The following is a 72,089-nucleotide window of genomic DNA, read 5'->3' as shown; positions in this document are numbered from 1 at the left end:
TTTCATCTGCCATTTGGATGCCCAATCTTCCAGTTTTGCAAGGTCCTTCTGTAATGTATCATAATCAGCTTGTGATTTAACTACTCTGAATAATTTTGTATTATCTGAAAATTTGATAACCTTACTCGTCATATTCCTTTCCAGATCATTTATATATATATATTGAAAAGCACCTGTCCAAGTTCAGATCCCTGAGACACTCCACTGTGTTCTGTATACTTGTTTAAAGGAAACATTATAATTAAAACAAAAAAAATCATTTATAAATGTATTTTTCAGGTCAAGATTAATCAGCTTCTAGATTTGTTTCCTCTTTTTGGCAAAAATTGGAGGATTACAACTGCAGTGTTTCAGGGGTCAATTTTCAGACAACCCATTTTGGGACAAAGTCTGTGGGTACCTTCTATTACTTTGTACCTGTGGTCTATGTACAAAATTTCAAAGATAAATTGTGCATATATTTTCACTTTTTAACATACTGCTTGTAGAAGGTGCCAGAGGACGTTTGTAATATGTTTGTGTAGGTAGATTTTCTATGGAAAATAATATGTCTAGAATTAAAAATATAATCTGGATGTTATTTCCTGATCTTGCCCAAAAGACATCTGCCTGCTATAAATACGGCATGCTGTATGGAATGTGCAAACTTTTAGTTGTATTGAAGAAGGACAATTTTTAGACAGCCAATTAGCACACACAATTCACTTTTTACCAAATGCAAATGACTTTGAAACTTGAGCTCCCCAGCAGTGGCATAGCCAGAATTGATTTTTTTGGGTGAGCACAAGGTTAATATGGGTGGGCTGTAGGCATGCAGGTCTACTAGTTGTTTTCTTATTGATAAATAATGCCATATACTGCACCCTAGAATGGCTTTCTAAGTAATTTGCAATAGCCATTGTGTATCATGTACAAAACTTTAAAATAATTTACCTCAATTATTTCAAGCACTTATCAGCATTAAATATTCCTTATTAATCAGAATTTATTTTATATTTATTGCAGTTTATAAATGCACAAGTATAGAAAACAATCAGATCCAATCATGTATTAAAGTTCTTTCATTTTGCAGAAAACCAGAAATCATCAGCAGCGCAGAGCAAGGGCAATTCACATTACAACTAACATAAAACAAAAATTAAAATTCTGGTGTCACCTCACAAAAAATAACCCTCCACTGCTATTTTCTGAAGTAACACAAACTCTTGCAAAGAAAGAGGCATCTAGAACCTTGCTATACAGTCACAGCACTGACTCTCAGGATTCAAATAACAGCAACCTTATGAAAAAGCAGCAATGCAAATACTACACCAGGCCCTAGAACATTAATACATTACCTACTGGAATAACAGAACAAGCTGGACTACTACTACAGAGAAACTACACACTAGCAGAAATACTGCATTTCAGTCATACACACAGGCAAAAAAGAGACCAATCTTTACCTAATATAGAAATAAGAGACTACAAATTAGATACAGAAACATGCAGATAAAACCAAAATAGCCTGAGAAACTAAAGTTTCTAAACAGTGGAATACTTAAGAAAGAGCAAAATACAAAAATATAAGAAATGCACATTGTTGTTACTTGTTGTTACTTGTTGTGGACTTTTTGGCTTTTATAAGAGTATTTCAATTCTATTGTTAGATTTTTCTCTTCATATGACAATGGCCTTATCAGACTGGAAGGACATTTTCAGCTATTCTGCTGAACATGTCTCTCATATAGCGCAAGAAACTTCATTGTTCACAGACTTGGGCCCTTCCGCTTCAACTTCGGACATCTATGGAGATTTAATTATGTTACATAAAAGAAACACCAGAGCCGAGCTACATGGCATCACAATGATTGAATATGTAAAACAACAGATAATTCCTAGGGGACTGCGTATCAATAAAGCACCCCTTATGTTTACAGACCGCCCAGAATTTCTTACAAAATGGGCAGCAATTTTGAACAAATGTTCACTGGACCTGATGCTCCTGATTATAGAATACACGAAGACTGTTTCTGAGGAGATTCAAGCAGAAATTGTCGTGATCCAGGATGAATATAAAGCCTCAGTCGACGTTGAAACAGTTCAGAAATAAATGGATGAGCTTCAAGTAACCATTGATAAATTTAAATCCGACATCAAACGCAACAAAGTCACCAAGTTCAATCGACACAAGGGTGATTATGCCAATGCCAGCATCTACACATGGCTCAACAAAAAAGATGATAAAGATCAACCATCTAAAAAAGTCACTTTTGCCTCATCTGAAGATTCATCCAATGGGACTGAGGATCAACAGACCACACATGGTCCGCGACCTCAGGCTTTTTTAGAAAAACGCAGATATCCATCCCGTCCTCCAAGATCACGCGGAAGGAAAGCTTATCAACAACCACCCGCCGACGAGGACGCTCAGTGGCACAAACCCTTCACCCGATCCCAGAATACAGACAGTCGACGGTGATTAATCTATCAGGACATCGACTTACTACACATGAAGAACAAGTGTTAAATCGAGGTCTTTCTTTCGTTCCCACGAGCAGACACGATCCCTTCTCTTGCCGCATAGAACTATATAAATTTTTTCGAACATTGATGATCAAACACTTTTTTTCCAAAAATTCTGATACCACACAAGATTGTTCGATCATCAAAACCAAATCCCGTTGGATACCACCTGGGATCATAGATGAACAGATAAAGGCTTTCCAAACACTTGTCCTTCAGGAAGTATCTGAGATTGAATCCAGACATCATCATACATATTTCAATTTGTCAGCCGCAGAGAATCTAGCATTAAAGACACTAGCAGACAATACTAAAATTGTCATCAAACCAGCTGACAAGGGTGGCGCCATTGTCATCTTGGATCACGATGAATATCGTCAAGAAATACTGCGTCAATTAAATGATAGTAAATACTATCAGTTATTAGAGGATGACCCGACTGTCACCCTAACCACCAAGATTGATGCATTACTCAATGTTGCACACCAACAAGGCTTTCTCACCCTCAAAGAGTTCAATTTTCTGAAGGTAGCCTCCCCGCGGATCCCAGTTATTTATGGGGTCCCCAAGATCCATAAAACTTTAACACATCCCCCTTGTTGCCCTATAGTGTCAGCGAACGGTTCCATCTTGGAACCTTTGGCAAAATTCATGGATCTTTTCTTACGCACTTCAGTTACAAATGCAGCGTCATACATTCAAGATACCTCTCACATGCTTAATAAACTTTCCACACTTACAGATACATCCAGAGCACGTTTTTTGGTCAGCCTTGACATCGAGGCGTTATATACAAATATCCCCCTTGCAGATGCACTTCAACTAGTGAAGGAGGTGGTCGAATGCAGAATGAGACCACACCGGATTCCATCCGACTTCTTAGTGGCCCTTTCAGAGATTATATTATACAACAACTTCTTCTCGTATGAACAGAAATTCTACTTGCAAACCCATGGGGTTGCAATGGGCTCTCCTATAGCCCCTGATGTAGCAAACCTTTATGTAACAAGATTCGAAGAAAAGCATGTTTATCATTCACCACATTTTCTATCTGTTCTGCTATGGTCTCGCTACATCGATGACATTTTTTTCATTTGGACGCAGTCAGAAACACAATTACTTCAGTTTCACCAATGGATCAATCAGATTGATCCACACCTTAAATTCACCATATCATATCACCAGGATCAACTTTCATTTCTGGACATTCAAATCAACAAACATCAGTCAGGCATCACCACGACTCTCTTCAGAAAACCTACGGATCGCAACAACTACCTACGCTTTGAAAGTCACCACCCCAGGAAATTTAAGGAGGGACTGCCAGTTGGCCAATTTTTTCGGTTGCGAAGACTCTGTTCAGATAATAGTGACTTCCATTTGCAAGCGCGCCTCCTTTCGAATAGATTTTCAGAAAGAGGATATCCATCTTCTGTCATCCGCAAGGCATACAAGAGAGCTACATTTTCGGATAGAACTCAATTATTACAATATAAGCAACGGAATGAGACGCCGAGTCTAATTTGTGTTCTCCGACACACAGAGCTCACATCTCACATCAAGCAGGCCATCATTTCCAACTGGCATGTTCTGAGTCCGCACTCGGTTTTTCATGAACCCCCCATGTTCGCCTATTCACGAGGCACTAATATTAAGCAAAGAGTTGTCAGAGCTGCATTACAACCCCATCTCACGATTACATCTGGTGAATTTACAGTATGTGGTAGATGTTCTGTATGCTCCTTAGCCATCGTTGGTTCTCATTGGACAGATCCCCAAACAGGATATCGCATCACACATAAACACACAGTAAATTGCAATACTGATTTTGTGATTTATGCACTTTTGTGTCCCTGCAACAAAATATATGTTGGACGTACAAGGCGTAAGATCCGGATACGCCTAATAGAACATCGCAGCAGAATTAATAACAGAGATGTTAAAGCTCCGGTCGTTTCACATTGCATATCACAAATGCACACTTTTGAAGATCTCAAGTGGCTTATTTTGGAACACGTGCCTCCACATTGGAGAACGTCAGTATTCACATTCAGCAAGCCCACATATACGTACTTATTTTCCCCTGTGAGTTTTTTTCAAGATGGCCGTCTGTCAGACGTCATTACCCATATAAGGTGAGTCATCCAAAGCACAGTATCCCCCACAGGCATTCCCCCTCAAAATGGCCGTTTTCTGACGTCATTGCCCTTATACGGAGTTCAAAGTTTTTTTCCTGCTTTCAGCCCTTCGGCGTCATTTCCGTTCTCTGTCATTACCACACGGAGGATTTTCCTTTAAAACCGGCGTTTTTTCCCAGCGCTTTGCCTGTCATCCTGTAGCACAGCCGCCGCGAGGTCACACTATTTCAAGTGCCTGTAAGTACTTCTATGGAGGCTTATTTAGTGCATTTAAGCAAGAATCTTTTGTTTTAAAGTTGGTTTGTTTTCTAGCACATCGTTTGAGGCTTTTTTAGCACATACAAGTTTATTTTTCTTTGCAAGTTGCTCTAACCTCGAGCACAGTGTCAGCAGATAGCACAACAAACTGACAGATGCCTTCTGCATTTCCATTGAGTTCATTTATAAAAATATTGTTGAATGTTAGGCACAACATCAGTACCAGTTTTGGACACTTATTGCATTTATATCTTGTGTCCTTAGTGAAATTCTACGAGCGTGCGTATTGACTGCAACCAAAAGGCTCAGTAAGTTTTCCTCACCAGCCTGATATTGTTCCATTGTCTCTTTTAGCCCCGTAGGCATATTTAAGAACTGTTTTTTGTTTCCACACAGTACCATAAGCATATCCTGAAGGATCCCTGAGGAAGGAGTCTAACACTCCGAAACACCGCAGTGTTGGAGCAGCCCTTCAGGGTTATATGCATAAATCTTCTACATGTGGAATCAGATAAGTGCTCACACGGTAGTTGTTTGGCACCTAGTGGCAGCACTTTCCAAGATTCTCAGCAACCGATGATTATTCAAGCCCAGTAGCCATACGAGCTTGCATATATAAGCCACTCAGCTTACTGTGGCCATGTATGATGGTTGCTAGAGAACACATATAGAGTTCTCTCTTTAGCCAAATCTTTGTTGTTACTCATTCCTAAAGATGGCATATTTAAATTGCTCCAATATATAACTTGTAAAACAAAAAATAATGAATATTAACAACTTGTATAACAGCAGATGACAATATCATCAATGATTGCCTCAAGGTGTCTCTCTGCAGCCTCTCGCCACTCAATGGGCCGCAAGCTGCAATCGGTCAGTGAAGCAGTTAGTTATTCATAATCATTTATTGTCATCATGCTGTAAAGTTATAGCAAATTTTTATAAAGAAAATTATTTTAATAATATTTTTTAATTAGAAATCTCAAACACTGTGATAATGCACCACTAGGAAATCTAAAAATCTACTATGTTTCCCACATTACAAACTACCCCAAATGCTAAAATACCCAATATCTAATACCCAAAAGTCGAAGAAACATATACTTAGCTTAATTTGACACGGCCCAAAGGGCTCATACAGTGTAAACCATCGTCATCACATTTAAAGCTATCCTTTAAAACTGTCTCGACATGTTTCGATTGCACAAGCAATCTTCTTCAGGAGATCGAAATGAAGATCTAAATGTCAAGCAAATGTTCTTCAACCCCGAGCAGAGAAACTTCCTCTTCCAACACATTCAAAAAATGGCTCCTCAGCGTTTATATGGCGCCATTTTTTGAATGTGTTGGAAGAGGCAGTTTCTCTGCTCGGGGTTGAAGAACATTTGCTTGACATTTAGATTTTCATTTCGATCTCCTGAAGAAGATTGCTTGTGCAATCGAAACATGTCGAGACAGTTTTAAAGGATAGCTTTAAATGTGATGACGGTGGTTTACACTGTATGAGCCCTTTGGGCCGTGTCAAATTAAGCTAAGTATATGTTTCTTCGACTTTTGGGTATTAGATATTGGGTATTTTGGTATTTGGGGTAGTTTGTAATGTGGGAAACATAGTAGATTTTTAGATTTCCTAGTGGTGCATTATCACAGTGTTTGAGATTTCTAATTAAAAAATATTATTAAAATAATTTTCTTTATAAAAATTTGCTATAACTTTACAGCATGATGACAATAAATGATTATGAATAACTAACTGCTTCACTGACCGATTGCGGCTTGCGGCCCATTGAGTGGCGAGAGGCTGCAGAGAGAGACCTTGAGGCAATCATTGATGATATTGTCATCTGCTGTTATACAAGTTGTTAATATTCATTATTTTTTGTTTTACAAGTTATATATTGGATTTATATCCTTTTTCCTCTTCTTTTTCTTTATTGAATATAAATTGGAGAGGGTTTTTGCCTCTTTAGTGTTGAATATTTAAATTGCTAACATCAAAATATATATTTTTTTTACCTTTGTTGTCTGATCTTTGTATTTTTCTAATCAGTTGGTCCTGGTCTTTTTCCTATTTTTTTCCCTTGTCGCTCATTTCCTAATTCCTTTTCAGTGACTTTCTTCTACTACTGTCTTCTTCCCTTCCACACACACACACACACACACACATACACACTTTCTCTCACGGACTCCCTCACACACTCAAGCTCTCACTCTCATTAGCTCTCCCCCCCACACACACAAGCCTCTTGTGTGTGTGGGGGGGAGAACCAACCCATCAATATAAAACCTCATGCAAAAAACCTAGGTATAACAATAGATTCCAAACTTACAATGACTGATCACATAACTGAAATCGTAAAAAAATCCTTTTACAAAATAAACATGATAAAAAAACACAAACCACTCCTTCTTCCAAATGACTTCAGATTGATTACCCAGGCATTAATCCTATCTTCACTAGACTACTGTAACTCTCTTTATCTTGGTTTACCGCAATCTACGATACGACCTTTACAGTTGATACAAAACGCAGCCGCCCGAATGTTATATAACACACCCCGGACAGATCACATTACTCCCATTCTACAACATCTGCATTGGCTCCCAATTTCATATCATATATCCTATAAAATCCTGTCTACAATACACAGCCTACTTTACAACACCAATTCCATCTGGCTATGCTCATTATTAAGAATTTACAGACCTACCAGACAACTCCGCTCCCTTGACAAATGCATTTTCGAAGTACCTACAGTAAAATCCATAAGTCTAGCATTAACCCGTAAATGAGCATTTTCTGTCGCCAGTCCAATATTGTGGAACACACTCCCAGATCATATCCGTCTCACAACCAACCGTACAGAATTCAAGAAACTGTTAAAAACACATCTTTTCACCCAAGCATACAACTTATACTAAGTTCGTCAATTTAATTGTTTATTCTATGAATTTTAACATGTTTGTATAAGATTTTATGAAATGTTTGTCAATATGTATTACTATTTGTGTATGTACAAATATGTAAACTGCCTAGACAGATAGACCCCCTACTCATTGTGCGGTATATAAGAATTTTAAATAAATAAATAAATAAATAAATAAATAAATAAATAAGCTCACATTCTCTGCAGACACACATATAAGCTCTCACTTTCTCACCCCTCCCCAGGCTTACATTCTTATGAACACACAGACACACATCCAGTCACCCATTCTCACCCCCACCCACAAACCCAGACTCCCATTCTCACCCACAAACCCATGCTCCCATTCTCATCCACACATGCACACATTTAAGGTCCCATTCTCACCCACATATGCACACATTCTCTCCCACATATTCAAGCTTCCATTCTCACCTAGAAGCAAACCCAGGCTTCTAGTCTCACCCACACATACACACATTCAAGCTCCCATCTCACCCCCACACACATCCAGGCTCCCATTTTCACCCACACACACACCAGACTCCCATTCTCACCCACAAATACACACAATTAAGCACCTATTCTTACCCACATATTCAAGTTCCCATTCTCACCCATACACAAACCCAGGCTCCCATTCTTACCCACACACAAACCCAGGCTCCCATTCTCACCCACACACAAACCCAGGGTCCCATTCTCACCCACACATACACATATTCAAGCTGCCATTCTCACCCACACACAAACCCAGGCTTCTATTCTCACCCACACCTACACACATTCAAGCTCCCATTCTCACCCATGCATGCACACATTCAAGCTCCCATTCTCATTCCCACACACCCATTATCATACACACATACACAAAAGCCCGCACACCCCTTCCAGTTCCGCTTCCTCCCCCCAGCAAGAAGATCAGTTGGTCTCTTCTACTACCACCGGCCTCCTGCTATCTTCAGGCCATATGGCCCACTGATCTTCCTACTTGGGGGGGGAGGGGGAGGAAGCGGAAGCTGTGTGCGATGCTTATGCTCCCCCCCCCCAAACAGGAAGATTGGTGGGCCATACAGCTGCATGACCACTTCCCCGTGTGTGCCATGCAAATGCACGGAATGGTGCACCAGGCCTGGGTCCTCCTCTTCGCCATGGTGGGGATGGGATCCCGCGACGGCCTTGCAGTTCCGGTGCCAGTTGGGTGGGCCTGGGTCCAAATTGGGTGGGCAGCTGCCCATCCAGGCCCATCCGTGGCTACACCACTGCTCCCCAGGTTGTTTCAGGAATTATGTTGCGGCGGCTGGCTGCCGCCTTCTGTGGCCAGCTCTACTCAATCTCCACCAAGGTCCTTTACCTCGTCCTGCGGACATGGCCCGAGGAAGCTGCCATTGCTGCCCTCCTCTGCAGCAACCCAATGCTGATGCTGGCACACCTTACCCCACGGTGCTCCTTAGGCACACGTGCGGCTCGCCCCAACCTTTAAAGGGGCTGCAACGGGAAACTCACCCACGGCCCCATCTGATGACATCAGCAGGAAGACCTATATAAGGGCAGCTCTGCCCTCCCAGAATTGCCTAAGCAATGGCTCAGCTCCGCATGGGTGGTGTGTTGCTCTAGCTCCTTCTCTAGTTCCTGATTCAGCCCCTGCTCCAGTTCCTGATCTTGCTCCAGCTCCAGCCCCCATTCCAGCCCCCCGGACTGCTCTTCTGGCTTTGACACTGGTATGTCTCTTGGACTTCTCTGCTCACTGCTTGCCCCGACCTCGGCCTGCTTCCTTGATTTGTCTGTTCTCTGCTGCCCCGACCTCGACTTGTCTTCTGGATTCATCTGCTTGCTGCCTGCCCTGACTCTGGCCTGTCTGACTCTGCCTTTGCTGACGTCCACCTGGAACCTTTGTACGGAGACCCGAACCTCAGTCCAGCTGGCCCCGGCACCCAAGAGCTCAACCTGCAGGGAACGACGGCTGGTAGTGGTGAAGGTCCAGTCGGGTCTCCTCACCACCCCGGGCTGTCTGACAATGGTGGGGACCTACAGTGGGGTTTGCCCCCTATAGGTAGCATCAACTCCGCCTTGGCCCAGGGGTCCACAACACAACATATTAGTATAAGTCAATATTCCAACATAATATTCTTAATTGCCCTGGAGGCTGTAGTGAAATTTGTCATACATATCACATCATTTTTTTATTTTGGCTACAGGTTTCAGCAGTTCATTTTATTTATAACTGAGACCTACTGTTTTGCTGTATGCACCTCTTTCTTTTCCTTTCAACTGAGTAATCAATCTTCTTGTCAGATTCTCAAGTGTATCCTCTATCAGTTCATTTTCACTAATAATATTTTCCCCCTATTCATATGAGCCTTTGGTAGTTCATTCTTTATAGAGGGAGAGAAAAAGAAAGAAGAAGCTAGCAGGTAATTATTCCTATCAATATTTCTCCTAGACATGCTGGATTACAGTCTAAGCTAGTTCCATGTTTATTGACCAGAACATGTAAGAATGAGATCTGTGTGTTATCATATTGTGCAAAAAATCTAATTGGGGAGTCAATCATATTCAAATGACAAATATATTGATTTAACTCAGTCTCCTCGCCTCTACAGGTCAAAAAAAAAAATCACTTATATATCACCATTGATGTAAGGATCATGAAACTCCTGTATCTGAAAAATGTGTTGCTGTTCATAGAAATTCATGAAAATATTTGCATAAGTGAGATACAAAGCAGCCACATTGGAGCCCATGGTGATGTCTTAGAGCTGGAGAAAGGAATAATTCTCAAATTGTAATGTTTATGCAATATAACTTCCATTAAAGATGATATTTGAAAGAAGGTAATTTTTGACCTTCTTATTTCTTACCACACTTAGCCTGGCTTCATGTACTGTTTGTGTACAGGTTAGCTACCCGGCATCCTATTCTATTAAATCTAGAATTTTAATTGTATGAAGGAAATCTGTGGTGTCTAGTATAAATAAGGATCTTACCTTTACTGAAAGTGGACTGTGCTAGGGGCATAGCAGGAAAACAGACAGGAAAGAACACGCAGGAATTTTGTTTTGAAATACATGCATGTATGTAAGGGTGCTTACTTTGTACTTGATTCAGTGTCTTACTATGTACCTGTGGCTAAGTGCCCAGTCCACATTTTTAAAGTAAACTCTAATGGGAGTTTGCCTGTGGATCAGCAAGCTCCGCACAGGGTTCCATTTTGGCCTTTTAAGTTAGGAGACCTTTTTTGCATGTGTTATAGCCTCCAGAATCAAGGCCATCCTAGGCAGACTATTCAATTGTCTAAAGTACAGCAATTTGGAAGAAGGCAATAGGACTTTGATATATGTGAGCACTCAAGGCTGTGACCCGATGACCTTATTGACCAATGCCTGAATGTCAGGCAAGAAGAGAATAGCCTTTTCCTTCCTTCTCTAGTCCTTCTCTTCCCAGGCATCCTGCAAGAAACAGGAGATGAATGGTAACACTGGAGCTGACAAAGCCCAGAGCAGAACAAAGAAATGATAGGTCTTTCACTCTGTATATATCTAGTGGAAAACCCAGACCTTTTCCCAAACAGAAAACTGAGGAGCCTGTCACCATCGTCTATCTGCTTACTTCATATGAGCTTCCTTTGCCTTTTCTAGTTCTTGTTGAACTTGTACATGTAGTTGACTCAGGGTATTAAATCAATCTGTTGCTTCAGGAACAACAGATAGATGGGCCTCTCGTGAGTGAAAACAAATGTGAAAACCATGATTAGTAAAAAATGGTAAGCACTAGGTTGATGAGTGCTCTGAATAAGTATAGGCAATTGGAATCATTTCCATAACATGTATGTCATACAGAAGATCTCTATTATTCAGTACGGATGTTTATTTGTTTAAAACTGACATCCAATCCATGGCAAATATTTATTTATTTATTTATTTATTTATTTATTTAAAATCATTTCTATACCGTCGCTAAGTTATATACCATCGCAACGGTTTACATGTAGGCACATATTTAATGTAGGTAAAAGTGTACTATAGTACATTCTAACAGGTGCAGTCAAAGGTTCGGTTACAATATATCATTAGACAAAATAATTTTTACAGAAGTGGGTCCTGACCGAGTGTACTGAAGGTACTTTTACGGGTAATTTTATCATACATAGTGTTATCATTATGCTACTTGTGATGTGGGGTTCATAGACTAGGGATGTGAATCGTTTTAGGACGATTAAAATTATCGTCCGATAATTTTAATATCGTCTTAAACCGTTATGGAACACAATACAATACAGATTCTAACGATTTATCGTTATAAATCGTTAGAATCGTGAGCCGGCACACTAAAACCCCCTAAAACCCACCCCCGACCCTTTAAATTAAATCCCCCACCCTCCCGAACCCCCCCCAAATAACTTAAATAACCTGCGGGTCCAGCGGAGGTCCGGAACGGCAGCGGTCCAGAATGGGCTCCTGCTCCTGCATCTTGTCGTCTTCGGCCGGCGCCATTTTCCAAAATGGCGCCGAAAAATGGCGGCGGCCATAGACGAAAAAGATTGGACGGCAGGAGGTCCTTCTGGACCCCCGCTGGACTTTTGGCAAGTCTCGTGGGGGTCAGGAGGCCCCCCACAAGCTGGCCAAAAGTTCCTGGAGGTCCAGCGGGGGTCAGGGAGCGATTTCCCGCCGCAAATCGTTTTCGTACGGAAAATGGCGCCGGCAGGAGATCGACTGCAGGAGGTCGTTCAGCGAGGGTTCCGGCGCCTCGCTGAACGACCTCCTGCAGTCGATCTCCTGCCGGCGCCATTTTCCGTACGAAAACGATTCGCGGCGGGAAATCGCTCCCTGACCCCCGCTGGACCTCCAGGAACTTTTGGCCAGCTTGTGGGGGGCCTCCTGACCCCCACGAGACTTGCCAAAAGTCCAGCGGGGGTCCGGAAGGACCTCCTGCCGTCCAATCTTTTTCGTCTATGGCCGCCGCCATTTTTCGGCGCCATTTTGGAAAATGGCGCCGGCCGAAGACGACAAGATGCAGGAGCAGGAGCCCGTTCCGGACCGCTGCCGTTCCGGACCGCCGCTGGACCCGCAGGTTATTTAAGTTATTTGGGGGTGGGGGATTTAATTTAAAGGGTCGGGGGTGGGTTTTAGGGGGTTTTAATGTGCCGGTTTTTCGATTTTTCGATTTTTTAACGATTTTTCACGATTTTTCACGATATTTTACCTCCCCAAACGGCAACAATACGATTCCCTCCCCCTCCCAGCCGAAATCGATCGTTAAGACGATCGAGGACACGATTCACATCCCTATCATAGACTACTCTACTGTATCGTCCTAAGTACTGTGTGTCGGTGCTTAGGGATGTGAATCGTTTTTCAACGATTAAAATTATCGTCCGATAATGTTAATATGTCTTAAATCATTATAGAACACGATACAATAGAAATTCTAACGATTTATCGTTAAAAATCGTTAAATCGTGTTAGTGCGCACTAACGGGAGTTAGTGCGCACTAACTCCCCGTTAGTGCGCACTAACTCGATTTAGTGCGCACTAACTGAAAATGATACAAATAAACACTTTCCAGGTCACTGAAGGTCAGTTAGGAATGAATATGTGTTCCTATTGGCTGGCTGCCCTCTTATCTATTGATGTTACCAAGGTTACCACTGAGGTGATGGTTGGGGGGATGGGAAATGGAACTGGAAACTAACGAACACCAACAGAAAATGAAACAAAGTGTTCACACTTCCCAGGTCAATAAAGGTCACTTAGGAATGAATATGTATGTATGTATTCCTATTGGCTGGCTGTGCTCTTATCTATTGATGTTACCAAGGCTAACACTGAGGTAATGGTTGGGGGGATGAAAAATGGAAACAGTTGGAAGCTTGACAAAAAAAGTAATGTAATGATCAGCACTCACGTGACTAGAACATGTTTGTTTATTATTTTTGTTAGCAGGCACCTGAAATGCTAGTGCATGTTGAATTTGCCAATCACTGTGCATTTTAGAAAGGTGGTCCTGGCTGGAACTGTACACAGTTCAAATATATGTAATTGATTGTTGGTAAGTGTATTTTTTAAGTAGCCACACTGGCACAAGTATGTTTACTTTTCCTCCTACTTAACTCACTAGCTCAGCTTTGTAAGAAGGGCTTCTCTGCTTGTGTGTTGTTTTTGTTTGGTGTGAGGAGAGCAGAAACATCAGATCTTTATTCAATCTACTACAGTCATCTCTTACAGTGCCCTATCCCTATTAATACCAGGAGTGTTGTGATCTTCCTGCACACAGTGCCCTAACCCTGATACCAGTCTGAGACAGCTCCCTCCCTGCATTACTAGTGAGAGGCTGGCTTCACAGACAGGGGGGAGCTGCCTGACCCTCACTCCTGACTTCCCCCATGTCCCAGCTAGTGAATGGTGTGTGGGTGAGGGGGGGGGGGGGGTGGGAGGATGGTGAAGTCTGAGACAGCTCCCTCCCTGCATTACTAGTGAGAGGCTGGCTTCACAGACAGGGGGGAGCTGCCTGACCCTCACTCCTGACTTCCCCCATGTCCCAGCTAGTGAATGGTGTGTGGGTGAGGGGGGGGGGGGAGGATGGTGAAGTCTGAGACAGCTCCCTCCCTGCATTATTAGTGAGAGGCTGGCTTCACAGTCAGGGGGGAGCTGCCTGACCCTCACTCCTGAATTCCCCCATGTCCCAGCTAGTGAATGGTGTGTGGGTGAGGGGGGGGGGGGGGGGAGGATGGTGAAGTCTGAGACAGCTCCCTCCCTGCATTACAAGTGAGAGGCTGGCTTCACAGACAGGGGGGAGCTGCCTGACCCTCACTCCTGACTTCCCCCATGTCCCAGCTAGTGAATGGTGTGTGGGTGAGGGGGGGGGAGGATGGTGAAGTCTGAGACAGCTCCCTCCCTGCATTACTAGTGAGAGGCTGGCTTCACAGACAGGGGGGAGCTGCTGACCCTCACTCCTGACTTCCCCCATGTCCCAGCTAGTGAATGGTGTGTGGGTGAGGGGGGGGGGGAGGAGGATGGTGAAGTCTGAGACAGCTCCCTCCCTGCATTACTAGTGAGAGGCTGGCTTCACAGACAGGGGGGAGCTGCCTGACCCTCACTCCTGACTTCCCCCATGTCCCAGCTAGTGAATGGTGTGTGGGTGAGGGGGGGGGGGGAGGATGGTGAAGTCTGAGACAGCTCCCTCCCTGCATTACTAGTGAGAGGCTGGCTTCACAGACAGGGGGGAGCTGCCTGACCCTCACTCCTGACTTCCCCCATGTCCCAGCTAGTGAATGGTGTGTGGGTGAGGGGGGGGGGGGAGGAGGATGGTGAAGTCTGAGACAGCTCCCTCCCTGCATTACTAGTGAGAGGCTGGCTTCACAGACAGGGGGGAGCTGCCTGACCCTCACTCCTGACTTCCCCCATGTCCCAGCTAGTGAATGGTGTGTGGGTGAGGGGGGGGAGGATGGTGAAGTCTGAGACAGCTCCCTCCCTGCATTACTAGTGAGAGGCTGGCTTCACAGACAGGGGGGAGCTGCCTGACCCTCACTCCTGACTTCCCCCATGTCCCAGCTAGTGAATGGTGTGTGGGTGAGGGGGGGGGGGAGGAGGATGGTGAAGTCTGAGACAGCTCCCTCCCTGCATTACTAGTGAGAGGCTGGCTTCACAGACAGGGGGGGAGCTGCCTGACCCTCACTCCTGACTTCCCCCATGTCCCAGCTAGTGAATGGTGTGTGGGTGAGGGGGGGGGGGAGGATGGTGAAGTCTGAGACAGCTCCCTCCCTGCATTACTAGTGAGAGGCTGGCTTCACAGACAGGGGGGAGCTGCCTGACCCTCACTCCTGACTTCCCCCATGTCCCAGCTAGTGAATGGTGTGTGGGTGAGGGAGGGGGGGAGGAGGATGGTGAAGTCTGAGACAGCTCCCTCCCTGCATTACTAGTGAGAGGCTGGCTTCACAGACAGGGGGGAGCTGCCTGACCCTCACTCCTGACTTCCCCCATGCCCCAGCTAGTGAATGGTGTGTGGGTGAGGGGGGGGGGGAAGGATGGTGAAGTCTGAGACAGCTCCCTCCCTGCATTACTAGTGAGAGGCTGGCTTCACAGACAGGGGGGAGCTGCCTGACCCTCACTCAAGCAGAGAAGCCCTTCTTACAAAGATGAGCTAGTGAGTTAAGTAGGAGGAAAAGTAAACATACTTGTGCCAGTGTGGCTACTTAAAAAATACACTTACCAACAATCAATTACATATATTTGAACTGTGTACAGTTCCAGCCAGGACCACCTTTCTAAAATGCACAGTGATTGGCAAATTCAACATGCACGTGTCTGCTAACAAAAATAATAAACAAAGAAGTTCTAGTCACGTGAGTGCTGATCATCACATGTCAAGCTTCCAACTGTTTCCATTTCACATCCCCCCAACCATTACCTCAGTGGTAACCTTGGTAACATCAATAGATAAGAGCACAGCCAGCCAATAGGAATACATATTCATTCCTAAGTGACCTTTACTGACCTGGGAAGTGTGAACACTTTGTTTCATTTTCTGCTGGTGTTCATGAGTTTCCAGTTCCATTTCCCATCCCCCCAACCATCACCTCAGTGGTAACCTTGGTAACATCAATAGATAAGAGGGCTGCCAGCCAATAGGAACACATATTCATTCCTAACTGACCTTCAGTGACCTGGAAAGTGTCTATTTGTATCATTTTGAGTTAGTGCGCACTAACTCGAGTTAGTGCGCACTAACTCGAGTTAGTGCGCACTAATCGGAAAAAACGATTTTTAACAATTTTTCAACGAAATAATCGTGCCAAACACGATTTTCTTCTCCTGCACACGATTTCTATCATTAAGACGATATGGAAAACGATTCACATCTCTAGTGCTTATCTGCTTATTCCTGAATAATTGCTATTCTCCTGTCGCCTTGTTAAATGCTTCTTTAAAAAGCCATGTTTTTAAACTTTTCTTAAATGCCCTTTTCTTCTGATTTGTTGGCCCCCGAAAACAAATGAGAACGTCTCACGAATTAAACATATGTTGTTAGTTTCTTTTTTTTTTGTTTCCCATAGAAAAGCGTTGGTTGCATTGTAATCTGGCTGTCTGAGGCTCAGGCTGGTCATGTGGGAATCTCCATAGAAACAAGCCCTAATGCCTATGACTCATGAGTAAGGTCAGAGAATAACCAGGATCTGTTGTCAAGGAAACCAGGCTGATAAATGGGCTGATACAGTAAAAGTCGCGGGAGAGCGGGCCACTCTCCTGTGCGTGCAATTCTGTATTCAAATGAGGGCCCGCAGCAAAAAGAGGCACTAGGGACACTAGCGCATCCCTACCGCCTCTTTTTGGACAGGAGCGGCAGCTGTCAGTAGGTTTGACAGCCGATTCTCAATTTTGCCGGTGTCGGTTCTCAAACCCGCTGACAGCCACGGGTTCGGAAACTGGACGCCGGCAAAACTGAGTGTCCGGTTTTCAAGCCGCGAGCCGTGGGCCGATTTCAATTTTTTTTTTTTTTTTTTTACTTTTTTTAACTTTTGGGACCTCCAACTTAATATCGTCATGATATTAAGTCGGAGGGTACACAGAAAAGCATTTTTTACTGCTTTTCTGTGCACTTTCCCGGTGCCCAGAGAAATTAACACCTACCTTTGGGTAAGTGCTAATTTCTGAAAGTAAAATGTGCGGCTTGGCTGCACATTTTGCTTTCTGAATCGCGCGGGAATACCTAATAGGGCCATCAACATGCATTTGAATGTTGCGGGCGCTATTAGGTTCGGGGGCTAGCGCTAGCTTTACCCCTTATTCAGTAAGGGGTAATAGCGCGTCAAAAACACGCATCCAATCACGGGTTCACAGTGCGCTCCGCCAGAGCGCACTGTACTGTATCGGCCTGAAAGTAAGGGAACTTATTAGTGAAGCATTTGTCTAAATCAGTGAATCACTGCTCTGTCTAGAGTATGCAGACTGTTTCAACCAGTATTTGAATCTTTCTTCAGAAGGAGACACTTGCTTAGCTGTTGAATTGAGCTCTGTGTGTTACACTCAGTGCTCTGAAAAACAATGCGCTCTTGTTCAACATTAGAAACATTTCATTCTTTTCTAATCTTTTTGACTGCTGTAGTGCTATGTTCATTTGCACAGGTTTTTAATTGTTATTTAACATCTCACTGTCACTGAGCAAGAGGAAGGTTTGAGTTTTCCAGCCCCTTCTCCCCTTCTGGGGAAAGGCAAAAGTAGTGGCTGGCTGCAATGCTTTAATTTAATTTTAAACCTTTTGCTGTGAACCAGTCCAGCAATAATGCCAGTGCTAGTAGTAGCTAGCCATGCCACATGGTGCAAGATGGAGAGGCTTTTTTTTAACTCTCTGTGTCTGGGTCTGTGTGTTCTAGAGTCAGTGAATCCACAAAGAAAGCAATCTGTGCTAGTCACCACCACAAGTACAACCAGCCACTTTATGGATTAATTTTGTTACTGCATTTAGTTTACTAGTGTACAGCTGTACTACACACTTAAGCACATATTAGAGCATTATTCATTATTCTGTGCTATGTGTGTGTGTGTGTGTGTGCATGCAGTGCTGTAGTCTAAAGAGCAAAAAGTGTGTTTTATCTGTGTGTTGTTCAACTTTACACACAGAGAGTAATCATTTTTGTCAGTGTCACACACATCCAATTCATTGAAAATAATAAAGATTAAAACACCTTTTGTCCATCATTTAAATCCCAGTAAGCAGGCACCGCACCTGATAAATTTTACTGCAGTTGGTAGTGGATTTTTTTACAAGATTACAACAACCAAAATAAAGAGGGATGTTTTCAAATCCAAAACATAATCAGGAAAGGCAGGCATGTCGAGTTGCAAGAAACTGAAATTTTGTGAGGATACGGCAGCACCCGCTGTGTCTCAGTCAGACCCTGCTGTGTCAGAGGAGAGGAAAAGGGCAGGCACTGCAGCTGCAAAGTACAAAACCCCAAGCCCTTGGAAGTAGAAGTGCAAGTGGTAAAACCTAAAGCACCCGTAGCACTTAGTGCAGCACAGGCTACAAAAACAGTTTTATCGTCTTCCTCCTCTGAATCAGAGGTAGAATAATCTCCCTTGAAAGGGAATCCTGAAGCAGAGATGGGAAAGGGTGCACTGAAAACCCTGTGTTAAAAGGATTATTTAGTAGTAGGGTAGCCTCCCCTTCAGTGATGGAGGAGAGAGAGACAGTAACTGAGATATTGGTGAGGGTGAGCAGGCCACACTGACAGTGCAGGAACAGTGGATGAGTGAATCCTCTGCCCCAGTTTCTCAGGCTCCATCTGTCTCCACCATAACTTAGGTGCACCATCCACCCCCCAAGAATGCAGACAAAGGCAAGGCATCACAAAGGAAATCTGTGATCTGGAGGCATTTTTCAAATGAGAGAGGACCCATGTTTTGCTCGTTGTAACTACTGCGCGAAGGGCATCAGCCGAGGGAAGCAAGAGGCCCGTTAAAGTAATTCTGGAACGGAGCATCACACGTGGAAGCAGCGTGCCCTTCCATATGCAGCTGGGGATGGTAGCAGCAGGACCCCTTCTGCAAGCTAGAGGACGCTATTTGAAAAGGGAACTAGTGTTCCTCCAGCTATTTTCAAGCATTTGGCTCTTTCTACCAGTCAGGTGGCAGAACAGCAGCAGCAGCAGCAGAATTCCTCAGCTATACCTAGGAAGTGACAACGGAGTAAATGGTGTGGTGTTCGGTGGCACTGTCACAGGGTTGAGGCAGGCAGCATCCAAAGTGGTTACCAGGAGTATTGGCAAGATGAGAGCTTTAAATGATTTGCTCCTGCAGGTAATGGAGAACCTGGGCTTCAGGCGTTTGCTGCAGGTGTTAGCACCAAACTTTAAAGTTCCCTCCAGGACCACTTTCAGCAGAAAAGTCATCCATGATTTGTAGACTCATTGCCATGGTCGCATCCAGGCACTGCTGACAAAGGCACAGGGGAGCAGTGTGCATTTTATAAGTGACATCTGGACGTCCACAAATGCTTCACATTCCTTCCTCTCTCTGACAGTATTTTAGTGGGCCCTGGCTGAGGTAGGGGCAGGCAGCAGCTCCACAGGGGCAGGGGTAACAGGGCACAGGTGGCTTTGGCAGAACACTCACTTCGCAGAAGGTGCCCATACCTCTGCCAAGATTTTAGGAGCCATTAGAGAAATACTGAAGGGCTGGCAGCTGGATCAGAGAGCCAGAGGTCTCAATGCAGGGTACTTTTATCATTGACGATGGCTCTGATATGGTAAAGGCAGTTATCCGATGAGGGATATCAGGTTATATGATGCTTTGCGAAAACCCTGCACCTAGCAGTGAAGGAGGATCTGGGTCTGGGGTACAGGGAGCCACAGAATGTTTACCTGCATGATTTACTAGAGAAGTGTGGGAAAATAGCTAGGAACGTCCAGCGTAATGTGAAGGCAGGGGAGCTTCTCTGTGAAAAGCAGGAGGAGTTAGAGATGCCTCACAAGCATCTCATTCAAGATGTGGGCGCCTGCTGGAATTCTATCTACATGATGCCACAGAGGCTAGTGAAGCAGCAGATCTGTCTTGCAAAATGGAGAAAGGTGTGCAGGCTCCCCTAGGGTATCATGATTGGTCAGTTATGAGACAGCATGTAAAAATCCTGAAGTCCTTTAAAGATGCCACAAGCACTAGCTTAGGAGAAGCCATCCTCATAGTAAACATATTGTTAAACATGTTGGAGGGCTTTCAACAGGAAGAGTGATGAGTGCCAAGGTGTTCTGCTGTCTGGCATCCTTGGAAAAGCAGGTGATAGAATGACCAGGACCTCTGACCAGAATCCCCATATACATGCATGCTACTTTATGTGATCCACATAAAAGGTGATTCACATTGCAGGCCAATAATCTGACACATATGAAGAACATGCCAGAGGTTGAGGCAGAGGAAGAAACATCATTATTGGTCAGGTTATATGGGTTTAAAAAAGGTTTGGATAAGTTCTTGGAGGAGAAGTCCATTAACGGCTATTAATCAAGTTTTCTTAGGGAATAGCCACTGCTATTAATTGCATCAGTAGCATGGGATCTTCTTAGTGTTTGGGTAATTGCCAGGTTCTTGTGGCCTGGTTTGGCCTCTGTTGGAAACAGGATGCTGGGCTTGATGGACCCTTGGTCTGACCCAGCATGGCAATTTCTTATGTTCTTATATTCTTATGTTATTAGGTCGGACAGTAGTGCAAGTCAGAGCAACACCATGACACCTAGCACTCTCTCCTCCTCTGTAAAATGGAAACATTCCTTACTTCTTTCCCAGCAATGGATAGAACAGCTGGGAAAAAAAACACATGTCTGACAAAAGCAAAGGAGACAGCAGCTCAAATCTCTGGAACATGCTATATCACAGAGACCATCGAGGATATGGACACAGATGTGCTGGCATATTGGTCTCATAAGACCAGCGTCTGGCAAGACCTAGCAAAAGTTGCTCAGTGATATCTCTCTTGCCCGCCAATGAGTGTGCCCAATGAAAGATTTTTTTCGATGACAGGGGACATCATAAGCCCTGTTGCCAAGGTTGTCACTACACTTGATGGAAAATCTAGTGTGCCTGAAAATTAATATGCCTTTGCTTTGTTTTCCGGATGTTTCATGCAAGTGGCAAGATAAATGAAATGAATTTGAAAGTACTGTAACTGCTCTGCATGTCTGCCTTCCATGCCTCAATACCAGCAATGGGGCCTAGGCCTACATCCAGCATCATCCAGTGGATGACTGCATCTGCCTGCTGTGTCTTCAATACAGTCAGTTGGTCCACACTCCCAGAAACACACTACTGCTGCCCCCTAGGACCGAGAAACCATTCTGAGGGCCTCAACACACCAAGGCTAAGTTCTGCTGTGTCCTGAACACTTCCAGTTAGGCCACACTTCAACAAACAGAGTGCTGCTGCCGCTAGGGCCAAGAAGTCATACCGAGAGCTGCAATAGACCAATGCTGAGTCTTCTGTGATCCTAATACCGCCAGTATTAGGAGGCAAACACACTGTTTTTGCCTCCTAGACCCGAGAAGCCATTCCCAGGGCCACAACACACACAAATACTGAGTCCTACTGTGTCCCCACAATTGCCACTTGAGCCACACTTCCAGAAATACACTGCTACCTCCTAGGCCTGAGAAGCCATTCTAAGGGCCACAGCAGACAATTGCTGAATCCTGCTGAGTCTCTACACTTCCAGAAATATACTGCTGCTGCATCCTAGCCCAAGAAGCCATTCGGAGGGCCACAACACACAAATGCTGAGTCATGTTGTGTCCCCAACACTGCCAGTTGGGCTACACTTCAACAAACACAATGCTGCGGCTGCCTCCTAGATCCGAGAAGCCATTCTGAAGGCTGCAACACAGCAATGCTGAGTCTTGCTTTGTTCCTAACACTGCCAGTTTGGCTACACTTCAACAAATATACTGCTGCTGCCTCCTAGGCCTGAGAAGCGATTCCTAGGGCCACAACTCACCAATGACGAGTCTTGCTGTGTCCCCAACACTGCTAGTTAAGAACATAAGAACATAAGAAATTGCCATGCTGGGTCAGACCAAGGGTCCATCAAGCCCAGCATCCTGTTTCCAACAGAGGCCAAACCAGGCCAGAAGAACCTGGCAATTACCCAAACACCTAGAAGATCCCATGCTACTGATGCAATTAATAGCAGTGACTATTCCCTAAGTAAACTTGATTAATAGCAGTTAATGGACTTCTCTTCCAAGAACTTACCCAAACCTTTTTTGAACCCAGCTACACTAACTGCACTAACCACATCCTCTGGCAACAAATTCCAGAGATTTATTGTGCGTTGAGTGAAAAAGAATTTTCTCCGATTAGTCTTAAATGTGCTACTTGCTAACTTCATGGAATGCCCCCTAGTCCTTCTATTATTCGAAAGTGTAAATAACCGAGTCACATCTACTCGTTCAAGACCTCTCATGATCTTAAAGACCTCTATGATATCCCCCCTCAGCCGTCTCTTCTCCAAGCTGAACAGCCCTAACCTCTTCAGCCTTTCCTCATAGGGGAGCTGTTCCATCCCCTTTATCATTTTGGTTGCCCTTCTCTGTACCTTCTCCATTGCAACTATATCTTTTTTGAGATACGGCGACCAGAATTGTACACAGTATTCAAGGTGTGGTCTCACCATGGAGCGATATAGAGGCATTATGACATTTTCCGTTTTATTAACCATTCCCTTCCTAATAATTCCTAACATTTTATTTGCTTTTTTGACTGCTGCAGCACACTGAGCTGACGATTTCAATGTATTATCTACTATGACGCCTAGATCTCTTTCTTGGGTGGTAGCTCCTAATATGGAACCTAACATCGTGTAACTACAGCTAGGGTTATTTTTCCCTATATGCAACACCTTGCACTTGTCCACATTAAATTTCATCTGCCATTTGGATGCCCAATCTTCCAGTCTTGCAAGGTCCTCCTGTAATGTATCACAGTCTGCTTGTGATTTAACTACTCTGAATAATTTTGTATCATCTGCAAATTTGATAACGTCACTCATCGTATTCCTTTCCAGATCATTGATATATATATATTGAAAAGCACCGGTCCAAGTACAGATCCCTGAGGCACTCCACTGTTTACCCTTTTCCACTGAGAAAATTGACCATTTAGTCCTACTCTCTGTTTCCTGTCTTTTAACCAGTTTGTAATCCACGAAAGGACATCACCTCCTATCCCATGACTTTTTAGTTTTCGTAGAAGCCTCTCATGAGGGACTTTGTCAAACGCCTTCTGAAAATCCAAATACACTACATCTACTGGTTCACCTTTATCCACATGTTTATTAACCCCTTCAAAAAAATGAAGCAGGTTTGTTAGGCAAGACTTCCCTTGGGTAAATCCATGTTGACTGTGTCCCATTAAATCATGTCTTTCTATATGCTCTACAATTTTGATCTTGAGGATAGTTTCCACTATTTTTCCCGGCACTGAAGTTAGGCTCACTGGTCTATAGTTACCCGGATCACCCCTGGAGCCTTTTTTAAATATTGGGGTTACATTGGCCACCCTCCAGTCTTCAGGTACAATGGATGATTTTAATGATAGGTTACAAATTTTAACTAATAGGTCAGAAATTTCATTTTTTAGTTCCTTTAGTACCCTGGGATGCATACCATCCGGTCCAGGTGACTTGCTACTCTTTAGTTTGTCAATCTGGCCTACTACATCTTCCAGGTTGACAGTGATTTCGTTCAGTTCGTCTGACTCATCACCCCTGAAAACCAACTCCGGAACTGGTATCTCCCCAACATCCTCACTAGTAAACACGGAAGCAAAGAATTCATTTAGTCTTTCTGCAATGGCCTTATCTTCCCTAAGAGCCCCTTTAACCCCTCGGTCATCTAATGGTCCAACCGACTCCCTCACAGGTTTCTTGCTTTGGATATATTTAAAAAAGTTTTTATTATGAGTTTTTGCCTCTATGGCCAACTTCATTTCAAATTCTCTCTTCGCTTGTTTTATCAATGTTTTACACTTAACTTGACAATGCTTATGTTTTATCCTATTTTCTTCAGATGGATCTTTCTTCCAATTTTTGAAGGATGATTTTTTGGCTAAAATAGCCTCTTTCACCTCACCTTTTAACCATGACGGTAATCGTTTTGCCTTCCTTCCACCTTTCTTAATGCGTGGAATACATATGGACTGCGCCTCTAGGATTGTATTTTTAAACAATGTCCAAGCCTGTTGAACACTTTTAACCTTTGCAGCTGCACCTTTCAGTTTTTTTCTGACTATTTTCCTCATTTTATCAAAGTTTCCCTTTTGAAAGTTTAGTGTTAGAGCTGCAGATTTACTTATTGTCCCCCTACCAGTTATTAGTTTAAATTTGATCATGTTATGATCACTGTTGCCAAGTGGCCCCACCACCGTTATCTCTCTCACCAAATCCTGTGTTCCACTAAGAATTAAATCTAAAATAGCTCCCTCTCTTGTTGGTTCCTGAACCAATTGCTCCATGAAACAATCATTTATTACATCCAGGAACTTTATATCTCTAGCAAGTCCTGATGTTACATTTACCCAGTCAATATTGGGGTAATTGAAATCTCCCATTATTATTGCACTGCCAAATTGGTTTAGTTCCCTGATTTCTCTTAGCATTTCATCATCTGTCTGACCATTTTGTCCAGGTGGACGGTAGTATACTCCTATCACTATACTCTTACCCAACACACATGGGATTTCTACCCATATAGATTCTACTGAGCATTTAGTCTCTTGTATGATCTTTAGCCTGTTGGACTTTATACCCTCCCGGACATAAAGTGCCACACCCCCACCAAGTTGATCCTCCCTATCATTGCGATATAATTTGTACCCTGATATAGCACTGTCCCATTGGTTATCCTCCTTCCACCAAGTTTCTGTGATGCCAATTATGTCAATCTCATCATTTGGTGCTATACACTCTAACTCTCCCATCTTACTTCTTAGACTTCTAGCATTGGCATATAGACATTTCAAAGTGTGTTTTTTGTTTGTTTTAACAACCTGCTTTTCAGTTGTTTGGGATAATTTGGAAATCATTAGTTTTGGTGATTTTTTACATATAGGCATATGGACTATATTTGCTTTTAATGGAACCTCTCCTGTTTCATTAGTATCCTTCAAGGATACATTTCTCCGAACCATGCACTGCTGAGTGACTGTCGGCTTTCCCCTTTGTTCTAGTTTAAAAGCTGCTCTATCTCCTTTTTGAAAGTTAGTGCCAGCAGCTTGGTTCCACTCTAGTTGAGCTCACTTCAATAAACAGCAGAAGATTACTGGAAGGCTCATCTGCATATCCTACCCAGAAGCTCCTGGGAGAGGACTCCATAGGTCACTGCGTGCAAATTCAGGGTTCAGGCTCCAGAGTCCCAGCTTCCAGAGGTTCTGCACCACTTGCAGCAGATTTTATACAGAAGGAATTCAATTCAAAATGACAGTTAAAAAGGAGGGTAAGTAATAGCTTGATTAATTTGTAGTGTTTTCAGGGTCACTGTCAGATGAATATTAAGTAAATAAATAGACTAAAAGTACTTTAAATTAGCTTTACATCCCTCCTTCCTTAGAAATAACAAATCACCTAAATTAAGATGTAGAAAGTAGTCCAGCAGTGAGAGGGAGGCTTTCCAGTTTTTGCACTGAGTGCCACATGAATGATTATCTCCCAACCGACAAGAGGGGTATGTGTGTACCAGGTGCAAAGAGCTCCTAGCCCTCAGAGAGCGAGTCCAGTATCTGGAGGCTAGAGTGGCAGACCTAGAGGACCTAAGGAAGAGAGAGAGGTATATAGAGGGTACCTTCCGGGACATAGTAGATTAATCCCACTTCCAATCTGGCAGCCCCTGTGCTGCCTTGGAGTTGAAAGGTCACCTGGAAATAGAGCATCGCTTTGATGAGACAGGGAGCAATCCAGTAGCTAGGACCTGCCCTCAAGGTGATGCATTATCCTCTCGCACCGAGGATAGGTCTCCAGGAGAACGTGCCCAGGAGAAAAGGGTGAGGGCGGCCATTGCAGTTGGTGATTCATTTATTAGGCAGGTTGATAACTGGATGATTGGTGAATGTGAGGATTGCTTGCTAACTTGCCTGCCTGGTATGAAGGTGGCAGACCTCACGCAGACATAAAAAGGATTTTAGATAGTACTAGGGATGAGCTGGCTGTCTTGCATGTAGGTACCAATGACATTGGAAAGTGCAGGAGGGAGCTGCTGGAAGCCAAATTTAGGATTTTAGGTAGAAAATTGAAATCCAGAACCTTCAGGGCAGCATGCTCAGAATTGTTCCCCATTCCACTCTCAGGACGCCAGAGGCAGGCAGAACTCCAGAGTGTCAATGCATGGATGAGACAATGGTGCAGGGAAGAGGGTTTTAAGTTTGTTAGGAACTGGGAATCATTTTGGGGAAGGGAGGGGAGTTTTTCCACAAGGATGGGTTCCACCTTATCCAAAGTAGAACCAGGATGCTGGAACTAACCTTTAAAAAGGAGATAGCATAGCTTTTAAACTAGATGATGGGGGAAAGCTGACAGTCCCTCAGAAGCACATGGTTTAGACTGATGTATCTTTAAAGGATACAAAGAGAACAGGGAAATTAGGGCATCCCAGAAGAGAGGTTGAAATAAATGTCAAAGTGGACCAGGTGTCTTTAAGTAAAGAGCAGAAAGATTCAAAATCACCCTTGTCAACTGATGGGCAGTTGCTAATATGGACATAAAACATACATTGACATGTCTGTATAAACATTCTGGAAGTCTAAAAATAAGTGAAAGAGAGTTTATGGCATAGGATGAAGAGGTAGATGTAACTAGCATCTCAGAGACCTGGAGGAAGAAGGATAACCAATGGAACACTATGATAACAGAGTGCAAATTATATCAAAATTATAGGATGGATCATATTAGTGGAGGAGTGGCACTATATGTGAAGGAGGGCATTGAGTCAAACTAGAAAAGTTCTGCAGGAAAAATAATGCAATGTTGAATCTTTATGGATACATATTCCAAGTGAAAAGGAGAATAAATTAGCAGTGGGGGTGTACTACCGTCCACTTGGCCAGAAAGAACAGACAGACAATGAAATGCTAAAAGAAATTAAGGAAGCTAACAAAATCAGCAGCACAGTAATAATGGGTGATTTCAATTACCCCAGCTTTTATTCATTTTCATGCCCACATACAAACCCCCTCTTTCTTTTGCCAGGAGTCTCTCTCACTACGCTGCATGGCTGTTGGGGAGGAGCCAGTCACAGCTACTGGCACTGAAGCTTTTTCTGCTACCATTTCTATGTAGGCCCCATGATATTAAAAATGTGTGGGGCTAGCACTTCCTTCATGCTTATCTCGTGCATCGCAAGATCAGCATAGAGAAAGTGCTATTCTTGTAAGTTTTTAATACTGTGGGGCACCTGGAGATTTGGGGGTCTCGTCTGTACTTTGAGCTGTGATGGGATGAGCTACATCATGGCCCTTCTGGTCTTATTGTGCGGGTGTAGAAAAGTTGTATGCAGCCTCCAGTAAAGTTCTGCACGGTAGCGCATGCATGCAGCTTAGAGGGAACATTGCCGGCAGCCCACAGGTCATTTGTTGTTTTGGTGGTAGGATGAGGCAGCCGCTAGAGGAGTTTGGGGGGGGGGGGGGCAGTTTTTGCTGCTTCCAAATATTGCTGCCTGAAGTGGCCGCCTCACCCTGCCCTATTATAGAACCACCCCTGCTAGGCAAACTTCAGTGGTGGTGTTTGCCAAATATCACCACTGAGGCAGGTCTTCACTGACTTCCCAGGCCTGCTTCATTTCAACAAAGGTTTGAAGCAAAGCAGGCAAGGGAAGTCAGTGGAGATATTCCTCAGTGGTGGTGTTTGATATATCTCCACTGACTTCCCCTACCTGCTTCACCTCAAACACTGTTTGCCATATCCACAGAGGCCTAACATATCCAGGTATAGCCACTGTGTCCTCACACTTACAACTGCAGTATGACATGCTCCAACCATAACCACAGTGGACTGGCACGTCCAGCTGTGATATGCCATGCTCCATCATATCCACTGAAGCCTAATGTATCTTACATAAGCCTATCTTGCTCCAACCATAACCACTGTGGCTTGACAATTCCAGTTGCTGAATGCCATGCTCCAACCATAACCACTGTGGCTTGATACTTCCAGCTGCAGGACGCCATGCTCCAACCACCATATCAAAACCATCTTAGAGAAGCTCAGGATCCTTAATATTTTCCAATAAGCTTTGCAGTACCTAAGGATGCTACTTTTTCTACCTGCATAGGTATTTTACAAATGGTCCATGGACCTGACACTGACAACACTGCAGCTTTGAAGGTGCTACAGCTATACTTCTCACTGTATTGCTTTGCTCCTACCATTCCGGTTTTGAAAACTTATTAACCAACATCACTTTTGCCACCACTGCTCCTAGATATTCTTGCCACATTGTGGCGCCCACTTGCTCCACTCTTCTGTGCATGTGCAAAAACTGTCAAATGCCTTTGGGGGTGTTACGGCTACCCTTCTTGCTGCATTTCTCTGTTTCTACCATTCTAGTTCTTAAGATATAGCAGCACCGCTGCTGCTGCTTCCATTCCAAGCTGGTCTTGGTACTTTAGAGTGATTCCTTCACTGCTCCAGGTGTGTTCAAGGTTCTTGTCAAATCCTCTTCCCCTACAGTACTTGCCCATTTTTTTATTTGCCCTAGCCATACATTGCTTTGCAAACTTAACAGAAACATTCCTTAGGCATTTCATACCATTCTTTCTTTATGGTACTCACCTTCTTGTCATCTCTTGCTCTTGCCAGGGCTCTCCATTCTTCTGCACACTTGCTGCACCACTCCATGAATTGTAACTGATTTCATGGCCCAGTTCACAGTTATTTTATACCGCACATATGAGTACCTATGATGTACAAGCTTGGCTTACTCCATGTCACAAACTTATGCTACTGGACTGGTGGATCAGCCAATTGCAGCCATACTTTGACAGGTGAGGAATCCCCCTCTCTGGTTGTCCATAGAATGGAATGACTGGCATTTCCCATGCCACTCTACATTAATGTTATGCAGGACTGGTGCAAGGGTAGTAGGTGCCCTAGGTGACTTCTACCTTGCATCTCCCCCCCCCCCCCCAGTTCATGCTATACCCCCCCCCCCTCCTATTTGCACCGGCCCCGCTGGTCTTGGGCCTGATTCTTCCTACCTCATTCGCAGCACCGGCTGCGAATGAGGTATGCTTCTTAGGTATGCTTCTTAGGACCGTGAGCAGCGCCCGACAAATCTCTTTGTCGCCAGAGGCTTTGCTCGTGGCACCACCTGGCTGCTCTTCGGCGCAACCTAAGGGTCAGCACTATAGGCGACCACCTAAGTTTACCTAATGGATGCACCGGCCCTGATGCTATGCCCCTTCACAGCTTAGTGCTGGTCAGCCTGCTGCCAAGCACAGATTTTACACCTTGGGGTTTTTAACTTTTTCTGCCATTGTACTTTCCTGGCATTCTCCAGCTCTTACATTTTGAGATCTTGCCAATTTGGGGTGCTGCTATGCACCTCTCCTTTGCTTTTGAAATCTTGATTTAATTCTTTCTGATTTGTCTTGGTCCCTTTGTCTGTATCTTGGGATGTTTCCTGCCATGTTTCCTGCTTTGTTACACCTTAAGGGTGCCTTAGTGTGCTGATGCCACTTTTGGTGCACTTTGCCTCTCGTGATGCTATCAACTGATCATTTCACTATTGCTGGCATCCTCTTTTTCCACCTTGGGATGTTCTTCCACTTCTTGCTGCTTCTTTGCTCCTTTCATGGATCTTTTACCATTCTTTTATTTCTATAATATTTAAGGGAAATTGTCAGCAGCAACCTTAGGCACCTTCATTTGGCAGAAAATTCTCTGTAAGAGTCAATATTTAGGCCAAATTAAAGCACTGAGTCTCTTTTGAAAATTGTTCTCCCCTCCCCAAATATATTGCTGATAATAATTATGTTATTCTTATGATTATTACAAAATTGAAGAACCCAAACCCACTGAACATAATAATTACAATACTAAAAATTTACCAGTACTTTCATTCACAATAATTTTGTGCAGGGGAGAGTCATAATGATGAAGCACTTAACACTGTAAAAGTTGAAAAGTATAATCATATTATTTCATTTTTAAATTGAAAATGATTTATTCATCTTGCTAAAATTCACAATAGTTTTTTGTTGTTTGTTCTCTCACACCTAGTCACCCGACACAGTGACGTAGTTTGGTTTTCTGATGCTGGGGTATATAACTGTGCCAACCAGTCCACTGTTTCATAACTCTAATAGGATGCCAATGTGCATTTCTCTTTGCCTCCCTAAAAGTAATAAAGGAGACATACTATATTAAAGTGTTCGGAGACTTGATCTCGAGCCATTAGTATGTCATGAAAAAACTTTCAAAGCAATCATGAGCCAGGATTTTGTTACTTAAAAAAACATGGCTTTTGTCTTTTTTCAAATCAGTTCATTAGGCATAATCAGTATCATTTTCACTATGCAGAAAATCCCTTGAGATTGGCAATATAAATGCCTCTTCTTCAGTCATGATTACAATGAGACATTAACTTAGAATTCACTGGGCACCTCCAAAACTTAATGGAGGAGACATTATTTTTGCACAACTGTAAACCAAAGCCCATTAATGTAAAACAAAAATCCTTAATGTATACACATTTCTGGATTCTAATTGATCATATGAGAATATTCCATTCCAACTTCTGATTCATGCTATGAGACTCCTTTGATTTCAATTTAAATATCCAGGACTGGTCCTTAAAATTAATTTGCTGTTGAATGTCTTCCCGAGATGCCAAGAGAAATGTATCTCAGCATCCTAGTGGAGTTTGGGAGAGTGATTAACACAGTACATACCCCTGAGGCAGAAAATCAAAATGCAGCATCGTGACTGGTGACTAGGGTGTAAGAGAACAAACAACAAAGAACCTTCAATTAAGGGAAGTATTGTTTTGAATGTTAGCATGATTAATGAAGAATTTTCAATTTAAAAACTAAATAATGTGGGACTATGATTATACTTGTAAACTACTACAGTGTTAAGTGTTCATTAATGGCTGTTCCCTATACAAAATTATTGTGAATGAAAGTACTGGTAAATTTTTAGTATTGTAATTATTAACATAGGCACTCATTAATGAAAGGACTTAAAGCAAGACACTTTCATCTTGTTAAAAGATATTTCAAATACTTTGAGTACTTATTTAGAAAGGGACACATAAAATACAACCATTAATAAGGTAGAAGAGTAATGTTTTACTGAGGAAACATGGTACTTGAGGATTAATCATATATTGGAAAGAACAAGTATTGAACTGAGTGACTAAAATAACTTCACTTACAGCATCAGAGATGATGACCTTGAGAGGGAAAGGTTTACTACAAAATATTTTTCCAAGAGTAAATTTGAGTAAATTTTGCATACTGGACAGATAATAAATTACCATTTTATTAAATGTTATAGTTTCTTCATAAAAGTAATTAGCTAAAGTAAATTGTTTCTATTATTTTTTTTTCATTTATTCATACTTAGTTATTAACAGTTCTCTGATCTTTAAAATGAAAACTACCCAAAGTAGTATACATGTACAAAATATAAAATACATAGCATTGTACATTTACATACATAAAAATACAAGGATTCTATACCTGTATCAACTTGTCACACTTATTTTATTCTTGTACACTGCTTCTCCCTTCATTTGATGGGGAATTCAGCTGTCTGACGGGGATTTTAGAGGATTCTGACCAGAAACTCCACTCCCTCCGTGGATAATATGGTCCCCACCAGCTAGCTTCAGTCTTCAAAGGGGTTGCCTTTAGAAGGGCTTGCACAAAAGGATGTAGCAAATGGTGCACATCTTATTGTCTAATCTTGGTGCTTATATATATAGCCTACTTGGTTTTTGGTTAGTATTGAAGTCTGCTATAATTAATTTTATGATAAGTGTTGGTAAGAAGGGAATTGTATTTTTATGTGATTACTTGATTATGTGACTATTTGATTATATTTTCAAGTGATTATGTGCCGATTCAGAATAGATAGTAAGATGGTGGGGGATTCAGAAGGGGTAGAGGGATTGCAATGGCAATGGGTAGAAGGCAGAAAGGAAGGATACAAAATTGGGAGGATATACATCATTTTGTCCTTGCTATTTAGTTATTGTTCCTTTATGACATAATATTGAAGTGAAGTTTGATAGTAGAATAGGGAAGGCCTTAGGTTGAGAGGTACATAGATGGAATAATTAAAGGAATCAGGAATGGTTACAATTGATTGTTCTCAAATGGTGTGTGGGTGTGTCAGAAGGACCTTAAATTTCTCTTGACTAATGCAAGAACAGTGATAAAATAAGACTGAGATGCTACATGACCTTATTTTAAATCATCAAAGACATGTATTAAGAATCATAGGATCTCTGTTACATGAGGAAGATTCAGCTTTCCCTGATCAGCTGTGCCCAGCTGGTTATTCCTTTATTAGTGCAACTAGAAAAGGAAGGAGAGGGGATGGTGTGGTTTTGATGGTTAAAACTTGGTTGAAGTTATTAAAGATATCTCTTCCATCAGTTAAGGATGTTGAACTCCTATTGGTCATTTGTAATCGATTAAGTGGTACAGGTGTTATACTAATATTCTGTGCTTCAACTGAAACAAAGAATGTTTAGGAGGACTTATTGAATTTGATTACTGAAGTTGAAGTTAATACTCTATGTAACCCCCACCTTCTAAGCAGTCACCTTCCCATCCCTGAAGAGCATTGATTAGCTTGTCAGGGTGGAGAACACGCTTTCTTAGGTTGTGAGCTGGGGGCAGATTCATTTGCAAGGCCAACCTAGACCAAGAACACCTTGAAAAAACACACTGTCCACACCAATTCTTGTGCTCCAAAATAAAAGAAAATTTACTATAAAATACTAAATTAGCAAAATAGATGAGTTCAGTTTCTGGATCAGTTCAGTAGCAAAAATGTTTCAAAAGTACTTCCCAGTCACCACAACCATAGTTTTTCAGGTAGCAATGCAGACAATAAACAGAAACAGTTCCTAGTTTAAGAAATTCACAATTTTTTAAATTTATATTCTGCCTTTCAGCTACTTCAAAGTGGATTACATTCAGATACTGTAGGGTCTCTTCTATGTTCAACTGGAATTTCCCCAAAATATAGTTCCAAGTTCAAACTCACAAGTTTCACACTGCCAGAAACCCTTCTCCACTCCCAAGCCTAGACAAAACAACCCCGTCCCTTGGCAGATATAGTTCTTTCACTCATCCTGAAGCTCCACCAGACAACATTTCCCCTAGGTCCTGAGGCCTCCAAGCCAGTTTCCAGTTCTGTCTCCCAAAACTTCATTTCTTCCCTTTCAAATTTCCACTTTCAACTCAGACTTCTTCCATTCCTCAGGGCTTGTAAAAACAGCTCAAGATTCAACTTCCACAGAGAGCTGAACCTGTTAAAGACTCTCCATCTCTTTCTTAGGTCTTTTCCATCTCCATTTTCCAATAATGATTTCTGGAGAGCCTTTTATACTTCCTTTAATGTAATACCCCCTAACTTGGCATGGATCAACACATCAATCCACTTCATGGCCTCCACCCCATTAGCTTTTTGGTACACTTTCCAGTTCTGGAAAATTCCCCATTATAAAGAACAGCAGACCTTAAGATAATCTTTCTACCCTCTCAGTAATTCACACCTGTTGGAAACATCTCAATAGTAAAATATAGTTACTAGTAAAATGTAGTTACTACCCTTAACAGAAACGTGGGGGTAATCTGAATGGAGCAGCAGTTACTACCTTAGGAAGCTTGCTGGGCAGACTAGATGGACCATTTTGGTCTTTTTCTGCCATCATTACTATGTTATTATGTAGGTCCCATTGTTTAGAATAGGCCTCTACTCTTTTCTATGGCTGCAGCACCATCTAGTGACCTGTAGAGTTACATTTGCATCTTATTAATATGGGTTACTATAACTTACAGATAAATTGGGAAAAGTTGATTTATTAGAGTTCTTTTCTGGAAGCTTTGGAGCAAATAAGTTTTAAACAGTTGGAAGATGTTCCAACATACTTAGATAGTTGGATTCTGGATTTAATCTTTGTACAATAGTCCAGTTTCCCCAATGCCTGTGGAAGGATCTCCTGCCACCCCCAGGTGGTCATCATGTGATATCATTTATTCTCTTTCTTTTAACATGAACGCTGCAAATTGCATACTACAAACCTCCCCATCATCGTTTCTCCCCATGTCTCATCCCTCCTTTCCTCCATTGAAAACAGCCACCCTGACCTCCAACTATGCTACCCCTCCCACTTCCATAGCCCTAGGCGACCACATCGTCTGTTTAATGCTCCCAGTGGCCCTGCGTTTCCTTGTTCCCCCAATTTTCAATCTAGCAGATATGGCAGTGCCATGGTCTAATCACTGCTTAATGCTTAATGCCTTTTAAATGACTGTTGCAATTATTGGAATAGGATGAAGGCCCATTGAAGAAAATAGTGTAGTCATTAAAGGACTTTACTATTGAAGAGTTTTTAGAAGCTCTTAAATCAGTGCAAGCAGATTTTCCTACTTATTTAGTGGATTCTCCAGAGGTGGAGAGCTCAATATTGCAAATTAAACGAGACATAAAAAATATAAAACAAGTGATAATAAATTAATAAGCAGAATATACAATAAAAAGCATTGGGGTAGATTTTAAAACATGTGCACGGACATCCATATGTGCACACTACCTGGCTTGCACACATGCACACCCGATTTTATAACATGCATGTGCATGTTATAAAACTGAGCTCGGCGCATGCAAGGGGGTGCACAATTGTGCAACTTGTGCGCACCAATGCCCGCAGCCTTCCCCTGTTCCTTCCCAGGCCACTCCAAAATCAGAGCGGCCTGGAAGGGAACTTCCCAACCCCCTTCGCTAACCTCCTTTCCCCTTCCCCTAACTTACCCACCCCCCCCCAGCCCTAACCTACCCCCCCCCCCAAAAAAAAAATAAATCTTGTTCTACCTGTTGCACCTACCTCCGGGCAGGCGCAGGTTGCGCACACCGGCAGGCTGCCGGCAAACAATCCCCCAGCACAGCAGCAAATGGCATCTGTGCCGGAAGCCTCTGACCCCACCCTGCCCCTGCCCTGCCCCTTTTTCGAAGCCCCGGGACATATGCGTGTCCCGGGGCTTTCTAAAATAGGCCCGGCATGCGTAAGGCCTCCTACGAGAGGATTTACGCATGTAGGCCTTTTAAAATCCAGGCCATTGTGCAAAAACAATAATCAGTGACAAAGACTTGAAAAATAATATGACAACCTTTTTGTGAATTGTAAATTAACTGCCTTCAATGCAAAACTCTAGTAGAAGTGAATACCAAAGCAGTGGCCCAGCAACAGTGAAAACTCTAGCTTGGGTCTTTGTTAAGTAAATCAACTTAAGTGATGGTGCAGATAAAGAAAGGTGACTTGAAAACCCCATAGTTCATCCAGCAACATAACTGGTTAAAACATGTTTAAGGTAAACAGGTACCTCGCCCTTTAGGGCTTTAGAAAACAGAGCAACAATCTTGAACTTCAACATCCAAATATAAAAAATCCTACATTGTTTTTCGATTATCAGTATGACATGATCATTATTCTAGGTGGGGTTTTTTTTGTAAACTATCTAGCATGGTTGTCTTAATAGGTGGTATATAAGAAATTTTAAATAAATAATAAATAAATAACAACCAGAAATAAGTCAAACAGCTGCATTCTAAATGATATGTAGAATTTGAAGCAAAGAAGCAGGAAGGCCAAAATAAACAGAATTACAGTAGACAATATGGGTGAGTACTGATGTCTGTAAAAGAGCTCTGATATTGTTAGAAGATAGATGTGGTTTCAGCTGAAGCACAGCCTTCAGTTTGGCCTTGCGTTAACCTTAAAACAAATAAAATCACCATTAAATGCAAAAAGAGTAATGATATGAATCATATTCAGATTCACTCAAAACATTGGGATGTCCATATTTAAAAGCTATTTAGACGGATAACTATTTATCCAACTAAAATTTAACCAGATAAGTCAGTTTGTTCTTGGGGTGGGTGTGAGGTGTTATGGGGAGGACCAAGTAGGCCCGATAAATTATCCAGCTAACTTTGGTCATGCCGGAAACCTGTCTTAAAGTTAGCCAGGTGAACATATCTGGCTAACTTTATTGTAGCCAGATATATTCAGCAGCGCAATGGTGCCACTGAATGTACCCTGCTAGTTAGCTATATAATGGTAACACTAAAAGGTAGCTAACCTTTATATCATGCTAATAGGGGAAGAGTTCTCAAGACATGAAGCCCTTTGGGTCATGCTGGGAATGTAGGAGGAAGGGACAATTGACTTTTTTTGCAATGCACTATAAGGAAGACTAATTGGGTCAGTGATGTCAATTAAAAGAAACCTCAAAAGAACAAAATTTTAAAAAGAAACTGTTGCAAAGCATTACAAAAGAGATTTGTTTCTTTAGTTTTTAGTGTATTTTGTTTCTGTTCTTAGTTAATTGATATGGCTGCTAGCTTCCAGTAGTAAGGAAAAAGGTTTGAAGCAATAAACATCGAATTTCCAGGGGGGTAGTACAGTACCTGATTAGGTAATTATTTCCTTTGATTGTGCATGCCATCCAAGCCTGTTAATTTCCTTTGATGATTCAAACAGACTAAACCTGGCATAAGGGTGAAGCTGAGCTATTATCTAAAAGAATCCCAATTCAACCATTCAAAGACAACAAACTGTTAAAGCATGTTCTTAGAAGAACAGTTTCAGAGATGAAGAGTGTTTCAAAGCAATTACAAAGAGGCTGTTAGAGAAAATACTAAGAAACTAGTTGAGTGATATGTAAGAGAGAGTAGTACTGGTAGTAACATTTGTCGGCATTTAAAAAACACTGTGAGAGGAAACTTAGGGTCTTATACAGTAAAATTTAGGATACAAAAGTTTCATTGTCCTACTTGATAAAATTTTAGATGCATGTTAAAAATAGGACTTAATATGCCATGAAATAAAGGGGTAGATTTTCAGAGCCCTGCTCGCCTAAATCCGCCCAAAACCGGGCGGATTTAGGCGAGCAGGGCCCTGCGCGCCGGGAAGCCTATTTTACATAGGCCTCCCGGCGCGCGCAGAGCCCCGGGACTCGCGTAAGTCCCGGGGTTCTCGGAGGGGGGCGTGTCGGGGGCGTGTCGGGGGGCGGGCCCGGTCGCCGCGGCGTTCCGGGGGCGTGTCGGCAGCGTTTTGGGGGCGGGTACGGGGCGTGGCTACGGCCCGGGGGGCGTGGCCGCGCCCTCCGTACCCGCCCCCAGGTCGCGGCCCGGCGCGCAGCAGGCCCGCTGGCGCGCGGGGATTTACGTCTCCCTCCGGGAGGCGTAAATCCCCCGACAAAGGTAAGGGGGGGGTGTAGACAGGGCCGGGCGGGTGGGTTAGGTAGGGGAAGGGAGGGGAAGGTGAGGGGAGGGCAAAGGAAAGTTCCCTCCAAGGCCGCTCCGATTTCGGAGCGGCCTTGGAGGGAACGGGGGGAGGCAGCGCGGCTCGGCGCGCGCAGGCTATACAAAATCGATAGCCTTGCGCGCGCCGATCCAGGATTTTAGTAGATACGCGCGACTACGCGCGTATCTACTAAAATCCAGCGTACTTTTGTTTGCGCCTGGAGCGCAAACAAAAGTAGGCTGTTCGCGCTCGTCTGAAAATCTACCCCAAATGTTTTAGAGGGCATACTAAAACTTACACTCAATAGCACCTATAAGTATAGCACCTCTAATAGCTGCCCTGAAATTCTCTATGCTAACCATCCTAAAGTGAAAGGGCCAAATAGCAGGGGATATTTCAGACCCCTCAACCTCTCCATCAAGATTAGAATCCTCCTGTACCAACACCAGCCTCTCAAACCATGATACACCCCTCCCAGCACATCCAAACACCTCCTACACCATTCACTACATCATCTTCGACTCTCTTGAAACATACAGACTCTACCCAATCAAGTCACAATCCCTCTCCCTGACACATCATGAACCCCTCCTCCCACTTCCACTCCAGACCAACCTGGTGGCTCAGTAACGCACTGTGAACTGTTATGCAGTAGGTCCTCAGTTTGATTTCAGGTTTGGGTCTTCTCTCCCGGGGAGATGAGGTTTTGGGATGTTGTGGAGGTAATGGAGGCAGTGTTCTCAACCTCTGGGTAGAAAAATGTCATAATAATTCTTAAGGGAGTCACTTGGTAGCCATGATTAAAGCCTAAAATACAGAATTATGGCAGGAACCTTTGTGTATGACTCCCAGCCTCAGGACTATATTAGGAACAGTGGAAGGGTAGGTTTATGAAAAATATGGACACATTTCAGGTAGCTTTGAATGAAGGCTTGTGGCATCAGAATCATAGAAACATAAAAACATATCAATGCAGAAAGGAATCTATGGCCTATCTAGTCTGTCCATCTACACCAATCCCTACCACTCCCTCAGAGATTCTCTATGCTTATCCCATGCCTTCTTGAGTTCAGATGGTGTTGATGACTGCTCCATATATCCAAAACTGATAGAATAGTAAGTGTCTAAATTAGAGGGTAAAAGGGTGTGAAACAATACAATAAAAAAAAAACCCTCCACACAAAGGGGTAGATTTTCAAACGAGCGCGAACAGCCTACTTTTGTTTGCGCTCCAGGCGCAAACAAAAGTACGCTGGATTTTAGTAGATACGCGCATAGTCGCGCGTATCGGCTAAAATCCTGGATCGGCGCGCGCAAGGCTATCGATTTCGTATAGCCTGCGCGCGCCGAGCCGCGCAGCCTACCCCCGTTCCCTCCTAGGCCGCTCCGAAATCGGAGCGGCCTAGAAGGGAACTTTCCTTTGCCCTCCCCTCACCTTCCCCTCCCTTCCCCTACCTAACCCACCCGCCCGGCCCTGTCTAAACCCCGATCCTACCTTTGTCGGGGGATTTACGCCTCCCTCTGGGAGGCGTAAATCCCCGCGCGCGAGCGGGACCCCTGCGCGCCGGGCCGCGACCTGGGGGCGGGTACGGAGGGCGAGGCCACGCCCCCGGACCGCCCCGGGGCGTAGCCACGCCCCCGTACCCGCCCCCAAAACGCTGCCGGCACGCCCCCGAAACGCCGCGCAATCCGGCCCCGCCCCCCGACACGCCCCCGACACGCCCCCCTCCGAGAACCCCGGGACTTACGCGAGTCCCGGGGCTCTGCGGGCGCCGGGAGGCCTATGTAAAATAGGCTTCCCGGCGCGCAGGGCCCTGCTCGCCTAAATCCGCCCGGTTTTGGGCGGATTTAGGCGAGCAGGGCTCTGAAAATCTACCCCTTAGTCAATGAAATTTCTAATAGCCAGTCATAATAGGCACACCTGGCAAATACAATACCTTCATTGCCTTACATGTAATAATCGGCTATGGTACAAATAAAACTTTAACATTGAAGTCTGCCTAAAAAGCAAATATATATTTTTTACTAGAACGTATCTCTAGGAGTCTAGCGAAACACCCTGACAATGGCCGTGTTCTGATAACTGCATCAGGGGGGCTGATGGAAGTAAGACCTTTAAACATCATTTAACAACTTGGGCATACAATTGAGGATTATCCAACTGGGAGGCTGCTTCTTTGATGTATTGACCATGATGTAAAATGACAATTGCCCTACCTTTATCTGCTGGTTTTACAATCAATTTAATATTAGCATGCAAACTTTTCATGGTTTTTACTTCCATTTTAGATAGATTATGTTGCTCCATTTTTTCAATTTCATCAAGGATAAGGTCCATATAGGTTTTGATATGAAGATCAATAGGACCTGGTGGAAGCCACCAAGACTTGATGGGAACTTCAGAGGTGTTGTCTTGAGAAGATTGCAAAACATTTGAAAAAAACAAATGTAGTAATCAAAAAAAGTGGTACAAATCTTTTCTACATTGAAATTTTCTATAGGGATATGTAGGAACAAAGGACAAACCTTTGTTAAGTACCGCTATTTGTGATGGAGAAATGTGCTCACCAGATAAATTGATCACTACAGATCTTGATATGCTTGAGAGTGGGTGTGTGGGCGTAGGAATTCTGGTGGTAATTGAACAGGATGTCCCCACGTTCTGGTTCTAAAAAAAGACTTACTAGATTGAGTATGTTGGAAATTCTCAGTTGTATTATCATCTGAACTAGAAGAGTCATTCGATGAACTCAGAAAAGAGACTCACTTTTTTAAATTTTCTTTTCCACTTGCCAGGCATAAATATTACCCAATTTATAATCATTTTCTTCTATCTTAAATTTACGGATTTTATCTTGACATAAAGATAAATGAAACTGTTCAATAATCCACTTGTGTTCGTGTAAAGACTTGCCAAAATGATCAACTGACAATTGCAATTGTAGTAGCGCTTATGCAAACTCAACAGTTTTTTTTAAGAGCTTCGCTAGTATTTTCAGTAGTTTCAATGATTAAAAACATCAAATCTAGCAAGCTTTTGTTTAAAATTTCCAACCACTTATTTGTATAGTTATTTTGCTCTCATTTGATTGGTTAGACAGAAAGATGTGGACACCTTTAAATAACTTCTAAAATTCTGTGGTTGTGTGTAATCTAATTTTGTGTATAATCTAATTTTGAGGAACATTTTTAGGATTTTCCATAGTCCAGGTTTCTGAGCATCCTTCTTAAAGTCCAAATTGATTTCCTTTTTCTTAATTTGTACTTCTGTCACTGTCAGTATTTGCTAAAATCAGGTTTGGCCACTCATCACAACATATGAGGAAGGCTCATTACTCAAATTTATTCACAAATCTGTCTTTATTCTGTTCAGTAAATTTACAGGACTCAATTCCTTTTTTGTGGATTGTTCCCTCACATCTGAACATTTCCATCAGTAGTTGGAATAACTTTTAGTCAAGTTCAAAGTTTTGCTTTTGAGTTAAAGATCCTTGAATGAATGATATAACATTTCTCTCCTTTTGGAGCTGCTTCCAGTTATTTGTTCAGAAGATCAAAACCTTTCACAGTTTTGGCTTCCTAATCTTAGCTCTTATTCATCTATCTATAGGAAAACAAAATATGAAGAAAACTTAATTTGTTTTGCCTTTTAATCCTTTCATAATAGCACGAAGACAAGAAATTCATTTTGATGAATCACTAATGGAAGGCACTCTAAGCAGATGGAAGGGCGAAGTTGAGAACCTCAGAAGTTTTCTAATAGATAACTTGATATATAATAATAGCCTGTACATTTGCAACTGCAGGCTCAGGGGAGAGATACTTGGAATTTATCAAATACATATACAGTAGACCAATCTTTTGATTTCTATTAAAAAGCTGAAAGCTTCCCAAGGCACAACTTTTCATTAAGACCTGTACCTATTTTGAGCAAAGACAATATTTACTAAGGCAAATTTAATGTGGTATGTGATTTGATTGTTTGGAGGATTATGTTGCAATCCTAAATGACATTTCTTTTCCAACATACTCACCTTAAGCTCTATTTTTCTTTATCCCACAACACTGACACCTTTCAGATTTTATTATACAAACCAACAAACACTGGCATATTTGCAATTCAAGGAGGCTAAATATGGATTAGAATTAAAATTAGACAAATTGTGAATGAAAATAATTTTGGCCAGTCTTATGTTTCTTCTATCATACATTTTAATTAGAAATGAAAAGTACCTATCATAGTACAGTATATTGCTGGGTAATCCACTTCATCCCAAAGCTATTCTGAATTTATATAAGGATTCATTTTCAATAAGGCACATAACTGCAAAGCTATGGTGTGTACATACTTTTAAGCCTCCCATGAAACAAACACATTTACAAGATACCTACATGCATTATGTTGCAATATTGGGTTACTATGTGGCTAGAAGAATGTGCACACCTTACATTTCTCAAACTGATGGCACAAGGCAGATGTGTTAATTGTATGCCCATTAAGCATACACTGTGGTGCTGCCCCCTGTCACTGCAATTTACATGGTGAAGTGCTGCAGAGATGTTGGTCATTTATTTATGGAAACGGGCATTGGGGCTGTGAGATGGGTGGAGCTAATAGGTTGTGTTGGGGATTGTAGGGCTATGAGATAAGGGTGATGGAGGGGAGAACTGGACTGTGAAACAGAGAAAATGGAAAGAAGAGCAGGACTGAGATGTGGAGATTGCAGGCACAGTGGGCCTGTGAGTTGCTTGAACTAGGAGGTTGTGGGGATATGAGATGGAGATGGAGGGGACAATGGGGCTCTGAAATGGTGAGATGGAGGTGCAGTTGGGCTCTGAAATGGTGGGAACAGTGGGGCTGTGAGAGTTATTATTTATTTATTTATTTATTTAGCGTTTTTCTATACCGGCATTCAAGATTAGTATCACATCATGCTGGTTTACATTAAACAAGGGGGTGTAAACTAAATAACTAAACAGAACTGTAACAAGTGTAATGAAAAAAACTCTGAAGTTACAATAAAACATGATGCTAAACTGGGTGGAGGAAAGTCTAAAGGAATTAACAGTAAGAGCCATTATTTACAGTATTATAAGAATGTCTGATTGTGGTTGTCGTTAATATACGATTCAGATAGGGTCTGGAAATGCTTGTTTGAATAACCACGTCTTAAGCCTTTTTCTGAATGTTCGAAGGCACGGTTCTTGACGAAGTTCCGGAGGAATGGAATTCCATAGAGATGGTCCCGCTGTAGAGAAAGCTCAGTCTCTGAATGATATATGTTGAGAGGTTTTGGCATGGGGGACATGCCAAAACCTGTGAGATGGGAGATGGAAGAAGAAATGGGGTTATACATAGCTAGGTTCTCTCGCTCTCTCTCTTTCGGGTGTAGGTAGGAATTGTGGCACTTACTGCAAAGTGTGAAAAAGTTATCATACTCTGTGCTAAGATAGTGCACTTTGTGATAAATAGGCTATTACCATAAAACATGCCCCTCTTCCTATCACATGTGATAGTTTGATGAATCCTGGCCTTGGTTTGTAGCATGTTGCTCTAACTGCTAAAACACACTTATCCTCTGAACATGCAGATATAGGGTAATATTCACAGAATTTAGCTAGTTAATTAAACAGTTTATAGCATTTTGTGTTGCTAAATCTAGCTGCTCAAATTCTGGGTTATTCCAGGGGTATAGTTAGGGTGGGATCACTAACATAGCTAGCTACTGCTAATTTTCAGCACTAGCTGGCTAAAGGAGTCATTTACTAAAGGTTTTCCCCTATTTTGTATCATGGGAAAAATGCTTACCAAATAGTAGGGGTGTGTAGTTGTTAGAAATGAAATAGGACATATCCTTAGTATTTCCTATTTCATTTCATTTCGTGGATGTAAAAAATAATGATAGAAAAAAACACAAAATTTTGTTTGGTTTTGTCTATTGTTCTTTTTTTTTCTTTTTGGGGTGGGGGTAGGGCCAAAAAATCAAAATGTTATTTCAACAAAATCCCTGAACCCTTTTCAGTCCTTCCCATTTATTATAGTTCTCTGCTGACCCCTCTGTCCACTTAGCCCACCCCTCCTGACCTCCCAAGACCACCAAAATGTTCCTGTTTTTGTAATGGGGAGGCCTGGGAGTGACCCTCTTGCCCACACTAGCCCAACCTCCTGACCACCCCCCTCCCCAGGGCTCACCAAAATTTATCTGATGATCTATCTGGGGGGGCCTGGGAGAATCTCCCTCTCTCCATTCAAAATGGTGCCAGCCACCCTTTGCCTCTATTATATGACAGGGGCTACCGGTGCCACTGAGCAGCCCCATCACATGATCAGGACAATGCTATTTTTCATAATGGCATCAGTCAACCTCTACCACAGGTTGACTGACGCCAATTTCTACCTTTCAGAAGGGACTGAAAATGGAGTGTGTGTCTTTAAGACTTGAAGATGTTATTCACAGACAGACTATGGACAAATACAGAATATGTGACCACAAATTAGAAACATACAGATGAAAACTGAACCAAAATCTCCAAGAAGCTGGACTCTGCATGCAATACAGCACTGGAGAAATAGAAACAGAAATGCATTTTCTCTTCTGTTGGACCTCTATTTTGTTGCTGGTCAAAATAAAAGAATCCAGTTTTTAAAAAAGGACAAGAAATGATAACGTATCCAGCTAAAGGTTGCCAAATAAATTTCTCAGGATAATCAGGGGGATAAAATTCCCCCTGAATATCCGAAAGGAAGCAAGGCTGGCTATTCCATGCTCTCTCTCCCCACCATCCTGGGCCCCACAGAATATGACTTTAATGTTGAAACCTAAAGGCCCAAAACAGCATCCCTTCCTTTTCTTCCGGCCCTTAAAAAGCCTGTAAATAATGGCAGGCCTGAAGCAGGTCCCCCTTCCTTTTCATCCCTGTCTAACCTACTCTAAGCATCCCACCCTACCCAAAACCTCCCAAACCCATTTACTATGGCTTGGTACTTCTATCCTGCTCCTGGTGCATCCAGCGTTGTTCAGTCAGCAAGTGATGCTCTGTCAGCAGTGCTGATAGCTTATGTGATCAGTGTTACTGTCAAAACAATCAGGTCGATACAGTAAAATGCGTGGGAGAGCTGGCGTCTCCCGACGCACGCCCAGGCCACTCTCTTGGATGCGCAATTTTGTATTCAAATCTAGCGCGTCTCTAGCACCTCCTTATTGAAAGAAGCTGCGGCTGTCAGTGGGATTGACAGCCGACACTTAATTTTTCCGGCGTTGGTTGTCGAACCCGCTGACAGCCATGGTTTCAGAAAATGGACGCCGGCAAAATTGAGTGTCCATCTTCCAACCCACAAGCCGCAAACTGATTTTTTATTTTTTTACGATTTTTTATTTTTTTTTATTTTTGGGGCCTCCGACTTAATATTGCTCTGATATTAAGTCGGAGGGTGTACAGAAAAGCAGTTTTTTCTACTTTTCTGTACTTTCCCGGTGCCGGCTGAAATTAACTCCTGCTTTTGGGCAGGCATTAATTCCTGAGAGTAAAATGTGCCGCTTGGCTGCACATTTTACTTTCTGTATGGTGCGGGAATAACTATAAGGCTCATCAACATGCATTTGCATGTTGCGGGCGCTATTAGTTTTTGGGGAATTGAACACGCATTTTCTGTATAAGGGGTAATAATATCACATCGAAAATGCACATCCAGATGGGGGCTAATAGAGCGCACCATTCTGTATTGGCCTGAATGTTGGATATGCAAGAAACCAGATGTGAGTACAGAGTTCCCGTCCACAGTAAAGAGATTTAGGGGGTTGTGGGTGAGGTGTGAGGGTTAGGATGGACTGGATAGAGGTGGTGGAAAAAAGTGTCCTCCTGCTTCAGATTCACAATGCCATTATTTATTAGGGAGAACCAAAAAATGATTATATATTTTCCAAAAAACTAACCCAAAAATCGGGGTCCCTGAAAAAAAAAAATCCCTAACTGCGGGAAAAATGAAATTCCCACGGGGGGGGGGGGGGGGGGGGGGGGGGGGGGCTGAAATGAAGACTGACACAAAATTTTAACCCGAAGCACTTAGGGATGTGAATCGTGTGATTGATCATCTTAACGATCGATTTTGGCTGGGGGGGGAGGAGGGAAATCTGATCGTCATGGGTTTTTTTGTTAAAAAATCATTAAATCGTAAATCGGCAGGAAAACCGGCACACCAAAACAACCCTAAAACCCACCCCGACCCTTTAAAACAAATCCCCCACCCTCCGGAACCCCCCCAAAATGTTTTCAATTACTTGGGGTCCAGTGGGGGGGGGGGGGTCCCGGCGCAATCTCCCGCTCTCGGGCTACGGCTGCGTTAATAGAAATAGCGCCGGTGGCCCTTTGCCCTAACCATATGACAGGGCAAAGGTAGCGCCGGTGCCATTTTGGTTCCTGTCACCCAACATCACGAGTGCAGGAGATCGCTCACGGACCCACGCTGGACCCCCAGGGACTTTTGGCCAGCTTGGGGGGGCCTCCTGACCCCCACAAGACTCAGTATGTGAGGGCAAAGGTAGCGCCGGCGCCAGTTTGAATATTGGCAATACGGCCCGAGTGCAGGAGGTCGCTCCTGGACCCCCGCTGGACTTTTGGCAAGTCTTGTGGGGGTCAAGAGGCCCCCCCAAGCTTGCCAAAAGTCCCTGGGGGTCCAGCGGGGGTCCAGGAGCGATCTCCTGCACTCGTGACGTCGGGTGACAGGAACCAAAATGGCGCCGGCGCTACCTTTGCGCTGTCATATGGTAAGGGCAAAGGGCCACTGGCACCATTTCTATTAACGCAGCCGTGGCCCGAGAGTGGGAGATCACGCTGGGACACCCTCCCCCCACTGGACCCCAGGTAATTTAAAAAATTTTGGGGAAGTTCGGGAGGGTGGGGTTTTGTTTTAAAGGGTCGGGGTAGGATTTAGGGTTGTTTTGGTGTGCCGGTTTTCCTGCCCTCCCCCTCCCCTAATTTACGATTTTTTGACGATAAATCGGGGGAATTGCTATAGTATCGCGGATCTAACGATTTTTGACGATTTAAAATATATCTGACGATTGTTTTAAATCGTCAAAAAATGATTCACATCCCTAATCTCTATTATTTATAGAGTTTTTGGGGGAGGGAAGTCTTTGGGGCTTTAGGCCTGCAACATTAAAGTCATATTTTGGGAGGCTCATAGCGAGGTGTGGGGAGCACACAGCTGGAAAGGTCTTACTTCTGCTGGGGTGAGGGGTGGGGAAACACTATTTTTTTTTAAAGTTTAAGTTAATGTAAACCCTCCTTCAGTTCTTATCCACAGATACCAAACAACTTAGTGGTTAATTTCTAATATTGGAATTAGCCAATAAGTTATTTGGTTATCTCAGTACAACCCTGGAGCACTCTAAAACTGCCCCTACCTTATGTGGATACAATTAAGTGCCAGGTTTTTTAAAAAGTCCATATTTAATTGGTTAAATGCCTTTTGAATATTGATCTCAAAGATATCATGAGAAACACAGTCCCAAAGTTGACATATTCCATTCCCTAAACTGAAAATAAACGGTTTTTTTTCTAGCTTTGTTGTCTGGGCATTTTTAGATCCTCTTCTCTTTTTTCAGTTTTCTGCTTATTGGACTTCTAACTCGTTTTCCTATCCATTTTATATCTCCTCTTTCTTTTCCTCTTCAGTTCCTTCCCTACATCTCTCTCTGACATTGATCTTTCCCAGCCATCTAATCTTTTTCCATTTCCCACCCTTTCTCTCTCTCTCTCTCTCTCTCTCTCTCTGTGCTTCACTATAAACTCATAGCTAGAATGCATCCCTCCTTCTCCTCCATGTCTCAACCCTACACCTCCCAAACTCCCCCTTCTATTGCCCCTTATCAGCCCTCCATTTCCCTGTCATTGATTTTCTCATTTTACCATTTCCATCTATCTGGTCCTTTAGTCATTGACAGCTGCTGTAATGTTTGCTCTCTGAAACCCCCTCTTTTCCTAAGTCTTCCTCTATCTCACTACTCAGGTTCTATTCTCCTAATTTCCACCTTCACTCTTCCCCTTCCATATTTCCCTCTGCCTTCTAAGCTCCCCTCCTCACCCTTCACCTCAACTTTCATCCTGCCCCATCTTTCTCCCTCCTTTTATCCTCTCCCTCCTCTTCCAGCCTTCTCTCTTTCCATTCTTTTCATCTTATCCTTCACTGAACAACCCATTTAACCTTCCATCTTTCTCTAACTTTCCATCTCCTGTCAATTCCCTCACCTTCCATCCTTCCCCTCTTCTCCCTCACATCTATCCTTTCATTTTAATTTGCCTTCTCTTCTCCTCACCTTCCAGCCTTCCTTTCCAACACTTTAAGCTTCCCTCACTTTCCATCCACCTCCTCCTCTCCCTCATTTTCCATTCTTCCCTTCATCTTCTATCATTTCCCTCGTCTACATCACCTTTCAAACCCATTAACTTCTATTCTGGTAGTTCCTCCTCTTCTGCCATTCCACTATCAAATGCTGTGCTTCAGGGTTTCATCCTAGGCCCTCTTCTCTTCTCACTATATACTAATTCCCATGGTGCTCTGATTTCCTCTCATGGCTTTCAGTACCATTTTTATGCTGATGACTCCCAAATCTACCTTTGTACACCAGACATTTCACCAGACATCCAGTCTCAAATCTTGGTCTGCTTGTCTGACATTGCTGCCTGGATGTCCCGCTGCCACCTTAAACTCATCATGACCAAGACATAGCTCCTTATCTGTCCCCCCAAGTCCATTTCCCTTTTTCCTCCTTTGTTCACAGTTTAATAAATCCTTCCATTTTTTCCTCATGTTGCCACGATTGGGAATTTTGTGTGTTTCCAGCCATGGCAATATGCAATTGCAGACCCCCATCCGTGGGCCACCCTCTTTTACAGGAGTCACAAGGCCCATGAATAGCCTGCTAATCTCCCTTGTCCAATAGTCCCTGAGGTCTAGTCACTACCACTTGCAACCTCATATAGACTCTAAATGTATAAAGAGATACCTTGTGGTTAATCCCACCACTATGGTGATCACATCCCACCCCTAGTTTACTAAAAGTAACTCCCTTTCACAACATTCACTGCCCTGGACCCCACCCCAAGCTTATCTGGAAATACCTGGTTGTCTAGTAGAGCAAGCATGAATCCTATGCCCCAGCAGCAGCATTTTTTAAAACGACAAAAGCTGATTTCTAAAGGCTCATTTCATATATGGAAGGTGATGACTAGACCCATAGGGATTTTTGGACAAGGGAGGCTTTTACCAGGCCCTGCAGACCCTGGAAGTATTATCAGGCATGTTCCCAGGGAAAAATTAGCTATGTAATAATCACTAAAATAAATAGGAGGAAGTGTATATGGAATAAAATATATTACAAAAAACCACCTAGAGTGTACTATGATGTCTGTAGTCAAAAGGTTTGTCTGTCTAAGCCCTGGATGTATTAAAATGCACTAAATATCGCATGTGATAGGAAAAGGGGCATGTTTTATGGTAATAGGTGGTTTATTGCAAAGTGCGCTATGCGTAAGTATTACCACAAATTGTGATATCTTTTTTGCACTTTGCGGTAAGTGCCTAGAACCTACAACCAGGGAGGAGGGGGGGGGAGAGAGAGAGAGAGCCTAGCCTAGCCATAATGCACTCATACTAGGTAGGTATTTTTACCTCTATATGAGGCCCACGTAGTTACTCATGGTGAGGTTTAGGTGTTAGTGTAGGGGTTAGGGGCCACTTTCACATTCAGAGTGAGACATACGAACAGAACAGTGCTCTCTTGTGAAGATTTGATGACCTTCGGAGTGAGGAAACTCACCCAAAGATGAGATTTGTGCAACGTTCTCTCAACCTAACTTGATGTTACCCAGGTAGAGAGTCTATCAAGCTAGGTTGAGAGAACATTGCACAAATCTCATCTTTGGGTGAGTTTCCTCACTCCAAAGGTCATCAAATCTTCACAAGAGAGCACTGTGCTGTTCGTATGTCTCACTCTGAATGTCAAAGTGGCCCCTAAGCCCTACACTCCTACCTAAAGCTCACCTCGAGTAACTATGTGGGCCTCATATAGAGGTAAAAATACTAGAGATGTGAATCGGTACCGGACTCATTTCCGGTATCGGGTTCATAGTAAAACCGAGGAAAATCTTCGTTCGTGGTTTTGAACGCTTTTTTTTTGGCTGTCCAGAGCTGAAAAAAAACCACACCCCACCCGACCCTTTAAATCTCATTATTTAGAATTCCCCACCCTCCCTATCCCCCAAAAACTTTTCTAAAGTACCTGGTGGCCAGCAGGGGTCCCGGGAGTGATCTCCCACTCTTGGGCTGTCGGCTGCCAGTAAACAAAATGGTGTCGATGGCCCTTTGTCCTTACTATGTGACAGGGACTATCGGTGCCATTGGCTGGCCCATGTCACATGGTAGGAGCAATGGATGGCCTGCGCCATTTTTAAAAGGCAAAGGGCCTTCGGCGCCATTTTGATTAGTGGCAGCCGACAGACCGAGAGCAGGAGATCGCTCACGGGACTCCCGCTGGACCACCAGGTACTTTAGAAACATTTTCGGGGGGTCGGGAGGGTGGGGGATTCTAAATAATGAGATTTAAAGGGTCGGGGTGGGTTTGGGTGTTGTTTTTGTGTGCCCTTTCTTCCCACCCCCTCAAAAAATGATAAGAGAACCCCATGAAAATGTCATGGTGTTTTCCTATCGCTTTCAGGGACCCCCCCCCCCCCCCCCCCCAATTCTTGACAGATGAGAAAATATTGTACGATATTTTCATCCGTCAGAAAAATGATTCACAGCCCTAATAAATACTTACCTAGTATGATGGCATTATGGCTAGTCTCTCTCTCTCTCTCTCTCTCATATGAGGGCCCTGATAGCCAGGCTGGCTATCCAGCAGCTTAACTGCTATTTGTGAAAATATTGCACTGCTTAACGCAATTAAACAAAGGTGTAGTTAAAATCCACATTACAGCCATGTGATTTGGCTTTGCAAAATTGTTAAGCCAGCCCACTTGGCCCCAAACTCCTCACCATGTTCTGACTTGCATCGTACCATGCGTTATGGTGCTTTCACATGCGTTAAATGTGCTTAACACATGCGAAAATGCCATATTCACTTTGATAAATGACCCCCTAAGTTTGGGCCTTAGCTTGACAACCTGAAGTTTAAATCACCCCACCCCCACATCAGTCTCATTGGGGGGGGGAGGGGAGGGGAATTTAAAAATCCAAGTTATCCGGTTAAATCCCAAACAGTAAAAGAAAACTACAGGGTAAAGAATGGACAATAATGAGGACAATTTCCAGATTCTGGTTTATATTGTCCCTTGTCAGATTACATTCCTGATCTGATGGCAGGATATTTATTTTGCTATTATTACTCCTCTTTCCACCAGGATTAAACAGGTGTTCCAGAGTGGGGCTTAAACTTAACCAGGTAGCACTAATATTCAGCACTACTCAGATAAGTTTACCTGAGTAAGTTTAGTTGTGCTCCAGAGCAGGCCTAAAGATGATCTAGATAACTTTAGACCTAACTAGTTATATTCCAATATAACTGCATAAATAATAATAAAAAAATGAAATCCCCACAAAACAGGGCAAATAGTCAAATATGCCCAATCTCCCGCTCCCCAAAATGTTTCCAAAATATGTCTGCACCTAGTGCCAGATTCCTACAATCCACCAAATTATTAAATCAAAGTCAGCAATTTAGCAACTCAAGGCCCCACCCCTGCCAGGTATATAAATACAAAGATGGCTCTGAGTCTTCTCCTACCACCCATCGCACCCTCTCACCCTAGTTGGAATCTGTACTGCCATCCTTCCACTCCACACACAACCCCCCAAGGCCAAGCCAAGAGGAAGTAGACATCACGCTCCCAGTTGCATCCAGTTTTGTTCTGACAGAAACACTGGTTATATACACTAATAACATTTCTATTAGGTAAAACTCTAATAGCAACTTTGGTTGTAAACACTTTCAGCTTTACTTTCAAAGCAAAGCTGGAAGTAGCTGGAAGTGTGGTAAGAGTCTACCATCTCCCAGCTTGATCTTTGGGGTTTTAGGGGATTCTAGGTGGGAAGCAGTGGAAAGCATGGATTCAAGGGTAGCATTTTCATATCTGGAAATAGGGATGCCTTCAGGCTGTTATACTGCCAACATTGATGTAATTATTTATTTGGGGGTTGGGGAGGGATTGAGTTCTAGGCACAGACATTTTTGGTAATGTCTGGACTCTGCTACTCTTTGTTTTCTTCCTCCTTATGTGGGAGAAGAATAGATATTATACATTTATTACAAAAGGACTGGGACCCCAAATGAAGCTAGATGCTGGCCATTATAGTGTTCTCTTGCATGGAACAGGAATAATAAGTATGTACATTTTACACATCTTCTTTGCTGTGAGCTGTGCTTCTTTGTCCTTGCTTATTCAGACGTATGGAAGATGCTCATCTTGTCCAAATTTTTACTTTCAGGTATGTACAGTTCTATTCATTCATGCAGAGTTCTCATCCCTGCTGCAGAGGAGAGGGCTGTGAGCAAGGAGCTGAATTTATTATTATCATGGCCTTGGATAGCACGGCTTGTTCTTGCAGTTAGATACTTAAAGGGAGATTCAAATCTGCTGTCTTTTTTGTTTGGCACACAGCATACAAGAAAATGCTGATTCCTACTATACCAGCTACACTGGATGCATTCTGCTATAGCCCACCCAAAGCACAACCTTTCTTTTACACTAACAACTATACCTTTCAAGGTGTAGTTAAATTTTTGAGAATAACACAGCTTGTGAATTTTAATACAAGCCCCATTATTTTGTTTCAATGCCAATGAGCTGCTTTGCATCCATTTTTATGTGACATAACCCATTTACCTATCTACATTGCTCTGGGAATAGGGGCCAGGAAATAACATGTGGATCTTGCAAATTCTTTGTCTAATTTCCATTTTTGCTGTACTACCACATTTTACCATGCAGACAAATGGATATTTTGCATTGCTTTTTGTTCGTTGAGTATTGTTATTGCTTAGCTTTAGAAAGGAATAGCAAAAAAAAAATAAAAAAAGTTGTCTTGCTATACTTATTTTTTTTCTTCTGCTTTTACATTTAGTAGTTCAAAGGGAAATTTTTTGTTTGATGCTTTGGGAGTTAGAAGGAGCTTGTTACCTGTGTTAATATTATCAGGGCCATAGTTCTGGGTATAGAACTGACAAGCTAAGAAAGATCTTCCATTTTTGGAGGAGCTGATCTACAAAGAGGTAGTTTTTCTGGCTTGAATTAAACACCTGAGACCTTATTTTGAAGGGTGACATTATTCTTCCCTGCTTTCGAAAGGAATAACTCCCCTCCCATTCTAACTTTATAGATTAACCCACTAAGGGCCTCATTTTCTAAGGAGTTACCGTGGGAGGCAAAACAGCTGCAGTGGTAGCATGGCCAATAGCTACAACCCTTTCATTCGTGATACGTTGTGGCCAATAAAGGGTTATTGCAGTTCACAATATTCAGAGAGAGAGAGAGAGAGAGAGAGAGAGAGAGAGAGAGAGAGAGAGAGAGAGAGAGAGAGAGAGAGAGAGAGAGAGAGAGAGAGAGAGAGAGAGAGAGAGAGAGGACTTCCTATAGTGCCTATGCCCTAGACAGGTATTTGTATCCCTATGGGAGGGCCACCTAGTAACTCGAGGTGGGGATTAGGTATGAGCGTAGGGGGTTGGGGGCCACTTTCACATTCAACATGAGACCTACGGAAAGAACAGTGGTCTCTAGTGAAGATTTGCTGGCCGTCGGAGTGAGGACACTCACTCCAAGAAGAGATTTGGGCAACGTTCTCTCAACCTAGCTTGATGGACACTCTACCTGGGCAACAACAACAAGCTAGGTTGAGAGAACGTTGCCCAAATCTCTTCTTGGAGTGAGTGTCCTCACTCCGACGGCCAGCAAATCTTCACTAGAGACCACTGTTCTTTCTGTAGGTCTCATGTTGAATGTGAAAGTGGCCCCCAACCCCCTACGCTCATACCTAATCCCCACCTCGAGTTACTAGGTGGCCCTCCCATAGGGATACAAATACCTGTCTAGGGCATATCGTGGACTGTGATACTCCTGGCTGGACACTTTCATGTACTGCAATGATTCATTGGTTGTTTTATCACGGTGCACGATGTTTTCGCGATTGCATGCAGCTATGTTTCCCCACTGCACGAAAAATGCCTTATTTGCATAGGACACGCCCCCTCATGCGTTACCACTGCGATATTGGAAAATGAGGCCCTAAATAGGGAATTGGACTGTACAGAATAACTTGACATTGGTTGGCAGAAAAACAGAAAGGAAATAATTTAGATATATTTAGTCATTTGTGAAATCAGGACACTTAAGTAAAACTCAGGGAGAGCTTAGTTATTTTTAGTTGGTCTGATCTTTAGTAGCTAAGACAACAGGATTCTTTATAGAAAACACACTTAATAGATATAAAAACACATTTTATAAACTATAAAAGGGTTTTGAAAAAGTGTATAGATATATCTTTATTGACCTTAGAAAAATAAGTGAAAAATTAACTCTAACCAAAACTATAAAAAATAGTAGATGTATTAGACATCATAGATAGAAGGAGTAAGATCATATAATAAGTTAAATTGGTAATCCTCCATTGGTGAAAGTACTACTTTGTATCAAGGAGGGAAAGGAGAGCAAGTGATTTAAGTCATTTTCTGTCATCTGCAAATAGAACAAATTATATAACTTTCCTATTAAATTGATTGGTAGTATCATATTTTATCTTTGTGGTAAATCTCTAGTTGCTCTGGTTTTAGATCCTCAGCAACAAGGGTCCACATAGGGAGCAACAGAAAACTACATACCTTATCAAATTATAATTACACTAGCTGTACCCGGCCACGCGTTGCAGTGGCAGAGCCTGGTTAAGTGGAAAAGAAAGAAAAGAGAATATGGATAACAGCCCCCTGCCCCCCCCCCCCTGAACATGGACGCAAGAACATCCCCACGCCCCCCCCTCTGCAGGCCCACCGATACCTGTCAAAAATGGTGGTCGGTGGAGCGGGCGTTCGTTCCAGCATGGAAGTATTAGTGCCGGGCCCTCAGCAGCCAGCACTGAAACTGTCTCCGACGGCTGTTAGAACTTACTCTGTCAGTGGGGTGGAGCAATGGGAGTGGTCGTCTCGCTCAGATAGTAAGGGCGAAGGTGCGCCGGTTGCCAGTCCAGAAAATGGCGTTGAAGTGTCCTCGCCCTTACTATGTCACATGGGCTACTGCCGCCATTGGCGTTCCCGAGTGTCCTAGTAAGGGACAGAGCCGTTGGCGCCATTTTGACTGCTGGCAGCCGACGGCCGTAGGGTATGCAATGTGTCATAGAGCGGTGTTGCCCCCCCCCCCCCCCCCCCCCCGCTGGAGCAGCCCGAACTATTCTGCCGTTTTGCGTGCGTTCTGAGGGTGTGGGCAGTAAGTAGAAAAGTCATGGGTGTGAGGAGGGTGTTTTTGTGTGAGTTCGTAGGGTGTGGGAATAGCAAACATATGGCATGTGAGTGGCCTCCTGGTGTAGCATGCTGGAATTTTGTGGGTTTTTGTGTGTTTTGGGAGGGTTTGTGAAGTAAGTACAATTGGCATGTGTGCGGGGGGGGGGGGGGGGGTGAGGAGGGTGGATTTGTGTCTGGTCGGAGGGTGTGTGAATCCCAAACATTGGTCACGTGTGTGTGGGGTGTGAGCATTTGTGCAAGGTGTAAGACCTTGTGCTTACATCCAGCAGATGTCGATGTTTTGTGGAACCAAATTTTAAAACTTTTTTACCAGCCCCCGGTGTGACATATATATAACGTAAGTATAGAAGAACCTTGCCGTATGTGAGGTGAAGCTTGTGTCCAAATTTGAAAGCAATCGGTTCACGCGTTGCTGTGGCTGAGCCTGGTTAAGTTGAAAAAACAGAACAGAGCAGTAAAGGTTACAGTTTGTGTGTGTTTGGTTTTTTTTGTACCCCAAATGAACAGCACCAGCAAAGAATAGTTTAAATATGCAAGCACACCTTCTTGGCCCCCCCACCCCAACCCGGCGAAATAGAGTAACCCACGCTACAGCCCCCCTCGGGAGATGTGGAGAATGAGTGCCCCCCCCCTGTGAAAAACGTGCGGCGGAAAATAAGAACGGTCCCCCACCGTGCTCCTCCCCGGCTACCTGTGTAAACTGCCAGCCGGTGGCGAGGGTGTGTGCTAGGGTTTGTTCCGCCGGCTGCCATGTTGCAAAACTTCACCGGTGAAAGATGTGCATCAGGATTCCTGACCTAGTAAGGGCAAATGTCCACTGAGGATATGGCGCCGACGGGCTCTTGCCCTTACTATGTCACATGGTGTACCGACGTCATTGTTGTCTCCGTATAGCATAGTAAGGGCAAGGTCTGCCGGCACCATTTTTGTTGCTGGCATCCGACAGCCCTACTGAATGCGATGTGTCCCGGACCGTTCCGGGTGGAGAAGCACGGACTTGTTTCAGGTGTAGTGTGTGATCGGAGTGCAGTGCGTGGGTGGGTGGAAGAGGGTACTTTAATTTAAAATCGGAGGGTGTGTGAAATGCGTGGCTTCCCAATGTAGCAGCCAGGAATTCGTGTTTTGGTGTGTTTTGGGAGGGTGGGTGACGTAAGTGACATTGGCAGGTGTGTGGGTGGGGGTGTGTGATGTGATGAGTGTGGATTTCTGTGTGTTATGAGGGAGTGTGAATGAAAGACAATAGCCCTGTGTGGGGGTGGGGTGTGGTGTGTGAAAGGTGTAAGAGGTTGCGCTTGCGCTGACGGCCACCAGATGTCGCTATTTTGTGTAAGCAATTTTTAAACTTGTATTACCTGTCACAGGTGTGACCTATATGTAATGTAAGTGTATAAGATCCTTCCCGTATGGGAAGTGAATGTTGTGTGCAAATTTGAACGCATTCGGTTAAGCGGTTGGCGAGATTAGCGACGACGTACAAACTATTTAACATTTTTATTTATATAGATTTTGTAGTTTGAAAGAACAAGATAAGATACTTTATACTTCCACACATCAAGTAAGCAAGCAAACAGGACTACAAACTGGGATTATGAATGTAGAGATTCTATAGTTTATCTAATTTTATTTGCAGGACAGCTAACGGCAGAGGCTTTCGTAGGTCTTTCTCATTTCATTCAACTAGTACCAGAAATTCCCTCAATTGAAGAATGGCTAGGAAAATTCATATCACCAAAGTTGTTGCAACTGTTACCATTTCTATTGTCCAGATAGATGTCCTGATACATAACGAGGAGCTGATTTGGTATGAATGAAGATTGAGTCAGGAAACAGGAGGTAGAAATCAGAGAGGAATTGACAAGTCTGAGAAGCATCTAGGAAATTGAGGACTATATTGATGAAATGCTTATTGAGGCATCAAAGATGGAGAATTCAAGCAGAGGAGAAGGTGAAACTGGACTATGAGATCATCCCTGGGTCAAGATTATTACAGCTACTCCACAATTCATTTCTCTTGAACTGAAGAAATGGTATGCAACCCTGGAAGTGGAGAAGAAGAAAGCATCCCAGGATGAAGATGAACCAAAACATGCAAACGTCAACAATTACTGCACCTTAGAGATGGAAGGTAGTTGGTGGCTGTTGACTCTTTTCTGAGGGGCACAGAATCATCTATCTGCCAACCAGATATGTTGTCCTAGGAAATGTGCTATCTGCTGGGAACCAAAATCCAAAACATTATGGAAAGATTGCCACAAAAATCCTCAAGCCTACTGTTACACCCGTCGGTCACAGATGGCTGCAACCTCTCATGCTCACCTCTTTTTTCCCTGCACCATCAATCCTAGGAAGAATGGCGGCCTCCACCAGCCAACGCCAACCTCCCCGGCATCCCCGGGACGGCGTGGGCGCTGTTGACCATCTTGTTTCTGGAATCACCTAAGACACGCACGCAAGGGCCTCCTTTGTACACATCATGGCGGGAACCTCAGGGGCATCCCCTCCGGATGACGTCAACTCGCTGCTGTACTTAAGCTAACCGGCCCATTGCTCCTACAAGTTAGGAAGGAATTCCCTTGTTGCTGAATCCACTCCATTCTTGAACTTCAGTTCCAGATTCTCTCTTGGCATGTGGACGTTTTGGGTACCCACTCCTCAGGGGCCATTCTGTGTTTCTGGCTATCTGCTCCTAAGAGGGCCTTCCTGCCTTGGACTTCTATCTGTCTCGCTTCTCAGGACACTGTCCTGGAACTACCTCTTGAGTACATTCTACAGACTTCAACGATACCAGCTTACTGAAGCTTCTCTACGGTGTACCCCGTGCTCCGGGCCACTACCGTCCCCTCTTCAGTAGAAGTTGTTCCTGCATACCCTGTGTTGCAGGCTAGTGCCATTCCAGCTACAAGATCCACTTCCAGGTTCCTGCACCTCTGACTACCTCATTAGCACCATCTTCAGTACAGACATCCTCGGCGTACCCCACTCCGCAGGCCACTACCGGATCTGCTTTGCTGAGGTAATTTCTAATCATCTACAGGAACTTCCTGGCATTCCCCGCTCTGCGGGCCACTACCGGATCTGCACTTCTGAGGTAACCTCTACTCATCCGAAGGGACTTCCTGGCGTACACTGCTCTGCAGGCCACTACCGGACCTTCACATCAGTGGCATCAGAACTGTATTTATTTACATCTCCCATTCAGCGGGCTCTGCCTTCCTTCCTTCATAATAAAGTCTCTGCCTAACAGCTGAGTTCTGTGCTACTGAGACCACACCTGCTAAAGGTGAGGCTCACAGGGCTCCTCCCTGTAGGTGGAGACACCTCTCACCTCAGCCCAGGGTTCACATCCTTACAAAAACATAACACCTACTGACTACTATCCAATGCTGCTCATCAATGTTGGCACAAATGATACTTCTAGTACCTCACATATCATATTAAAAGTGACTTCATGGCTCTGGGAGATAGATTAAGGAAGATAGGTGCAGAAATAGTATTCTTCTCCATCCTTCCAGTCAAGGATAAATGCCCAGGCAGGAAAGCTTGCAATCTGGAAACAAATGATAACTACATAGATGGAGTTAATGAGAGTGTTTTGGCTTCTTGGACCATGGGATGATGCTTACTTATTTATTTATTTATTTGTTTGTTTGTTTGTTTGTTGGCATTTGTTACTCCATTTTTTACTATGAATGGCCACAAAGTAGATTATAATAAATTTAAAATAGGTTACAGTAAGGTTAAGTCAACAATATTAATTCAGGATCTATATATTTAAAGTCAGATTCATAGTTAGATTATTTTGTTGTTGCTGTAGAAATAGGAATACTAGGATGCTGGACAGGAAGTCTCTGTTGGGAATGCTTAGCTAAAAAGCCTTACTTTAACCTTCTTCCTGAAGGTTAGGTAGCTGAGTTCCAAACATTCCAATGACTGCTGAGCAGAGATATTGTCCATCTGTCGAAGAAGGGGTACAGTGTTTTTCAACATATACTGGCAAACCTACTGAGGAGGGCTTTAAACTAAGATCATTGGGGATAGATGAGCAAAATCCTAAAATAAGTAAACCATTAACTATAATAATGGGAACAAGGGCAACATCTGGAAAGCTATGTACACTAATGCTCATAGAATGGAAAATACATTTCAGAATCTAGATGCAGTCATGAAAGAAGCTGACTTGGATGTATTGGCTGTCATAGAGACATGATACATAGAAAACCATGAATGGGATATAGTTATACTGGGCTACCCTCTGTTCAGGAAGGACTGGGTAGGAAGGAAGAAAGAAAGGAAGGAGGTCTGGTACTATATATAAAAATGATATTAAAGCAACAGAATTTCAAGGCTTCTGAGGTAAAGATAAGGCACTGTTTATTAATATGGAAAGAGGAAATGCAATATCTATCTAAATATATATATATATATATATATATATATATATATACATGTATTTTCAATTTATATTCTGCCTTTTAGACACTTCATAGCAGATTATATTCAGGTACCTTATAGTAGCAGCATAGAAATATTAATAAGTAGTAAGTGCCGTAGCAGTACAATGTACAAAAATTTAGTTGCAGAAAAATGAGGCCCTCTATGGGAGAGTTATATGGATGTGTTGTAGATGTATACACATAACTGATATTTTCAAAAAGGTATGCATATAGGCAGAATGAAACTAAAGCACCTCATTGTGCATGCTCATTTTACTTTGTCTAAATGTGCAAGTGCATATTTACAGCAAAATCTCCTGATTGCCAAATTCAGTGTATTTTAGCTGGACAAGACGGGAATATTCCTGGGGCAGGAAGGAGGCATTCCAGGGAGGAGTATAGTTAGCTTTTTAACCTAATAGCCTAACTCTGGTTGAGTCGTAGAGCAGTTCTAAACTTAGCCGGATATGTTTATCCGGCTAACCTTAAGATAGCCTGGTATATTCAGCGGCGCTGCCATGCCACTGAATATATCCTGCTAGTTAACTGGATTAGTTTATCTGTCTAACTAGCTGAGCCACTCAGCTTCTGAATAAGAATCTTTTTATGTCTGAAAATTATCGTGTTTTGTGTGGGCATTCAAGAACATTTGCCTGGCTGAAATTGTATTCCAAAATATCCTGTTTAGCTACATGCTGCAAAGGTGGGTGCCCATGCACAGTGGTGAGTGAACCAATAAATTATGGTGGTTGGGAAGTAAAGATTTTATATAAACTAAAGTATTAGTTTTACTATATCTATTATCTACTGTATATTTATGCTTTTTTTTTGTAATATCAGAATTATACTGAAGTCGAGAAAAACATTGCAACGGCAGCTTTCTACATCAAACCACACTCCTAGTAAGCAGAAACTAATCAATTAAAATTCTGAATGAGGAGCTAGATTATTAATGAGTAATTAAATAGAGATTAAAGATCTATTAACCTGCAGTTCGGTCATGGAAATTTAGCTGTCAGATGATGTGGAGGCTGACTGTTGAGAAGGGGTTGATGAATGCAGGCTCATGGGATGCTGTCAAAATGATGAAACAAGCAGAGTCCAGGCTAATAGATTTATCTATTGCTACCTGGCAGATTATAATAGGATATGGAGTTACCCTGCTGATCAGTGGATATTTGGAAAAAGCTCATCATACAAAAGAATGTCATTAGGAGAGAAGAGAAACACTTCCAGATGCAGATCTAAATAGGATTAGCAGCATAAGGAAGGACATGGAGACTGGATACTTTGCAAACTACAGAGATAGCCTGAAAGAAGTTGTTAAATGCTTCAGAAAAGTAATCTTGAACTAGAAAATGGAGGTCTGCAAATGTATTTCTTTAAAATTGTTTTCACAATGCAGAAATATGATAGGATTTTAAATTTAAAAGCAAAGCTATAAAATTGCTACTTTACATTTTTTAGTTTATTTTAGTACTGTTAAGTGGCTAACATTGACAGAGAATGTTTATTCACTCGAGTGCACAAAAATTAGTTAACTAAAGGATCTGTGCAATAAAAGTTGCAATAAAAAAGTTTTACCTTGCAATTCAGTAAAATGATTATGTCCATATTAAAACAATTTAGCAAACTATGCCAAAATATTTATCAAGGGCGCAGTAAATTTTGCCCTCGACCTTGAAACCAACAGAGATGTCAACACAAAAATATTTAAAGCCTATGTTAGCTATAGCCCAAACTTTTCTGTAATAAACTGGTCTTTCACTTTGGGATGACTAGCATAGGTGATTTCTTCTCCTCTGGAGAAGAAATTGTCTCTTTCTCAACCCACCTGAACACCACCATTCCCCACCACCCCAAACAAAGCATCTCCCTCCAATGACAAAAAAACCTCACAGACATCCCCAGAAACATATCTTACTATTCCTAAGGGGTTGAGTCTTTATGGACAGGAGGAACATCAGAGTATCCCTGCCTGCACCATTGCCACAGATAAATGATGCCACTAGGACATTTCACCACCATTATATGAGACTGGTGAAGTTCATCTAGCAAAGTAATTCGCTGTAGTAGTGGTGTGCACAGAAGTGCTCTTCTGACATCCCTTCTCCCCATGAAGAGCCGGCCTTGTGGAATGGTAACACATGTTTCCAGAGGAGGGGTGAGCGTTTGCCGTTAAGGGATGCCTATCATCAGGAATATCTTGCATAGAAGGAATGTCTATCAGGTTGGGATGCCTTGTAGGGTGGGGGTAGCTATTGGGGAGAATGCATTACAGAGAGGGAATGGATGTGGTTGATGGTACCTGGGCAAGGGGCAATCTTGGTAGATAGACACTTTGAGGTAGATTTTAAAAGCCGTGCATGCGCATCAACGTGTGCCAGGTTCCCGGCATGCGCAAATGCATGCCCAATTTTATATCGGTGCATGCTTGTGCATGCTTGTGCGGGCAGGTCGCAACTTGCACATGGAAGGGGGGAGTGATTTTTTTAAAATATGCGCGGCAACACAATTGGCCATTCCTAGTTCCCTCCTAGTCCACTCCAATTAAAAAGTGGACTAGGAAGGAACTTCCCTATCTCCCTATCTACTCTTCCTCCTGTTTCCCCTCTCCTTCCCGACCCCTAAAGCTATCCTATCTACCCTCATTTTTTTTATTTTGGAACTTGCTTACAGGAGCAGCAGTAAGTTTGGCACGCCGGCCAGCTACCGGTGGCGCTTCACCAGAATAAGGCCTAATGGTGCTGTCCCTGCTGTCCTAGTATCTATGTTCTTATACCTTAAGGTCATAAGACTTGCCATACAGTGTCAGACCATGGGTCCATCAAGCCCAGTATCCTGTTTCCAACAATGGCCAAGCCAGGTCACATTTACTTGGCAGGATCCCAAGGGGTAGATTCCAAGCTACTTATCCCAAGGATAAGCAGTGGATTTCTGCAACTCTACTTTAATAATGGTTAATGGACTTTTCCTCCAGGAACTTGTCCAAACCTTTTTTAAACACAGCTATACTAATAGCTTTCACCGCATCCTCTGGCAACAAATTCCAGAGCTTAATTATGCATTAAGTATTTTCTATGATTAGTTTTAAAAGTATTACTCAGTAACTTCATTGTGTGTCCCACGGTCTTTGTAATTTTCAAAAGAGTAAACAACTGATTAACATTTACTCGTTTCATTCTACTCATTATTTCATAGACGTCTATCATATCTCCCCTTAGCCATTTCTTCTCCAAGCTGAAGAGTCCTAACCTCTTTAGCCTTTCTTCATAGGCAAATTTTTCCATCTCCTTTATCATCTTGGTCGCCCTTCTTTGTACTTTTTCTAATTCTGTTATTTCTTTCTTGAGATGTGGTGACCAGAGCTGAACACAATTCTCAAGATGAGGTCGCACCATGGAGCAATACAGAGGCATTATGATATTCTCTGTTTTATTCTCTACTCCTTTCCCAATAATCCCTAGCATTCTATTTGCTTTCTTGGCTGCTGCTGCACACTGAGCAGAAGAATTCAACATATTTTCAATGATGACACCTAGATCCTTTTCCTGAGTGGTGAATCCTAATGTGAAACCTTGCATTTTGTAGCTATAATTTGGGTTACTCTTACCTAAGTGCATGAATTTGCACTTGTCTACATTACATTTCATTTGCCATTTACATGCTTCTATGCCTTGTTATACCCTGCAAAGCTAAAGGTTATGTCAGATGGGCAATCTCCTATTTCTTTTGAGATCATAGAGCCTCAAAAAATTTTCTGTCCCAATCAAACACTGCAACTCATGGCAAGAATGGTGGATCACAGAGCCGGTACAGTAAGTGAACATGAGAGAAGGCAAAACATGGCCTCTGGGTGGCGTAATACATGAGCATATTTTAGTCATGACCCGAAACCCTGTACTAGTGACCGAATATGATTTGTTTCCATGTTTTCTGCTCATACGTTTTCTTTTATTTTTTTACTGAATTATTCTGGACTGGATTACTTGACTGTAATTACAGTTTTCTACCTTGTCATGGGACCAATGCTAGAACAATTACATAAATTTGACTGCTCTCATAAGATTTTTAAAAAGTTGAGTGTATTGCGAGAAAAACATAACAAACTGCATGTAAATGTTATTGAAAAGCCAATGAGGTTTTCGTAACAAAGGTATTATGAACGTGGCAGTAAGGCAGGTTCTTTATTAGCTAAAGTGATAAAGTCTCGGAAAGAAAGTTCTATAATTTTTGGTATCAGACAGCCAATGAAATATTAAGCAGGTTCCCAAGGCCATTAATGCTCTGTTCAAATCCCATTTTCAAACTTTCTATTGGGCGCAGCTGGAACCAGCAGAGCAGTCCTTTTTTGGCCCTTCCTGGCTTGTCTGGCTAGTCTGTATCCTCCCCCTCCACCTGGCTTGTCCCAGGTGGAGGGGGAGGATACAGACTAGCTGTCAGCAGCTATCACTCCGGATGAGATTACAAGAGCTATGAAAGCCAGGCTGGGGGGGGGGGGGGGGGGGGGAGCCTTGGACCTCACGGATACCTGTTAGAGATCTATAAAAAATTTGAAGGAGATTTAGTCCCCAAGCTAAGTGAACTATTTAACTATCTCAGAGCCCCAGGTGCTAGGATGGGGAACCTTACAGAGGCTATGGTGTATTCATCCTATAAGCCAATATCTCTTATTAATGTTGACATAAAGATTTTGGCAGAACTTTTGCAGGCCCGCTTGGAAGATGTGCTACCAACTCTGGTCCATAAGGATCAGACGGGATTCATTAAGGGTAGAATTTCTATGAATAAATTGAGAATATTCAATGTAATTCATTGGGCTAAACAGCAGAAGGTAACTGGGGCTATGATTTCTATGGATGCCGATAAGGCTTTTGACTGAGTTTCTTTGTTGTGAGTAATGGTTTAGTGGACCCTTGGGCTGACCTGTAAGAGACTGGGGAGAGGTGTACTATAGTCTCTGGTAAGTGACAGGTCGGGAGACGGATACCAGGCAGGAGCTGGACGTGAGCTTCACCTTGGAAGCTGGTACTCCCCCAGGAGGAGCCCGTAGGAGCCCGGCCGCTGGGACTTAGGTGGTTCACCCTGGAAGCCGGTACTCCCCCGGGAGGAGCCCATAGGAGCCCGGCCGCGGGGACTTAGGAGATCACGGAAGCTGGAGCTGGAGCAGGCAGGCAGGAACTGAAGTAGGCTAGGACTGAAGCAAGCAGGAACTGAAGCAGAACTGGCTACTGGAACCAGACAGGAACTGAAGCTGGACTGGCTACCGGAGCAAGACAGGAGCTGAAGCAGAACTGGCTACTGGAACCAGACAGGAGCTGAAGCAGAACTGGCTACTGGAACCTGGAAGCAAGCTGGAACTGAAGCAGAACAGGTTACTGCAAGCAAGCCAGACAAAAGCAAGACTTGAGCATGGAGCGAAACAAGACTCAGGCAGGAACGAAGTGGCTAACACAATAGCGCACTCCGGGGCACGGAGCAACTGAGAACCGCAAGGAACCCCGTTGCAAGGCAAAGTCCTGGGCTCTGCGGCGACCTTACATAGGCCACGGCGTCTCACGTCATTGATAGGGCGGAGCTTCCAGTGGCTGGAAACGGCCTTCATAAGTGCGGATAGTGCGCGCGCGCACGCCTAGGGAGAAGGCGTCCAGGCAGGGCTTCTCAGTGGCGTCCTCCCCGCGGGGATGCTGCGAAACAGGCCGCAGACCCTCGGAGACAGGCCGGGACCAAGGAGGTAAGGGCCTAGTCATAGCTGCCGTGACTGGGACTGCAACATTCTTGACACTATATGTTTGCGGTGTTGAAAAACGATGGGATACCGGAGAAGTTTATTTCTTGGATATATGCGCTATATACTAATCCTACAGCGAGAGTAGTAACCAATGGCATAGTTTCAGCTCCTTTTTTGATTGAGAGAGGAATACGGCAAGGATGACCTCTGTTCCTTTTTACTATTAGATCTGGCCATAGAGCCATTAGCCAGGGTCATTAGGAGGTCTGAGATGATAGAGGAGTTTACATGCAGCAAGGAGTTACATAAAGTCTCACTATATGCAGACAATGCCCTGTTCTACATGACTAATTTACCGTGAACGTTAGCAGCGCTAATGGCCTTAATAGAGAGATTTGGGACAATCTCAGGTTATTTGCTAAACTTTACTAAATCTGAACTGATGCTGTTGGGACCTGAGAGGAAATGTCCTTTGGAAGTAAATTTATTTAACAGAGCTGGGAAGGATTTAAATATTTGGGCATCTGAATCTCCAGGGATTATAACAGATTGTACAAGGATAACTATGTACCAATCTTTAATAAAATCAAGGCTGATTTGCAGAGATGGGCTTCTCGGAACATGTCACTACTGGGGCCGGTGAACTTGATCAAGATTGCTATATTACCGTGGCTCATTTACCATTTTATGCATCTTCCATGCAATGTACCAATGCAGCCCTTACAGTCTTTAAAGAGGGATATATTTAGTTTTATTTGGCAAGGGAAGCCCCCGAATTTGAGCTGTGAGGCTATGGTTAAAACTAGTGAAGCAGGTTGGCTTGGGTTACCACACTTCTAGTGGTACTATTGGGCATGTAGATTATCGTGTATTTGAATGTGGCTTGGTAAAAACCCACCATAAGCGTGGCTTTCAGTGGATGAGGCAGGAGCAAGGCTATGCAGTTTGGCATCCCTTTTGCATATGCCGCACACGTCAAATACATATAGGAGGATTGTGAGGGGCGTTATATTATTGCACACACACTTAAAATCTGGAGGTCGGTGACTCGACATGTACAATCAATGAATGAAGTCTGGCCCTATATCATATCTTATTGTGTAATCCTACCTTTTCATTACATTCTCACCTGATATGGAAATGTGGGCAGCAGAAGGGCTGATATTTTTAGGACAATTGGCTGATGAGGGTAAAGTTAAAAGTTTAATGGAGGTGGTGGGGGAGTATTAGATACCTAGTTCCACCCAGTATTTATATTTGCATTGACATAAAGAGGTCAAAGATATTAGGGATAATCCAGATGGTAGAGGATAGTAAGAGGATTGAAGGAGTGTTAAGCTGTAAGAGAAGAGCGAGGCATTTGATATCTGTAAGGGCAAGAGCTATTTTTCAAGATGTTAAATAGACTGTAGGGGTGTGCATTCGGATTGACCGCATTAGTAAAACGCAACTCATATTTTTTTTTTACTTAAAAAATTGATTCGACATAAACGATCGGATTTCCCACATATCGAACATAGATATGTTCGATATGTGGGAAATCGCGATTGTTGAGCCAAAATAAAAATATAAACCCCCTCCCCCTCCTTAATCCCCCCCCCCCCCGACTTACCACAACTCCCTGGTGATGGAGCGAGGAGTGAGGACGCCATTTCTGCAATCCTTGGCGAGAAGCATGTGACGTCGGCGGCACGTCAAGTGACGCCGGCGTCACGTGATTCCCGGCTCGTTCACGCCGGATGGCTCGTTCGGCCCAAAAAGAACTTTTGGCCAGCTTGAGGGGGTCAGGAGGCCCCCCCAAGCTGGCCAAAAGTTCTTTTTGGGCCGAACGAGCCGTCCGGTGCGAACTCGCCGGGAATCACGTGACGTCGCGTCTGAGTGACGCGGCGCCACGTGATTCCCGGCTCGTTCACGCCGGACGGCTCGTTCGGCCCAAAAAGAACTTTTGGCCAGCTTGGGGGGGTCAGGAGGCCCCCCCAAGCTGGCCAAAAGTTCTTTTTGGGCCGAACGAGCCGTCCGGCGCGAACGAGCCGGGAATCACGTGACGTCGCATCTGAGTGACGCGGCGCCACGTGATTCCCGGCGAGTTCGCGCCGGACGGCTCGTTCGGCCCAAAAAGAACTTTTGGCCAGCTTGGGGGGGTCAGGAGGCCCCCCCAAGCTGGCCAAAAGTTCTTTTTGGGCCGAACGAGCCGTCCGGCGCGAACGAGCCGGGAATCACGTGACGCCGCGTCACTCGACGTGCCACCGACGTCACATGCTTCTCGCCAAGGATTGCAGAAATGACGTCCTCACTCCTCGCTCGATCACCAGGGAGTTGTGGTAAGTCTGGGGGGGGGATTAAGGAGGGTGAGGGGGTTTAAATTTTTTTTTGCACATATGTACATATACCCAACTCATTGGATTTTTTTTATGTCCATATTGGCCGCAAGTGGGACCCCCTTTCGGACATAAAAAATATGAACATAAAATTTTGCTCTGCACATCCCTAATAGACTGTACCACACTCCAGTGTTATACACAAAGTTTAGTAGTGCAAGTCTATTTTGTTGGAAAGAGTATGGGCAGATAGGATCGTATTTCCATATGTGGTGGGAATGTCGGGAAACTCAAATGTTTTGTCTTAAAGAGTCAGACTGTATATCTGATATATGTGGGCAATAACTAGAAGTTAATATTCTCTTTCTGTTGGGGAAGTGGCCATGAGAGGTTATTGAAAACTGGTGCGACATATGTTGCATGTGGCAAGATTAACAGTGGCTCTTCAGTGGAAGAGGTCCCCAACTTTTCTCTGCTGAGAAAATAAGATGTCGGATATCACCTTAATGGAAAAATTGACCTGGGTATTAAAAAAACAGACAGACATATGTCATGCAGTGTGGGATCCATATTGGACATGGCGTGAAAAAGGCACTATGGAACATCCTTAGACATGACATTGATTTGTATTTACTATGCCTTTGTGAATGTCAATGAGATATTACAGTTTTGATGTATGTTCAAAATGTTATAAATGAAGAGTTTAAAAATGCCCACATTATTTCTTAAATATCCATTTGTTCCATTTATTTATGGAGGCTTATGCATATAAATTCAGTTTTACCTACATTTACACGCGTGGTGGGTTACGCGCGCCGGGCCTATTTTCAAAAGGCCCGTCGGTGTGCGTAAAGCCCCAGACACGTGTAAGTCCCGGGGCTTGCAAAAAGGGGTGGGGAGAGGGCAGGGCGTGGGCGGTCCGGGGGCTGGGCGGGACATGGCCATAGGGCTCAAAGGAAAGTTACCTCCGAGGCCGCTCCGATTTCGGAGCGGCCTCGGAGGGAATGGGGAAAGCCAGCTGGTCTCCCGGAGGGCTCGGCACATGCAAGGTGCACTAGTGTACACCTCCTTGCGTGTGCTGACCCCTGATTTTATAACATCCGCGCAACTGCACACGCATGTAATAAAATCGGGCGTACATTTTAAAATCTGCCCCAAAATGCCAAAGACAAACAGAACGGATAGACAACCCTAAAACTTTATATCAACATGATAGGGCAAATCAAATTAGTGAAAGAGTGTCAATATAGATTAAGGATGGAACAGAGGCAAGCAGGATAAAAGTCTAGCATGTGGATTAAGACTTCCGATTTTAGGTTTTTACTTGGAGAAGAGACGGCTGAGGGGGGATATGATAGAGGTCTTTAAGATCATGAGAGGTCTTGAACGAGCAGATGTGACTCGATTATTTACACTTTCGAATAATAGGAGGACTAGGGGGCATTCCATGAAGTTAGCAAGTAGCACATTTAAGACTAATTGGAGAAAATTATTTTTCACTCAACGCACAATAAAGCTCTGGAATTTGTTGCCAGAGGATGTGGTTAGTGCAGTTAGTTTAGCTGGGTTCAAAAAAGTTTGGATAAGTTGTTGGAGGAGAAGTCCATTAATGGTTATTAATTCCCTAAGTAAACTTTAGGGAATAGCCACTGCTATTAATTACATCAGTAGCATGGGATCTTCTTAGTGTTTGGGTAATTGCCAGGTTCTTGTGGCCTGGTTTTGGCCTCTGTTGGAAACAGGATGCTGGGCTTAATGGACCCTTGGTCTGACCCAGCATGGCAATTTCTTATGTTCTTATGTTCTTAAACCACAATAAAATGCCCCAATGCAAAAAGTAAATAAATAAATAAATTTAACACACCACTTCCCTTAGTATTCTCTTATCCCTTCATTGCCTACCAAAGATGGGATGCAGGAAGTCCACTCCACAATACATTAATCGATTGTATTTAGAATAAATGCCTGGACAATGGTCTGAAAGTCAGAAAAGTTGAAGATATGTTTTATATGATGAATAATCTCAACTTAAAGCATCTGGATTTTAATACTGATTGCAAAAAGGGGTGGGGAGAGGGCAGGGCAAGGGCGGTCCAGGGGCTGGGCGGGGCATGGCCACAGGGCTCAAAGGAATGGGAAGGGAATGGGGGGAAGGGAATGGGGGTGCATGAGATGTCCTCCTGGGACATCTCATGCACCCCCATTCCCTTCCCCTCTGCTACTGAACCCCCCACAGCTAAATGAAAACTGGGATTCAAATACAAAGCCAAGATTATGGACTGTATCAGAAAAATGAATCAGAATGTCCATCATTGACAGAGAATGAGAATGTAAGTCATCAGGGACCTTCCCATACCTAGCAAAATACAGCATTTATTAGGCAGAGCTCTTTAAGAATCAGATTTCAGAATCTGAAACTGGCACGAGAAAATGATATATGTGCAGGAGTGTGAGTACATGTATACATGGTAGATCCCATCAGTGTATGTTAAGGCGAGAATGATTGTGAAAAAGAGACACAATCGGGAGGCAGAGCAATGGAGAACATGTGGACAGTGTGTTGTAGTGCTTGTGCAGTAGATATAGATAGGCACCTGTTTGCAGCTTTTTCCTAAGATATTTTTCCATTCTAATAGAATCAGAGTAAAAAGAAATAGTGTATCATGAATCAGCTAACTTGTTTTCCATGGGTGATGAAAGAAATGAAAGCTTTCTTTTTCTATCTCAAAGAAAAGAATGGAAAACTCGCCAGACTTACTCCTGCTCTATACTTGAACAAATCTAGACAAGGTAAAGGCCTTTTGGTGTAGAATAGAAACTGTGAGTCCATGGAGGGGAGAGTAACTTTTCAATTGAGAGATGAAACAGAGGGAGAATGGACCCAACAACGGAGAGCAAGCTGCCTCTTGAGTCCTCCAAATATCTTTTAGAAAGTTTCAAAACACACTAAAGAATGACTAAATATACCCTTTAATGGAAGCAGTCAGGAGAACCCAACCTCAATGTTTTTAATATGCTGCTAGACAAAACTTTTAAAGCAGTGAATACAACATTCTATTGCTAAGTACTATTCACCTCCTCAGGGGGTGAATAGACACTCAGCAACTAATTTATCACACACTTGCTTTGGGAGCAAAGTCCCCACAGATCTAAGGGTCTTGAAATTATTGATGTGTTAGAAATGATTTTAGATGCTTCATGTAATAAGAGGGAGTGGATACAGAACAGAGAGGGAGGGAAGAGAAAATGTCATGGAGTAAAAATATCATTATTATTACTATTATTATAATGACACTAAAATATATATGATTTTCTTTGTCACATAAAAGGTAAGAGATTGGAGAGAAGAACCACAAGAGCCTATGCATCTTAGTCTGCTTTAAATACTGGAGCATACTCCTCTCCAGTGCAGTTCAAAATACTGGCATGCACTCCATGCATTGGCATTTCAGCCACAAAAGCTTAAGTTATTTCTATTCTATTTTGATTCAGTATCTTGAAGGGAAAATGTTCCTGTCACTTTTTTCTTTGCTTATGTACATAAACATTAATGCCAATTAATATTATTGCATTGTTTTCTGTCTCTTTATATTTTCACAATGTATAATTAGAAACTGCAATCACAAATTGCTAACTTCCAATTCCAATGAATAAAATGAAGGGGTGATTAATATTATGCATTATGGGAACTGAAATGATCTAGTGTAATTTGAAATAAGCTGAGGCATGTCATTAATACTGAACTGCAAGTGAACTGCATGGCGTCAATCAATTATTGAAACTACATGGTAAACAGATAATTAAAGCTTTACTAAGCTGCTGAGCAAAGTTTCATATCCTAAGGTGTAAATCCTATCAGTTTACTTAGGGACTGAGTTACAGAATGGAAGGAAAGACTTAGTGAATGAGGACCATAAAGCATGTATCTCATTAACATTGTGGCATATTTAATTTTCTGTACATTTCAAGGTAAATTTTCAAAGCAGTTACATGCATAAACATAACATACTATCATAGCAATTTTCAAAAGCCATTTACACACGTAAAGTGCACTTATTTATGTAGCAAATCCTATGGACAATTCAATGGCATATGTTGAGGCAATTTTCAAAAGCCCACTTACATGGGTAAAGTGAATTTATTTGTATAAAACCCAGTTTTATACATGTAAATGCTTTTGAAAATCAGGCCCTAACTATTCAATGAACCTAAGATGGTAACTTTCAAAGTGGTGCATGGTCATACATGTGCGTGCGTTCGT

The sequence above is a fragment of the Rhinatrema bivittatum genome, chromosome 7 (assembly GCF_901001135.1).
Source record: "Rhinatrema bivittatum chromosome 7, aRhiBiv1.1, whole genome shotgun sequence".
NCBI classification, from domain to species: Eukaryota; Metazoa; Chordata; class Amphibia; order Gymnophiona; family Rhinatrematidae; genus Rhinatrema; species Rhinatrema bivittatum.
Note: the sequence above shows the minus strand (reverse complement) of the source record.